Below are 72,089 nucleotides of genomic sequence, written 5' to 3'. Positions count from 1 at the left end.
TATTTTTAAGAACACACTACTAATAATTAATAACATGGTAGTGCCTCCTACAGGCACTAAGGGGATTGTCAATATCACATACATGACAGCGACCAGTTTCACTTTTTAAGTTCATAAAAGTTCTACCTAATTTTGTTTATTGCATCAATGCTTTTTGACTTTGTCAGGAATCTGTATTTAATAAATAAAAAATAAAAAAACAATTGTACTAAATTATAAAATGTTCTGGTGAAAATAATCACCTTTTTGGTGGTACTGTAGGGTCAGTTTTGACCCAGTTATAATTTAAGGTTATAAAACAATAGTTAGGGTCAAAACAAAAATCATAAACATACTTTGAGGGGCTTCTCTCTTTACCTGTGTGTCTCCTTACCTGCTTAGTATACATCTCCTGATGGCAGCAGTCAAAAATGAGAAGAAGATTTAGAGTAAGCCAAGCTCTGAGTCATATCTTTTCTGAAAATGAGGCAGAGGACACAGAACAGCATAGTGATACAGATGAGCAGGTTTCCAAGGAGGAAGACATTGTAGAGTATCTACCAGAAGGCACAGACACGTCTGATGAGTCTGATGAGGACATCACCGATGCTAAAGCACTCACTCACTCCTGCTAAAACGTTCAAATTCAAAAGTGGTAACATCTGTTGGAACTCAGTATCTCCTGACTTACATGACAAAGGATCTGCTGCAAAGTCATCAAAATGACCCCTGGAATCACAAGGTTTACTGTGACGACAAAAAGTGACATCAAGACATGTTTTGATCTGTTTATGCCATTGTCACTAAAGAAAGTCATGATTGCTATGACAAACCTTGAAGGAAAAAAGGTTCATGGTGACATGTGGAATGACATTGATGAGGAATACCTGGATGCTTATATTGGTGTTGTTCTTCTTGCTGGTGTTTACAAATCCAGCAATGAGGCCACTGATAGTCTCTGGGATGTGTCAACAGGCAAAAATATTTTCCGGGAAACAATGTCACTTCAGTCATTCCGAATGATATCAAAAGTCCTTAGATATGATAACAGAGAAACTAGAAAAAAATCTGACAAGCTTGCTCCCATCAGGGATGTCTGGGAAAGGTGGGTGCAGCTCCTTCCACTGATGTTCAACCCAGGGCCAGAGGTAACAGTAGATAAACGTTTTGTCCCTTTCCGCAGCCTGTAATGCAAACACCAGCTATGTATGGAATCTGTAGATTTACACAGGCAAACATGCAAGTGGCATTCCTGAGAAAAATCAAGGAAAGTGTGTAGTCCGCGATATGACTACTGGACTGCTGGGTCACAATATCATATGTGACAATTTCTTTACCAGCTATGACCTTGGACAAGAACTTTTCAGGTGGTAGTTTCCCCGGTGGGTACAGTAAAAAAAAAAAAAAAAAACTGGAACTGCCTACTAATATTTTGCAGGTGAAGGACAGGGCTCCACTTTTTTCAATATTTGCTTTTACAGACACAACCACGGTTGTTTCATATTGTCCAAAAAAAAAACACAGGAGTGTGATACTTATGTCAACTTTTCACAAAGACGCAGCTGTGTCATCAGCAAGTGACAAAAAACCCATAATTATATTGAACTATAATAAAAACAAAAGTAGAGTGGACAACCTGGACAAGCTGACTGCCACCTACACTTGCCAGAGAATGACCAGGAGATGGCCAATGGTTGTGTTTTATAACATTCTAGATGTGTCTGCATACAATGAATTTGTGTTGTGGACCCACATTCACCGAGGGTGGAACTGAACCAGAAAAAAACAAGCGTTGAATGCTTCTTGAGGAGTAAGGAAGTTCCCTTTGCAAAGGGAACGGGTGCCCCGGGACCCAGCCGCTGCAGAGCTCATGTAGCACTCCTTCAACACCATCAGAAACACAAAGAGCATCAGTGCCAGCATCCTCTTCGGCCAGCACTGCCTCAACATCAACCTACACAGCCACAGCCCCACTGAGGCCACCTGATTCTAAAAGAAAGTGGTGTCAGGTCTGCCCTAGCAATAAAGACAGAAAGACACACGTACTCTCCTTCTACTGCAAAAAAATATATTTGCAAAGAACACAATAAAAGTGTCACTTTTTGCCACACATGCATCTAAATGCATATGCTGTTCTTGCACACACATTTTTTTTGTAACTTGTGCCTCATTTCTATTGGTTTGATTTGCTTGATTTGCTTGAAAAAAAAAAAAAACAGATGTTTGTCAGACTGTCTTTACCTCACGCACCGGGGGCCCCGCCCCCGCACTTAGCGCTCCATTCACATGCAAGTTTTAAGATAACTGGAACTGCAGCAAATTTCAGTGTGCTAATGTCTTGAGAATGAATCTTACTGATCTTGGTCATTTTGAAATGCCTTTACTGTACGTGTGGATGGACTGTATCTACGCTATGTATGTCATGGTGATGTGAAAAGTGAGAATTGGTTATGGATAATGTAGATTCTTGCGAATCATGCATCCGGATTTGATCAGGTGTGTCTCCCCTGCACACTCAACAGCTCGGTTCTGTGCGTGCAGTATCTCCCCTTTGTGTGTTTAATATTTATAGTAGATTTATTAACTTAAATAAATGAAAATAAATGACTATAATATTTAAACAAACCGATGTCAGTCAGCAGCGCTGGTGTTTTTGCATTCTTATAATGCGTTTCCTGCTTGTGCACGCAACATACTTCTGCTGTGCAATCTCTTTTTTTTTGCGCGCTCAACTCTGTCCAGTGCATGTACAGTATGCGCTCACCTTTGTCCAATGTTACAAAACTGCCACTAAACTAGCCACAGACCTCCACACACTATTTTTGATCTTTTCTTCTCTAATCAGCTGGCATTATTAACCACATAATGGAAAAAAGTCCCAAAGCAATCAAAAGAAAGTTATAGGAAATTTTAATTATAAATATAAATTAAAGGACGATACATAACTTAAGCATTTTTTAAATTTATTTACAATATCAATGAATAAATTAGGTAAATTATAGGAAATATATTTTAATTAAATATTAGATTAAAACAATGAAAAAAAAAGACGTGCTGAGATTCAGTTCACTGTGATGCGGACAAAAGGTGGAAACGGAAAAGAGGAAATGGAGACAGTTTGTTATTTAACAACATCTAAATATATTCAGTAAATTTATGAATTACACTAAAAGTATAAAATCCAACTATAAAGTCTGATTAAAGTCCATTAAATATTTTATTTTGCTGGCAAAATGCATTTTAGGCAGAGATGTCTGCTCTGTGTTCTTAATTCATTTTAAAACCCCCAATTCTGCCAATTCCCCCTTCAGAGAAACTGGTTCAATAACTTTACACGTATCGTGAATGAAAGGTGAGAAGAGGGATTACAGTAACTGGGGGTCTGCAGATGTGACCTCGGAGCGCGCCGTCGCGTTGTGTTCAGCGAACACATCTGCAAACAAAAAACTACAAACGAAACAGTGACCTCTAGTGGAGATCCATTACAAATAAGTGATAATGTTAATTTTTTGACTCACCTCAAATATGCAACTTTACATGGCCACTAGCTCTAACGTTAACCTAGAAAAATGCTTATGTTTAAGTGTTTATGCTGAATACTAGTGCGCGCTCACTGCATTACACATGTAATGACAAAACGTTATGATTTTGTAAAACCTACTATAAAACCTTCTCAATACAGAAAAATCATAATACCTGTGAAAAGTAACACAAAATGTTTAGAACTAAACTTGTTACATATTAATTATTAATGACTGTAAATCATAAGTTTCTCTCATTGTATTTTATCTAACATTGAATTTCTCTCTGTTGTTTCACACAGGACCTGCATTATTGGTAAGTAAATAACTCAACTTCAGACTAATAATAAAGACTGATATTTTATAAACTTATCACATTTATTAGATACTAAGTCAGGAATCAAAACAAATGTAAAAGAATTTTCAGATGATGTTTATGTGAAGGACTCTGATTATTAAGTGAAATTCCACTTCCATCAGTCAGCTTTTTTTCCCCACAATGCACCTGTGCGTAACCCCACTGCACTGCAATAATGTAAGTATAGATGTTTACCATAGTCTCTTTAAGCTAACAGTAGTAAGCCATGTTAATTCACGCAGCATAAAGACAACCTGACTGAACTGAGAACAGAAGTCCTTCACTTCATTTATAAAACTTTTAAAATAGGAGAGAGGGATTTACAGATGTTACTCAATCAGAATAGAACTTTTACCACCTTGTCTGCTTGCAGCGGCATTAGGGATTTGCGTTTACCGGCCTTACGGCGCTAAGTGGCGCTAAAACTATAGACTGAGGTCTTAGTTAATTCTCTCAAGCATTAATGAGCTGCAGCTCATCGACAGCTGCACATGAGACTGTAGCATATAAATTCAAGCGAAATATTGTAATTAAACAAACACAATCACAGTACTAAAATTACAGTACAAATTTAGAATTTAAATTATAGTTATTTCTTATTTATATTGAATTTAACAAAAGTAAACGTTAACACAGTAAGCCTTTAGATTTTATTAAGTGTAATTCGAAAATCTATGCATGTCAAAGGGGTTTTCTGTCATCTTATACTTTTTTTTTTTATTTGTAGTAGATTTATTAACTAAAATAAATTAAATTGTGTGATAAATTATTTTGTGATCAGAATGTAATGCAGTAGGCTGTTATAATCATCAGAGTTTTCTTTAATAATTAATAAAAAAAATTTAAATCTACATTTCTACATTCAAGTAGCACAAAGTGTATTGCACACAGTTTTAGTCAAAGCACACATGTGCTGATTTCAATTTGAATAAATAAACAGACAGGATCAGCCCCCCCCCCCCCCGGCACTTAGCACTCCATTCACATACAAGTTTTACATGAATGTGCTCTGATTAGACTACGTAGGAAATTAAAGAGGAGGATCATGATGACAGCTCAACATCCTGGAGCCCAAACCTCTTTTAAATAAATTTTTTTAAATAAATATTGGAACTAAAAAACAGTAGCACATGTTTAGAAAAGACATTTTTATTTACACTTTACAAAATAATTCATCCATTTTGTGTGCTAGCTGGCACTGTTCTTATATCGCTCGTTGTCAGGGTAAATCGTTCAGTGAACTCGTAAATTTCCATGTAAAACAGGTATATCTGTAAGAATAAACTGAGATGCGCGTTTCTTAGCCCCACCCCTGTGAAAATGGCGTGTTCAGGGAAAGGCTCCCCGAGAGGTTATGGGTGGACCACTGAGCTTCTACGGATTCTAAAATTTGTAAATTGACATTTTTCATCCTTGCAGTGGAAGAGTCTGAGAGTTTCTTTACCATAACCTGTGTTGTATTTTTTATCACTCTATACACAACTATGATGTCTTTTGATGCTATTTTACAAATGAAATATTTTTATGTTATTACAAGGAAAATCTTTATATCTTACATTCCAGGGAGTGAAAAATAGTAACAATGTCATTTTTAAAATCTTAAATCTAGAAGAGAATGCCTCAGACCCCAGAGGGTAATTAAACCTCACCCCAGGAGCTGTTTTTGGTTTTCTCCCTGCCTTTCTGACTATATAGGTGTAAATAGCTGAGACATGTTCACACCTGGGGAAGGGTGCATTATTTGCGTTTGAATGTTGTCTGACATTGTACAGCACACACAGTAACACTAAAACAACAGAGAATGAATAGAGTCCCTGATTATACTGCATACTGTCACGAACGGGGTGTATTGGCAGGTGTTGAACGCCGTGGGCGGAAGGAGCAGGCATAGAGGCAGAGGGGTGATGTAACAAAAAAAAAAAACAAAAAAAAAAAAAAGAGTCTTTTAATAAAAGGTTAAACAAAGTATAAATAAAGATACAAACAAAGGAACAAACAAACTCAAACAATACTTAACTCTGTGCTAACAGGGGCTCTCTGGCAAGACACAGACTGGGGAACAAACACACGCCCTGTGGCGAGACACAGGCAGGGGGAGACACAAAACACGCCCTGTGGCGAGACACAGGCAGAGGGACAAACACAACAGGACACAAACTATGCGTGGAGCTGAAACTGGACACTAGAGAGAAGGGAGACACTAGAGAGAAGGGAGACACTAGAGAGAAGGGAGACACTAGAGAGAAGGGAGACACTAGAGAGAAGGGAGACACTAGAGAGAAGGGAGACACTAGAGAGAAGGGAGACACTAGAGAGAAGGGAGACACTAGAGAGAAGGGAGACACTAGAGAGAAGGGAGACAGGGATGGGACAAGGGCTAAAGACATGGCAATCAGCTAGGCATGGCTTTTAGCTAAACATGGTTAAGCAGTGCTTAACCATGGCAGTTAGCTACACATACACCTAGCTAAGCATGTCTTTAGCCCCAACATGCACTAAGCTACACTTACCTAATAGCTTAACACACACTAGGGAATGGGGGCACAGAAACATAGACAAGGGATACCCAGTGGCTAGGCGAGGCAGCCCTCCAAGACTTAGCGAGGGGGCACTAACAAGCTAGTCGTTACTCCAAAGCTAGGAGGGGCAGCACTCTGAAGCTAGGCGCACTGGGACACTAGGGGGAGAGGAAACACACGACAGCTAGAGACACACAGGGGCTATGGCTAGAAGCATGCTAGTTACTGTAACTCAACATAGATTTTAGCTAAACATGCTCCTAGCCCCACACACACCTACCTACTTACCTGCTCTAGCTAAACACAAGAACACAGGACTGAATCAGCTCCACTAACACAGACACACACAAGATACACAGAAACATTGCCAATAAGAGAGCCCAAGTCAACACAACTAAAATCAAAGTACAAACTAAACAAATAACAAAACAGAACAGAACAAAATGCCCACACAAATGACAGTGGTGTTACCAAAAATGCTCGACCGAGTTTCCCAGTCTAAACAGCTATTTATAGATTGATTGATGGCTACCTCAGTTCAGGTGTGCACTGCCTCACCTGACCGAGGTGCCTGCTGGGAAACTGAGTCGGCCAACAAAAACTACAAAATAAAAACAGTGCCCTCTAGTGGCGGACCCTTACACATACATATTACAGTGGACCCTTAGATTACAAACATAATTCGTTCCAGAAGCGGGCACATATTTTAAAACCCTTATGAATTAAAGCTAATATAAGAAATAATGGAAACTCAAAAAATTCTTCGACAGCCCCCCAAAAAAATTACATATAAATAATTAATACAAAATATTAGGTAAAAATATAACAAATTAACCTGCAATTTACCTTCTACCTAACTTATTATACACTTTTGTATTCTTTTTTGTACTTCTTCTTTTTGCACATGCGCGTTATAATAATAATAATAATGAGAAGAAGAAATATAAATTCACAGCACTACTACTACTACTACTACTAATTAAATAATAATGAAGATTATTGAAGAAGGCCTAGATACATTTTCTGAAGAAAATGTGAGTGGTGCCTGCTGTGGCAAAACTCGGACCCCCCCCCATATCTCTATGACAATGAGATAAGAATGTGTTAAATATTATAGTTCTGTGAAATTTTTGCCCTCTGCCAGAGTCTGTCAAAGTTGGTCTCCATGTTAAGTCTATGGGATTTTTTTGGAGTGGGTAATTGTCCCCATGACCCATCCCTTAAAAAAGTCATAGCACACCATTCATGCTAGCAACATGCTAAGAACCCTAGCATCTTGTCAGTGACATTCTAATGACGTTGCTAGCAACATAATTATATACACTACCTACAATAAATTAGGGATATTGTTATTTACATGAGTGCTTTTTCTATTTGCTCTGAATTTGAATTAAATAAGTAAAAGTTTCCATTTGATATTACTAATAATGTATGAGAATAAACACCATTTTCATTAGTTTAATATTTATTACCCCCAAAATTTAGACAATAACAGGGATAGCCCCAAATAACAAAAATTGACAATGTCAGTAGTGGGTGTTTTCACCATTTGCAGCAATGACAGCTTGACATCTCATGTTTCTCACTAGCCTCATGATGTTGTTCTGAGGCAATGTGTTCCACTCTTCCACAAGTGCTCCACAAGTTCTGCCAGGTCACGTGGGGGTGGAGTGCGATCATCCAGTCTTTGCTTCAACTGGTCCCAGAAGTGCTCTATGGGTTTCAGGTCAGGGGACATTTATAACCATACCATATGAGGCACTCCCACTTTCTGTAGTCGAGCTGCGACAATTCTGCCACGATGTGGTGGAGCAGTATCATCCATGAACAAAAAGTTGGGGCTGTGCTGGCGGAATTGGCGGATGATGAGTTCTATGATGTCTCTAAGGTAAGAATGTGCAGTGACTGAGCCATGTACAATACCCAAATCTGTTTTGCGCTGACTGGTGATGCCTGCACAGACTGTTGCACCTCCTCCACCAAAGCAAACTCTGGGGACCATGTTGATCTCAGTGTATCGCTTACCTTGTCTTCTCCAGCAACGCTGACGACAATCATTTCTGTGAACAGGACGGTAGACCACTGCTGCATTGTCCTAGTAACATGGTCTTGTGCCCACTGCAAACCTTTACGGCGGTGTCTTGGTGTCAGTGGAGTTTACCTGCAAGGGTTGTCTGGCATTCAAGCCAAAGCGTTGGAGTCAGTTCGAATGATTTGTCTGGAAACCCTAGTACCCCTCGGATCTTGTAAACGGGCCTGCAGCTGTGTGACAGTTGCATAACGATGTCTGAGTGCATAGGTCCATAGGTACTGGTCATCGTTGCTGTCTGTCACTCGTAGGGCTTCACTCCTGGGTCTGTTTTGATGCAAGTCTGCTGATAACACTTTGAGACATACCAAGTTCACGAGCAACATCTGACTGCCTGCCACCGACCCGAAGGCGCGCCCTGGCCCGTCCGTTAAGTGACGTTGTGTGTTCATGGCTGTTTGAGTGATGAACTTGGAATGACTTACTGACAATAACGGCTTTTTATACTCACAGAATGTTGAAATTGATGCCATATTAAAAAAGGTTGTCTTTTGGGATTGGCCACAATATAAGGCACACCTGTGCACAATCAGACCATTACATGGAAAACACAAAATGAGGTGTGTCTATCACCCCAATACAATCGCCTCTTTATTTCCAAAATGTCTGAAGTGAAACAAACGTTATTAAACGTCAAACCGTATTATGATATCCACAAAAGTCTCTCACAATATCCCCAACTTATTATAACTTATTATAGCTAGCAACATGCTAATCACACTAGCATCATGCTAGTGATATGCTACACGTTATTAATTAAATGCTAATATAGTTAGCATAATGCTAATGACATGCTAATATTGTTAGCATCATGCTAGCAACATGCTAATCATGTCAGCAACATGCTAACAGCTTGCTAATGATGTTGCTAGGGGCCGTGGCTTATGATCCTTATAATAAATGCGAAAGACTGATTGATTGCCTGAGATAAATGAGCCATCCCCCGTGTCTCTACGACAGTGGGATCCATAGTTAAATTCAGTTTTAATGTTCCCATTGAATTTTAATTGAGGCAGTTTACCTATTGAGGCAGTTTACCACTCGCCCCTTAGAAAAGTCATGTCAAGCCCCCATTCCCGAATAAGCCGAACGATATGCCACCTCTTTCATAGGTCTACTACAAACAGAACGGGACTAGTCATGCACCAAATTTCCCATTATAAATCAATCGGGAAAATTTGGACACCTGTTGTGTCCCGAGGATAAACCTAATACCCTTTCGCGGGGTATGTACTGACGCAGCTTGCAAGCCTCTAGTGTAGTAATGTAGTAAATTTTATCTTTCTACAAAATTCTCCCTCTGTGCTAGAATCCGTAAAAAAAAAATTCTCAATGTTAAACCTATGGGATTTTTAGGGTGATACAATTGCCCACCTCTTTACAAGAGTCATAAAAACCCCATTCCCGAATGAGCCACACAATTTGCCATCTCTGTCATGGGTTTATGACGAACAGTACAGGAATAGTTACACACCAAAATCCCCATTATAAGTCAGTGAAATTTGGGCGCCACTTGTCCACCGAGAGTAAAACCTATACCTTCTTGCGGGGTATGTCCTGACACAGCTTGCAAGCCTCTTACAATGTAGTAAATTTGACCTTTTTACAAAATTCTCACTCTGCGCTACAATCCGTCATTGTTGGTCTCAATGTACTTTTTGGGGCGGTTATTTGCCCCCTGTGGGCACCCCTTAGAAAAGTCATAGCACCCCATTCCCAAATAAGCCACACGATTTGACACCTCATTCATGGTTCTACGACAAACAGTGTGGAACTAGTTACGCGCCAAACTTCTGTATGGAAGAAGAAAAAAAAAGAGTATAATAAGCCTGTGAGATAATAATAGTAGTGCGTCACTAACAAGTAAAAAACACACAAGAACCCAGGGAGAAACCGCACCAAGCTGCTGCACGCTCGTGCATGTGCAATACTCTAATTCTCTGTGCCAATATTTTCATTTATAAGTGAATGTATAAAATGTCTAAAGTCCGGTATATTTTACTGTATGTGTGTGCGTGTGGGGATTAGTCGGCCTCACCGGTTTAAATGAATCAGTCAGGGAGCAAGATGATATAAAATGCCCGTTTTGTAAATCTTTCCTGATAATAAACAATCCTCATTTCGGAAAATCCTCAACAAAACAGAGTTCACAATCCAAGAAAATAAAAACCAGTGACAGAATGGCGTCCGGGATTTCCATCGCAAACGAGAACGTGTCTCCTTTTCCAACACTGCCATCGTGTGGCCAAAAAACATAACCGCACCTAAGGAAATTAAGGTGCAAATTCTGTATATGCACATATACTGACATACTGTATATTGGTAAATACATGCAGATATCAGAAATAGTATTTTGCAATAAATCACAAGAAATATCTGTTCCTTAGGGGTAACTAGTGGTATATTAGCACAATGCTACATTATACAGATTTACTGTGTGTGATGACTAATTGTTGTCTAGTTTTCCACTTTTTTATAAAGACACACATCAGGTGTGTTTTAACCAGAATAACAGTTACATTCACATTTTTACATGAAACAATGCACATTTTTAATCATGCATTTAATCTTCACTCTCTATTGTTTACTTTCACAGCATAAGTATGGTGAGTATGAAGTCTTTTCTCTGATAGTGATGTGTTGATGCTGCATGAATAATATATTTATTGTGCAGATGAAATAGATTGGACTGTGCTGTGTGTTCAGAGTGCAATAGCACATAGATATATGAGCATCATGAGCATAGTGTAGTGAACACAACAGACTGTGATCGCTGGCAGAACATTCATCATGCTGTTGTTTAGTTTGTCATTAGTGTTCTACAGACAGACACAAATCTGATCTACACACTGATACCAAGAGATAAAAAGCTAAAGGTTTTTGTTTGATCATAATTTCCTAGTAATAACTCCTTCATAAAATAACTGACACTGATTTATATAACTGTAGTGTACACTGCTTGTCCTCCCAAAAAAGTCACACATGTTAATATTTTATTTGTTTACATTCTTTGGTTATGGTGTATAATGTGGTGAATATTTCATGTGTAAAATTTCTTTATGTTCACATAATGTTCAATGTATGCCCATCTGGGGGAAAAATTGCACTGATGGGATAACCTGGTACATTCATTCAGTTAGGTTATTTTGTTCTGATTAGCAAGTCTGATTAGGTCAAGTCAAGTCAAGTAGGCTTTTAATGTCATTTTAACCATATACAGTACAGGTCAGTACACGGTGAAACGAAACAACGTTCCTCCATGACCAAGGTGCTACATACATGCAACAACATTAAATTAACAACACACTTTACTGGAACCAGCTAGCTAACTAAGAGATCTAATTAGCTGACTAGCTCAGATATGATAGATTTACATTTTTAAGTTAACATAAACCTATCTGTTTCCATACAAAAAAGAGACAACGATAGACAACAGACAACAAAGTGCATGTGCAAATGTGCAAACAAAGAGCTACGAAGTGACAATACTTTTTTTTCTTTTTTTTTAGTGATGAGATATGAGTTGAGGTAGTGAGAAGAGAAACTGTAAACATTTGTCATTCCTGAAGTAGCAGCAATGATTTAAAAAAATATTGTGTGCAAATAGCAAAGTAAAATAAATATTGTGCAAATACTGCAAAGAGCAGTTTAATTAGGCAGGTATGAACAATTGTGATATGGTTGTAAATCAGGGTGATTGTGCATGCGTGTGTTCATCAGTTCAGTCCTGATTTTATTTAGTTTATTTAGTGTGATGGGTGTGTCCAGTCAGCCACAATGCTGGTGGCTTTGCATATGGAGCGTGTGGTGTAGATGTCTTCGATGGAGGGGAGAGAGGCCCTAATGATCCTCTCAGCTGTCCTCTCTATCCGCTGTAGGGTCTTGGGGTCTAATATGGCACAATTTCCAAACCAGACAGTGATGCAGCTGCTCAGGATGCTCTCAATAGTTCCTCTATAGAACGTGGTGAGGATTGGTGGTGGAAGCTGGGACTTCCTCAGCCTTCTCAGGAAGAAAATACATTGTTGGGCTTTCTTGTGCAGAGAGCTGGTGTTGAGGGACCAGGTGAGGTTCTCCTACAGGTGGACACCCAGAAATTTTGTGCTCTCGACGATCTCCACAGAAGAGCCATTGATGCAGAGTGGAGAGTGATAGCTCCATGTCCTCCTGAAGTCAACAACCATCTCTTTTGTCTTATTGATGTTAGAGATAAGGTTGATGTATTTACACCAGTCAGTTAGCCTCTGCACTTTCTCTCTGTATGCTGACTTGTCGTTCTTGCTGATGAGACAATCAGCAAACTTGATGATATGATTGGAGCTCTGTGTCGCTACACAATCATGAGTCAGCAGCGTGAATAGCAGGGGACTGAACACTTAGCCCTGGGGGCCCCAGTGGTTAGTGTGGTGGTGCTGGAGGTATAGTTCCCAATTAGCACTGCCTGAGGTCTTTCGGTCAGAAAATCCAGTCAGGCCCAACCGGCTCAGCTTTCCGATCAGGTGCTGGGGGATGATTATATATTATAACTGAAATGTCTGTACAGCATTCTAACATAAGTGTCCTTCTTGTCAAGGTGTGTCGGTGCCAGGTTGAGTGTGGTGAATATGCCGTCGTCCATCGAACAGTTTAAACGATACGCAAACTGTGGTGGGTTCAATGAGGAGGGCAGCAGGGTCTTGATGTGTCTCATACAGTGGGAGCCACGTCAAACAGCCGCTTGGAGCATAATAGGTCCATGACAGGACTGTGACAGGACCATGATCGATCCGTGCACGGAATGTGATCCCCCGCGATGACGTAGTTAACGATGCCCCGCCCTATAAACGCCCCCATGTGCTTTCTAAAAAGATGGTTGCAATGCTGTATAATTCCACCAGATGGAGCATTGACTGCTTCAGTTAACTGCAGTGTCCAAGCAGCTGGTTACTATATTTAATATACACTCAACAAAAATATAAACGCAACACCTTTGTTTCTGCTCCGATTTTTCATGAGATGGACTTAAAGATCTAAAATTCATTCCAGATACACAATATTACCATTTCTCTCAAACATTGTTCACAAATCAGTCTAAATGTGTGATAGTGAGCACTTCTGCTTTGCTGAGATAATCCATCCCACCTCACAGGTGTGCCACATCAAGATGCTGATCTGACAACATGAGTAGTGCACAGGTGTACCTTATACTGCTCACAATAAAAGGCCACCCTGGAATGTGCAGTTTTTTGCTTTATTGGGGGTCTGGGGACTCAGAATCGGTCAGTATCTGGTGTGACCACCATTTGCCTCATGCAGTGCAACACATCTTCTTCGCATAGAGTTTATCAGATTGTCAGTTGTGGCCTGTGGAATGTTGGTCCACTCCTCTTCAATGGCTGTGCAAAGTTGTTGGATATTAGTGGGAACTGGTACACGCTGTCGTATACGCCGGTCAAGCACATCCCAAACATGCTTAACGGGTGACATGTCCGGTGAGTATGCTGGCTATGCAAGAACTGAAACATTTTCAGCTTCCAAGAACTGTGTACAGATCCTTGCAACATGGGGCCGTGCATTATCTTGCTGAAACATGAGGTGATGTTCATGGATGTATGGCACAACAATGGGCCTTAGGATCTCATCACGGTATCTCTGTGCATTCAAAATGCCATCAATAAAATGTACCTGTGTTCTTCGTCCATAACAGATGCGTGCCCGTACCATAACCTCACCACCACCATGGGCCACTCGATCCACAACATTGACATCAGCAAAGCGCTCACCCACACGACGCCACACACGCTGTCTGACATCTGCCCTGAACAATGTAAACCGAGATTCATCCGTCAAGAGAACACCTCTCCAACGTGTCAGACGCCATAGAATGTGAGCATTTGCCCACTCAAGTCTGTTACGGCGACGAGCTGGAGTAAGGTCAAGACTCCAATGAGGACGACGAGCATGCAGTTGAGCTTCCCTGAGACGATTTCTGACAGTTTGAACATTTAAAAATATATATAAAAAAAACATAAATATAAAAACAATCGACTATTATTGTCAGGGTCAAGTTTATGGGGCTTCTCAGTCTTTCGTTAATTTTACTTCTGACTCGAAACCAATGTGGCTTATTAAAGATGCATTGTTTTATTGGACATGGCTGTTTTGTAATGTTCTGCAAAATAAACCCTGTCTACGGTTCGAATATACTGTGAACGTCTCAAAGTCACGTCTCTACAGTAGATCCTTCTGCAGTAATGTTATCGTGGTGTGAATTATTAACGTATCGATGTATTTCACTTGCAGACAAAATAGACCATGTCTAGTAACGAAAGTAACGAATTTGTCACTACTCTTCTCTTACGCAGCACGGCATTTTAGGGCATAACACACCTCTGAACGTCTTTTGTCTTGTAAATGATTATATTCGCTTACCTTCCAATCCCCCACAGCGCACACGCTGTTGCTATGTCTGTTGGGGCACTTGGTTATACACAGCACTTTGATGTATGAAACACTTACTACCTGGTTTGTTTTATTTTAAATATTGCTTATTACCTTTTCCCGCAAAATAAACATTAAACATAAACAACATGTCATCATTGTGTAAATTATTAATATATTGGTGTCTTTTAATTGAGGACAAAAACATACCCTGCGCTTGTGTTTAGGACTGATGCTGAACAGCTGTGTTCATAGGTTTAATCAACGATTTCAAGACAATAGTTAAAGCGTTTGTGGATGAGAGGTGTGTCCATGTGCGCTCCTGCATTTCTCCGTTGGTTTAACACATTTGACCGCAAGGGGGTAAAAAAAAAATAATACTTCACACTCAATCAATTTCCAGGACCCTCCTTTCATGACTTTTCCTAGTTCTGTGAGCTTAATCACCCTGTATGCTTAAATTTTTTAAATCGCACCAGTAAAAGCCAGTATAAAGCTATTTTGCTCTTATTTACGTGAAATCGCTGACAGCTGCGCGGCGGCATGATGTTTCCTGTCTTTTCCAACCCGCGATTCTCATTTCTCTCAGCAGATGGCGCAAGGAATCGCGCATACTATCTATGCGTCATTCAGTGCGTATGTGTAACTATCTCAGGTTTCATTCCATATATGCAGTTTATATATATATATATATATATATATATATATATATATATATATATATATATGCTTCCGTAAAATATCGACAATTCGCCATTCGTTCTGGCGTTGATAATCAGCGATATTTTATAAGGACATTTAGGGAATTTCGCTTTACTTAATTTTATAAGGTTTTGAGAAAATTAATTAGTTTGTTCGTTCTGTTAGAAGCTTCCGTGAAATTATCTCTAAAACAATATTGTTTTACATATTACATATGTAATGACCCCTCCTGAGGATATAAAGCCTCATTATTAAATGTAAATAAATCAGATCTACCACAGCAGATAATAAACTATGCTATGACATAACCGAAGCAAACACCACGATTATGCCTCGTTTCGTTCAATGTTGCTAGGCAACGGACCACGCGCCTAATCGGCGGGAACGTGGTTCACTTGGCCGCGGTGTATTATAAACCTGCGAATTGTTTCACTGCTTATGCATAAAAGCGAGGGAAATGTGGAGGTGATGTGTGGCCACTGAATGAGAACTAAATCAAAGATTTCGGTAACTACACTGAGTGTAACATCTGCATAGTGACACTAAACAGCTGAACAACTTCACTTTCCCGTTTACCTCTGAGAAAAAAAAGCTGTATGTTGTTTGTTTATATGTAGAATGTTTATAAAAGTACAAGAAGTAGGCGCGCGCGCACAGACACACACACACACCTCCCCTGAGCCCTCGGTCAACATCTAATGACCGTCGATATGCAAATGAGTCAAGACGTAACCTAACGTGGTGTCGTGTCGGATTTCAGCGGTCAAAGAAAGTGGAAAGACTTTGAAGCAGTTTCAGCGTTTTTTTCAGTTACAACAAGCACAGCGATGAGTCCACGTTGTTTCACTGGTTATGGCATAGTGACACTAAACAGCTGAACAACTTCACTTTTCTGTTTACCTCTGAGAAAAAAAAGCTGTATTAAGTTTGTTTATATTCAGAGTAACACCTTCCAACCACCTCTCATAGTCTATTGTTAGTTTTAATGATTTGGCTGAAACTAATTATCACTACATAAGTACCCCAACACCCCTGATCATGAGTTTCAGCTGAAACTAATTCTATACATGCAACAGAAAATGTAGATGCAGATTCCAAATGTATAAAGATACATGCTATATATATATATATATATATATATATATATATATATATTCCGCTTCAGCGTGTTTCTTAATCTTTCCCTATATATATATATATATATATATATATATATATACAGGCCCGTAGCCAGCCTAGTGCAAGGGGGGGGTTCTTTTTTTTAAAAAGTGGACCTTTTTTCTCAGTATTTTGTATTTGAGTATTTACTCATTTTGTATTTCATTTTAAGGATTAAATACTGCATTTTAGTGACATGTGCTGGATTAGCTTGTCTGCTGGTATCATAATGTGCATGCTTTTGATGCACCAAAAATATTTACTACAATGTTGTCAAATTGCTTATCAAGATCACGTGCGACTTTTTTCACTCCCCCCCCCCCCCCACACACACACACACACTCACACAGAGTTCAAAAGTTTAAAAACCACACTAACAACAGAATACATTTAAGGAATTTTTACTGGAATATTATTAAACTACAAATTCAACTTCTCTCATCAACATGCTCTCTCATTTCTTTGTCTTTGCCTCTTCACTTTATTGAACTTGTATAAAATATATTTAATATTCAACGAATTGTTATTTATATAGTCTATTAATTAGGCGAAATATAATAAAATATGTTAAATTCAACCTTTAAAATCCCAGTCATATAGCATGATTTAATCTTTATTGGCATGTCGAGCATTTACAGTAGGCTATCATTTACATTCAGAACGTGAAGTAAAGAGATCGACATGAGGAATATAAACAAATATAAAAATATTACCAATAATTATCTAATAATAATAATATACAAATATTACGGGGAAAAGACGATCAGTTAATGTACTTACAAGACTGTGGGATGGATAAAAAATATTTTTTGTGGGCTTATTTTATTTTATGTTTTATGTAACAATTATTAATGGTAAACTTCATTCGAATGCTGTCTACACCGCGTTTAGACACCAGACAGCATCGCCTATGGTTAATAGAATAATTTAATAAATTATTACCACTTAACTAGCGTTAGCAATTTGATCTTGAGGTAGTAACAGACTTACTCTGTTTGGCAGTCTTTTTGAACATATGTTCCATATTCTGCGATAATGACGCTGCTGCCTGCTTTCTCTTCCGTCTCTCCTGCTCTTTCTGACCCATATTATACACCGCTGGATGCCGCCGCACACATTTAAAAAACGTCAGTTGCTGCGCAGGTTTGTCACGTCGCGGGTTTTTTTTTGTAAATTGTTTTGTAAAAAAGTGTTATTTTAAATAATGCCCAACAATTTTAATCTTTCAAAAAAAAAATAAAAAAAAAATAATATTAATAATAACAAAAAATTCCGGACCATTGGCAGTGGGGGGTGGGTCGTTCGAACCACCCGAACCCCCCCTGGCTACGGGCCTGATATATATATATATATACTTTTCAAATAAAATCGCTATTACTTGACCCTGAAGTTTAGTTTAGCACACAAAAACTGAAAAGTCCTTTCTGGTAAATCAACTGCATATGTAGTTTATCCACAGCAATTCATTAATAAAATGAATATACATTGTACAGTACAAGGTAAACACGAGAAAGATTACAAAATAAAAAAACAAACAGTGTCTTCTTTATAAACAGCTTCTACTGTGCGTCGAGATGCTGAAATCCCTTGCATGTTGCCCCTCAATTTTGTGCTTCCATTTCAAGTGGAGAGATATTTGACCAACAGCTTAGAACAAAAGAACTGTAGGTGTGATCACAACCCCCTCCGAACGACCGTGCCATCAATCACTGACCACCTCAGAAGTTTCCTCCAATGCATGCTATTGTTTTGCAAGTATTTTTGCAAAACTATGGCACTCTTTTGAGAGGTGGTTGGAATGTGTTATTCATTCATTTATTCTATTCTGTAGGGCACTAACTACACAGACCAAACTGATACCTTATTTTATTCTTATACTCATTGCTGTGCTTGTTGTAACTGAAAAACGCCGCAACTGCTTCAGGGGAGGTGTGTGTGTGTGTGAGAGCGCGCGCGCGCGCTGCAGCCTGTGAATGAATATGCACAGCAGAGGGACAGAGACATGAGGGACATCTAATACCTTATTGTGTAGTGTCCCTTTTTCAGCGGATTTCTCTGCTACCGCAGATCAGTTTATCAACATGTAATATATTAATTTTAGGAATATATTAACATGTGCAGACATTTAGTTGAGCGCTGCCCCTCTTGCCCCTGAATAGAGCCAGCCTCGATTACACACACATACACACACATATATATAGCATGCATCGAATACACACACACACACACACACATATATATATATATATATATATATATAGCATGTATCTTTATACATTTGGAATCTGCATCTACATTTTCTGTTGCATGTATAGAATTAGTTTCAGCTGAAACTCATGATCAGGGGTGTTGGGGTACTTATGTAGTGATAATTAGTTTCAGCCAAATCATTAAAACTAACAATAGACTATGAGAGGTGGTTGGAAGGTGTTACTCTGAATATAAACAAACTAAATACAGCTTTTTTTTTCTCAGAGGTAAACAGAAAAGTGAAGTTGTTCAGCTGTTTAGTGTCACAATGTCATAACCAGTGAAACAACGTGGACTCATCGCTGTGCTTGTTGTAACTGAAAAAAAACGCTGCAACTGTTTCAAAGTCTTTCCACTTTCTTTGACCGCTGAAATCCGACACGACACCACGTTAGGCTACGTCTTGACTCATTTGCATATCGACGGTCAATAGATGTTGACCGAGGGCTCAGGGGAGGTGTGTGTGTGTGTGTGTGCGCGTGCGCGCGCGCCTACTTCGTGTACTTTTATAAACATATAAACAAACAACATACAGCTTTTTTTTTTTTCAGAGGTAAACGGGAAAGTGAAGTTGTTCAGCTGTTTAGTGTCACTATGCAGATGTTACACTCAGTGTAGTTACCGAAATCTTGATTTAGTTCTCATTTAGTGGCCACACATCACCTCCACATTTCCCTCGCTTTTATTACATGAACATAAGCAGGACAAACATCCCGCAGGTTTATAATACACCGCGGCAAAGTGAACCGATTAGGCGTGTGGTCCGTTGCCTAGCAACACTGAACGAAACGAGACATATTCGTTGTGTTTGCTTCGGTTATGACATAGCATAGTTTATTATTTGCTGTAGTATATCTGATTTATTAAAATTTAATATTGTTTTAGCGATAATTTCACGGAAGTGAGTTCAGAACTAAATCGCTGCTCCGAAACGTTCAGAAGCTTTAAATAGAATGAACAAACTAATAACATTTTCTCCATACGATATAAAATTAAGTAGAGCTTTCCTTTTTGTTATAGTACGAAGCCCCTAGATGGACAAAGGAGGAGAAAAAACGGCAGAAAAAAGTCAAAAACTTTGGGTTATAATTCCAAACATGACTTGTTTTTTCCCTCTGACTTGTTTTTTCCCTCTTCGTTTGTCCCCTTAGAGACTCTGTAGTAGGTTTTCTCAGTTGAATATGAAAAAAAGATACCGCTTATTATCAACGCGGGAATGAATGGCGCATTGTCCAAGTGCAAGTTGATCTTGGAGCTAAACTATTTGCTTTGGGTGAAAGCGCCATCTAGCGATCATTGTGTGTCAGCAGCAGCTTCCCATTCAAAACAATAGGCGGTCAAATGACCGCTGAACCGCGCTTTTAGTAGGTGACACTGGCGCGGCGCTTCTAGTGTTAACTCATACATTTGCGCACAGACAAGTAAGTTTGAAGTACCCCTCCCCCCGCCAAAAACAGACACACATAGAGCAATTTGCACCATGTCACAGTCAGTATTCTCCACTGAGGTTTCTTACCTTTCACTCCTTCTAAGTTTGTCTTTGCTCTTTTGATGGAGTTCTTAAAACCACCCAAAAAATTTATACTGAGAAAAAAATGATTATGGGTCCAGTGGCGGAGCCAGGAAATTTTCTGTGGGGTGGCCAGGATGATTATGTGATCATTTTGGGGGTGGCATAAATTAGAACTATATTTAGGTCACCTACTGTAAACCACACACCTCCTTAAGAAAGAACATACAGGAAACAGTTGTTTTCTTATAACCATTAGTTGTTTTATTTTAGTTATAAAAAAGTCTCCAAGTCAGGTGAGAGTCAAATCAAGTCAGTTACAATTGCAAACTACTTTACAAAATGCATAAAAAACGTATTTACAATATGTAAACATATTTACATATAAAGCGTACTTACGAAAGTAAAATACTTGAGTGCAACTTTTTTATTTAAAAAAAATTTATTATGTCTGATGCCTTTCTCTTCATGTCTGCTGCTCTGATATGATACAGTGCACATCACCATCATTACAGCTAGTACTTGCAAAATTAACAAAAGCAAACAATAAAATTGACAGCCCAAGTTAACAAACTATAACATTCTTTTAACAAACTAACACATTTTGTTTGATTTAACTTATTTGCAGGAGTTATCTATCACCAATAGATATGCTAGTCAATTATCATGTTACCAAAACTATCAACAAATTATTCCAAAAGTAGTCAGACTTTAGTTGGAATGACAAATGTGACATCATTTTATTTTTTTCTCTTTTTTTGCCTCATGTAGCTTACTAAACAGTTTAATTACGAATTCACCGAGGCATAAAGAAGTTAGAAAATGCTTATACTTTTACTATCTTTTCTTTTGTATTAGATTAATAGTGTTTAAACAAGATTACCTGTAATTATTTGTTGTTCCGTCGCATTTTCAAATTCCCGCCAGTGGTATTGGACTCCTCTCCGCTCCGCTCCACTCCACTCATAGAAATATATCCGCTCCACCTGGCTCCACTCAATGACAGTAAAAGAACTCCACTCCACTGGCGGTACCAGGATGTGCGCACACAAAAGTGTCCGGCATTGCTGTGGCAGTACAAAAAAGGTTCCGCGTCGCGCGGGTGGTTGCATGGATGGCTGTGGTCAGACCAGGGGGGGCCAATAGGGTGGCCGGGGTTCGGCGGGGGGTGGCCACGGCCCCCCCCGGCCACCCCCTGCCTCCGCGCCTGTATGGGTCACATAATCACAAACACAAACTAGCACAGATACATATGATCAAGTGTTTAACTGTTGTTTTCATTTGTTTCTATAACCAGTAATAATAATAATACTAATAATACTAATAATAATAATAATGATTATTATTACCATTATTATTAGCCAAACTCTTTGACTATTTAAAACAACGTCGGTGTCATGCTTCTAGTATTTAATCAGAGGACGCAAACGCAGGTTTGTTAGAGTCAATATTTATTTCTTTTAGATTACCCTTGTTCTCCTTCAAGGGATCAGCCGAACAGTAACTAGAATTAAAAAGGCATAAACAATAAAACAAACAAAACCAAACAAACTTAGCTCCCGGTCACCCTCCTCAGGCCGGACCTGCAGGCGGACTCACACACACGCAGACACAGTAGATTAGCGACCAAGTCACTAGCAGTTTAACACAGGTGTGGCCGGCGTCTCGGCCTGCTCTTGCCCTCTTTCTGCCTGTCCCTTGACAGGCCTTCCCCAACCCTGCTGCTTCCAGCTAGTTCTGAGGAGGAGACATGTGGATGTAGCTCGGCTTTGGCAGACATAAAACAAACAGGTGACACCAACAGTGAACGGACAAGCTTGTACGGGTTCGACTGGCTTAAATAGAGACACACAGGGAAGAGACACAGGTGCACATCATTAGTGATGGGGAGACCTACCACCTTACCACACTAGGGGGGGACAAAGCTGCGGCTCAGTATTCCGGAGACCCAGATCTTATTTCCCCGGACCGTGGTGGTACAGATGTGACAGTACCCCCCCCCCTCAGGACCGACCTCCCTAGGGAGGCGAGGGCGCCCCCGACGCGTTGTTGGAGAAAGTCGGGCCTCGCGGCCGGGATGGGTCGGCCGTCGAGTGGGGCGGCCCGGAGGTCGGGCTGCTGGGCGCTCCGGCCTCTCCTGATGGAAGGTGGTGATGAGTTCTGGGGTTAGGATGTCTTTGGCCGGGACCCAGCTCCTTTTCTCCAGGCCGTAGCCCTCCCATTCTACTAGATACTGGAGGGACCCTCCTCTCCTTCGTGAATCGAGTAATTTCGTGACTTTGAATGCCGGGTTACCCTCTATCTCCACGGCCCCAGGGAGCGAAAGGTCAGTTGTGCCTTCGTCGAGGGGTCCCCGGATCACTGGCCTGAGAAGGGAGACATGAAACACAGGGTTAATGTGCATATGTGCTGGGAGTTTAAGTTTAAAGGAAACCGGGTTGATTTGGGCTATGATGGGGAAAGGACCGATGTACTTGGGTGAGAGTTTACGACACGGGAGGTTGAGGTGAAGGTCCCGTGTCGAGAGCCATACCCGATCGCCTACCTGGAGCGGAGGACTTTCCTTCCTTCGTCTATCGGCAAACCTTTTAAAACGGGACACTGCTCGGGAGATGTGCGCGTGCGCTTCCTCCCATACTCTCTCCGCTGTTCAAAACCACTGGTCCACCACAGGTACTTCGGTGGGAGTGGCGTCCCAAGGACAGAGCGGAGGTTGATACCCAAGTATACATTGAAACGGCGTCAGGCCGGTGGAGGAGTGTACTAACGAATTCTGGGCATACTCTGCCCAGAGCAACCAGTTGGCCCAGTCATGCTGTCGGCTATTACAATATGCTCGAAGATATCTCCCTAGTTCCTGAACAGTCCGCTCTGCCTGCCCATTTGACTCGGGGTGATAGCCCGACGTTAGGCTAACGGTGGTCCCCAACTTCTGGAAGAACGCTTTCCAGACCTTAGCGATAAATTGGGGGCCATGATCGGAAACAATATCTTCGGGCATGCCGTAGTAACGGAACACGAACTCAAAGAGGACTTCGGCTACTTGGAGGGCTGACGGGAGAGAGCCAAACGGGATGAAATGACATCCCTTCGAAAACCGATCTATTACGACCAGAACCGTGGTGTACCCTTTAGACAGCGGCAGATCCGTGACAAAGTCCACAGCAATGTGTGACCACGGTCTGTTCGGCGTCGGTAGGGGCATTAGTTTCCCAACGGGGAGGCTGCGAGGATTTTTTGTGACAGCACAGACGGCACAAGATAAAACAACTGTTCTTACCGTTTCTCTCATCCCCGGCCACCAATATTTCTGAGCGAGAAGTTTAAGAGTGCGCGTCATGCCTGGATGTCCGGACGCCATGTTAGTATGCGCCTGAATCGTTAACCGGTTACGTAGCACCTCGGGGACATAAGTTCGACCGATAGGACAGTCAAAGGGCACCTGATTAGTGCGCCCCCACTGCGCGATTTCTGTGTCGAGATCCCATGTCACCGGGGCAACTACGAGTGGCGCTGGCAGGATGGGTTCAGGCACTTCTGCCGGCGCATGTGCAGGGTAGTATCTAGACAGCGCATCAGCTTTCTTATTTTTTGACCCAGGCCGATAGGTGATGTGAAAGTGAAACCGAGTAAAGAACAGCGCCCACCGGGCTTGCCGAGTGTTTAATCTTTTCGCCTGTTGGATATATTCTAGGTTTCGGTGATCGGTTAATACTATGAACGGATGTGCGGCTCCCTCTAGCCAGTGTCTCCACTTCTCTAACGCCGCTTTAACTGCAAGCAGGTACCGGTTACCGATATCATAATTTCTTTCGGCAGGTGTCAGTTTTCTAGAAAACAATGCGCAAGGATAAAGTTTCTCGGGTTGCCCCTGGCACTGTGACAGCACCGCCCCGATCCCCACCTCTGATGCATCTACCTCTACGATAAATGGCTTCTCGGGGTCGGGAAGCCGCAAGATAGGAGCTGTAGGGAAAGCCCTTTTCAGTTTTTGGAAAGCGCTCTCAGCGTCGGCCGAAAACGCTTTCAGTTTCTTAGGCTTACCTTTAAGTGGGGAGGTGAGGGGCGCTGCCACCGAGCTAAAGTTTCGAATAAATCGCCGATAAAAATTTGCAAACCAGAGGAAACTTTGTAGCGCCTTTACTGACCTGGGCACTGGCCATTGTGTTACCGCCTCCACCTTGGCTTTCTCCATCTCGACCCCCAGTGGCCCTATGCGATAACCGAGGAATGCAACCTCCCGCTTGTGGAATTTGCATTTCTCCGCCTTTACATAGAGCCCGTGTGCGCGCAGGCGACGAAGGATTGTACGGGTTCGACTGGCTTAAATAGAGACACACAGGGAAGAGACACAGGTGCACATCATTAGTGATGGGGAGACCTACCACCTTACCACACTAGGGGGGGACAAAGCTGCGGCACAGTATTCCGGAGACCCAGATCTTATTTCCCCGGACCGTGGTGATACAGATGTGACAGTCGGGTCCCATTTTTTGCACATTGAAGTTGTTGGTTCAAGTAAATGTATTTTTAAATACACAAACAATCCCCCAACAATTAAAACACGCACACATGACTTTAAAAATAAAATTTATTCTTCCAAAACTAGTCAAAGGTAAAACAATAATTTGTATAAAACAGGTGAAAACATGTTTAATTTTTGCTTAAAGGTCATTAAAATACCCAGGTAACACCAGCTGCTTATCAGTCTCTATCTGGTTCTTTTATATTAAAATATATAAAAGTATCAGGCGTTTTGCAGTTCTATGTTCAGAATATACAGTAGACCTGACCAAACATCATTCTAAAGCTGTTGCACTGTGACGTCATCCCTCCTACAGTTCCCTTTAACAGCTTGTTCAGGCTCCTCCAGTATCTCTAAAAGGCCAACCGTCATCCGTCTGACCCCCCAATCCTCCACAGCGGAGCTCTGATTAAAGAAAACAGGAGAATTTAGTGAAGACAAAGATAAATAAACTTTACAGAATATCTAGTTGTAATAAATATAAAATATATTAGTAAACCTACACCACAGAGTGTGTAAAATACTGTTTTGGGGAATTCTGGAATGTAAATAAACTGGGATAACTTTAACCATTGAACTTTGTTAGCGTTAACCCCGGTCTGTCTGTATTATCGTCTGCATTAAATTAACCGAGAATTTACTTACTGCGCTTTTCATACAAATAAGTTAAGCAATATAACACTCGTATATATTAGTTCATCTCTGAAGTCAAACTATAACTTTCCGAGTACTGAATCCCCCCACACCTCCTCACCCCTCCACCCCCCCCCCCCACACACACACGCACACCTCCCCCTCCCCCCACTCCTTAACTGATAAACACCTCAGAGTTTTTATCCAGCTCGGTAACTAAGCGCTCCCGCTACCGCGCAAAGTCACGGCCAAACTGAGAAAAATATAAACCCGGTTATGAGTGTTTAGCTCGCTAGCTCCTGTACATCTATCCTCAGCTTGTGTCCTTCATGAACTGCATCACATTATATTCACAGAAATAACCTGCAGATTAACTCCTACCCAAAAAATAAATAAATGCTGAATTTATCCAGACAACACGCCTCAGACTCTAAAGCATTTTTATAAAGCAAAACACTTTTCATCCGGTAGTGCAGCTTTTGTAATAGGGACATTAATAGTATTTTCGAAGCTTTAGTGTCTTTTTTTAGTTAAAGAGGAGTGAAATTGTGAATTTGTGACACTGACAGCAAGCTGTAATGTTAACTCCAGACTTGGTAAACAGATCATTAAGTTATCTAAGGTCACATATGACTGCTGCTGGTGCTGCCAGTGATTTTCAAAACGGCCGATAAAAAAATTAACTGGGAAATAAACTGTAAACTAATCCCAAACAAATTTTATAAATTAAAACACCACTAACCGCGAATAGTCCATTAAGCCGCCATCATCATCTCCAGTGCAGTTTAGTAGCGTCAGTTCGGCGGGGGTGGGGGTGGGTTGTTAAAATCACGTGATTGCAACTCAGCGCAGCTAAATTGCTGGCTTGTGTTAACGTGTCCTTGAGAACGAAGCGCCATCTAGTGTTGGAACCAGGTCAATGCATAAATAGGGCTTGAATGGGCGTGTTTACTGTGAAATCTTGACACGCCTTTCTCGAAGGAAAAGGAGGGGGGACTACAGCGTGCATAGGGCAGCCGTACGCCATTTGTACGCCATTCACACGGCTGCGGCTATTTGGCGTGGCTCCATCTGTAAGAAGCTGCTCAAAGCACTTCATGATGATGGGTGTGAGTGCAACAGGGTGGTAGTCATACACAGCAGACACAGCAGTATTCTACGGCATGGGGATGATGGTGGTAAACTTGAAGCATGTGGGAACGATGGCGCTGCTCAGAGAAATGTTAAAGATGTCAGTTAGAACATCTGCCAGCTGTTCTGCACATTCTTTGAGCACTCTGTCTGGGATGTTGTCTGGTCCAGCAGCTGTTCGTGAGTAGACTCTGCGTAGAGTTTTCCTCACCTCAGCAGTGGTGAGACACATCATCTGATCGTTCAGAGGAGGGGTGGCCTTCCTCGCTGTCACACCGCTCTGCATGTCGAACCATGTGTAGAAGCTGTTCAGCGCATCTTGAAGGGAGCCGTCACTGTCACCGGCAGGTAATAATGTCCTGTAGTTGGTGATGACTTCTATGCCCTGCCAACATGTGTCACCGCTGTTTCTGAAGTGGTTGTGGATTCTCTGGGCATGTGCACGCTTCGCCTCTCTAATGGCCCGGTACAGTTTGGCCCTTGCTGTTCTTAGGGCCACCTTATCCCCCGTTCTGAAGGCAGGGTCTCAGGTCCTCAGAAGTGTGTGCACCTCTGCAGTAATCCACGGTTACTGGTTGGGTCATAAGATGTTGCTCTTGGAGACAGTGACATCATCGGTGCACTTGTTGATGTAGCTGGTCACTGATGACGTGTACTCCTCCAAGTCGGTGAAGTCGCCGTAAGTCGCAGCCTCCCTTAACATGTTCCAGTCAGTGTTCTCGAAGTCCTGAAGAGCAGAAATGGCTCCTGCTGGCCAGGCTTTCACCTGCCTCAGAAAAGGTTTTGAACACCTGACGAATGGTCTGTATGCTGGAATTAGCATAACAGAGATGTGGACTGAGTAGCCGAGGTGGGGACGGGGCTCGGCCCAATATACGCCAGGGATATTTGTGTAAACAAGTGTGTTTGTATTAACAAGTGGCTTTCTGATAGGCACACCGCTATTTAGTCCCAATCTGTGAAGTCTGTGATTTCTATTGTCATTTTTGTGAGGACTGACTTCTCCAATTGTTTTATATCTGATCATGATTCATGATTTTTCTTTTTTTTTTTTTCAGATAACATTTATTTAATAAAGTTGACAGTTCTGCCCTGTTCATTTAGGGTTTAATAATCTGTTACTGTATATACAGTAGTGCTTAACATTTCCAGCAAATTAAATGTTTTCTGTCATAATAATTTTACTTTAGAATTTTCCTTTTATTTACCTTTAGAGAGAGAAGTAGGTTAAAGATAGTTCACTGGATAATAACACATGAAACAGAATATAAAAAGATATAATGGAGTGATTTTATAAATTGGTTACTTAAAGAGTTAATGTAAAAAAAAGACATTCTTTTTCCAACAACGGAAAAAGTAGACAAACGAAGAGACAAACTAGCCAGTAAAGTATTTATCGTGAACAGCTACAGAATGTTTATCTAATATTATATAATACAGAAAATTTTACAAAAAATTATCAAAGCATTTTTTGAAATCTCAACAAGCTTCCTTTGTACTGTGTACTGTCAGATCATCAAGAAAAAGACATCTGGGTTTGTCAGGTGAGTTAACTTTCTTAAGCTATTAAAAATTTACAAATCTCCTACTGACACAGTTATGATTGTTCTTTGATGCGCTTCTCACATTTGCTGTTATAGCAACATGTCCGTAAGCTTGAACCTGCTCTGTAGCAGGTTTATTTCATGTAAACAGGATTTAGGCTGCCGTCCTGGCGGGTTATGATTGGTTGAAATGGCGAGGTCTATTGTGTGTGTATATATATATATATATATATATATACACACACAATAATCGCTATCGATATATAATCGCTATTAAATATTATATTAGAACATAAATTCATAGGTTCATTATTATCAAATATGATATTACTATTATAATAAACCCTAGGCACGAGACAGCAGTCAAGACTATTAATAGAAATTTGTGTATAATATTTATTTTGTAGCACATTTATTTTTTAGAGATTTGTCATAAATATGCAAATAAATATTTATACTATATAATAAAAAAATAAATATTTTTTATAATGAAAAATTGGACAAAACTAATTTTATTATAAAATAAACAATATAAAAGTATATATGTTGTATTTAAAAAATATATATTTCTATTTTTCCATATACAACATATTTATTGTGGCATAGGCGGTGCGGCGGCTGACGACCATCATGCCTTGCGAGGGGTTTCTATGTGTTCCCCTGTTGGGGAAGGTTGTTTGGGTTGGTGGCTTCGGCCACGTTGTGTGTGTGTGGGTGTGTGACCTGTTAAATGTCCTGCAATTCATGCTATAAACTGTGCTTGCAAAATAAAGTACTCCCGGGCATTGCATTGGGCAGCAATAAGGCTCACTCGTCTCTCCAACATCCTTTCCGGTGGTAAAACGCTACATTTGGTGTCAGAAGTGGGATGAAGAGTAACGAGTTTGAGCGGACTCTCGAGGACCTACGGAGGATCCAAGTAGGCCGGCGAGTAGCAGAGCAGCTAAGGAGGAAGAAAGAACATCTTCCTGACAGAGCCAGCGCGAGCAAAGTGGAGCGATCAAAGCGGAGCGGTGAGATGAGGATTCCGACACTGGATCTTGATGCGGAAGCAGATTCTGGAACGGATTCATCAAGAGTTCTAGGACTGGAGCAAGCTACAGCTCCGTGCGCCGTCAGCCGACGAGGCGAGCTGGAGCTGCGCCTTCCCTTCTATAACGGCGCCGTCGAACCCTACGCATTCTTCGCGCAGGTAGAGCTAGCCGCTGACTTTGCGGGCTGGTCCCCGGCGAAAACCGCCATCAGAGTAGCACTCTCACTGAAGGGTGACGCGCTCCGGGTGCTGAAAGACCTCAGGGACGATAAGCGGAAGGATTGGTCAAAGCTAAGGGAGTCGCTCCACTTCCAGTTCGGCGCGGGTGACCGTGAAGAGGCAGTGTGCGAGGAGCTGGCAGTCCATGAGGGTCCCGGGGCTATCCAGAATTCGAGCACGAAAAGCAGGAAGAGCTAGATCGTCACGCATTTCTCAAGGGTTATGGCAATTTTGGCGCATGCCTTTTGGCCTATGTATCTTTCTGGCTATCCAGCGGGCGAATTTGCGAATGATTGTATTTTGGGGTTGGACATTTTGGAAGGATGGGGTGCAGTGCTGGATTTGAGTAACAGAACTCTGCGTGGTAACTTCTGGTTAGCCAGGTTGCTAGTACCCAAACCACAGCCAGACGTGTTAGTTGCGCACACCCGGGAGGGCGGAACTTTCGGTGGTCGCGCCAGGTAAACATCCGGTAGCAGACCAAACGGGTATACTTTGCGAGCTTCTGCAGCGTAGCAGCGCGGGGTTGAGTCAAACACAGACCGACTCTTTGAAGTCGTTCCTTCACGAATTTGCGGATATTTTCGGGGTAGATGAGCACGAGTGCATCCATACCAACCTGGTGCAGCACACGATAGATACGGGAAACGCAGCTCCTGTTTGGCTACATCCGAGGCGCCTTCCATTAGCTAAATGAGCTATCGCCGAACAGAAGCTGCATGAGATGGCCGACTTGGGCGTCATTGAGCCAGCGTCCAGACTGTGGTCTTCACCGGTTGTGCTCAGGCGTAAAAAGGATTATCGGTTAAACTAGGTGACGCGAAAGGATTCTTATCCGTTGCCGCGGATTGATAATGCGCTGGGACATGTTGCGGGCTCGGCTTGGTTTAGCTCACTGGATCTGTGTAGCGGGTACTGGCAGGTAGAGCTTGCCCCGGAAGCATGACCTAAAACCGCGTTCTCGATCGGGCAAGTGTTATGGCAATTTTGGCGCATGCCTTTAGGCCTATGTAACGCTCCAGCTACTTTTGAACGGTTGATGGAGAAAGTTCTGGCAGCTATTCCTCGCAACTGTTGTGTAGTCTACCTGGACGATTTATTGGTGCACGGGAAAGATTTTGAGGGCGCGCTAGCTTTAAAACATTTTCGTGTGTACTTATACGGGCAAACCTTTCTGCTGCGGACCGATCACGCTTTGCTAGTTTGGCTGCTCAGTTTTAAAGAGCCCGAGGGGCAGTTAGCGCGTTGGCTTGAGCGGTTACAAGACTATAGCTTCACCATTCAACACAAAGCGGGAAAATTACACGCTAACACCGACGCTTTATCCCGCCGTCCATACAGCAAAGCATGTTGTCGATACTGTGAGCGGGTTGAAGAGCGCGTGTGCGGTTGCGACTTGGAACACTCCCCGAAACCATCGGTCCAGAACATTCCCCCCGCACAGTCACCATCACCTGTAGTCGTTTCGCCTGTGCCACAGCTGGACCATGATCAGCTGATTGCCAAGCAGGAGAAGGATCCGGTTCTGCATAGGGTGCTGGGTTGGGTAAAAGCGGGAGTGAGACCAGATTACACCGCAGTTGCTCATCTAGGGCTAGAGATAAAAGCTCCTTAATCCCAGTTTACTTACCTAGCGTTGCACGAGGGGTTACTTTACCGCCGCTGGGAACGGCCGTGCGAAGCGGGCGAATGCTTTTGGCTACTGGTACCAAGGGGTTTGCGGACATGTGTACTGGGTTTAGTTCATGGACATTCCGGTTTGGGACACTTGCGTTTGCGCGCTCGATAGCGAACTCTTTGTTCACAGATGCGACCTCTGCACGGCAAAGAAGGGCCCTACCCAGCGCTCGCGGGCACCGCTGCAGGAATTCCGATCGCAGTAACTGTTATGTGCTGGTAGTCATGGATTACTTCACGAAATGGCCGGAGGCTTTTGCTGTGCCTGACCAAAGTGCTTTCACCACGGCTCGAGTGCTGGTGAATGAGGTTTTCAGCCGATTCGGCGCTTCGGAGCAGTTACACAGCGATCAGGGGTGAAATTTCGAGGCGGAAGTGTTTGCGGCAGTGTGCGAGCGCCTTGGGGTGAAAAAGACTCGTACGACGCCCCATCATTCTCAGAGTGACGGCCTTGTGGAACGTTTTAACCGGACTCTTACTGCACAACTCGCAGTGCTTACCAGCGATCGGCAAAAGGATTGGGACAAACATTTGCCTCTCGTGCTCTGGGCATACCGCACAGCAGTGCAGGAGTCATCACAGCTGACGCCAGCTGCCTTAATGTTCGGCCGCGAGCTGCACACTACCGTGGACCTTGTGTTTGGACCACATCCTTAACCGGATTTACCCACAAAGCCTGGATTGGATTATTTTTGTTCATTAAAAGACAAACTGTTCCGTGTTCACGAGTTGGCGCAAAAACACTTGGCAGACGCCAATGATTTTCTTTTCATTTATTAAAATAAGATGCCTCTTCTAAAATCAGGCCAATCTCAAATGCCTGTCGATGTGATTCCACACCGACAGAGGCCGCTCCTACTTTAGTTGATTGACACTAAAGTTTTAGCAAAGACCCGTCCGGAGTGAGAAGAAGCTGTCGGCCATTGTTTTTCGCCGCTGGAGCAAAATGTCGCCTAAGCGAGTGTGGTGTACAGTTGTTGGGTGTAATAGCGAACACAGCAGTCATCATTCACTACCGACATCTTATTCTTTGCTTTATAGTCTTGCTCCCTACCAGCCGCACGCTGGCGAAACCTTGAACTCTGCGGAGGCCGGACCGCCTCAGGACAATGTTTGCGCTCCTCCTTCCCCTGCAAAAGGACTCCGGCGTTCACAGCGTCAGCGCCGACCACCTTCACGCCTCCAAGACTGAGAGTCATGGTGACCGGGGACGGCCCCAGCTCAGGTGGGGCAGTGTGGCGTAGGCGGGGCGGCGGCTGACGACCATCATGCCTTGCGGGGGGGTTTCCATGTGTTCACCCTGTTGGGGAAGGTTGTTTGGGTTGGTGGCTTTGGCCATGTTTTGTGTATGTGGGTGTGTGACCTGACCTGTTAAATGTGCTGCAATTCATGCTATATGCTGTGCTTGCAAAATAAAGTACTCCCAGCCATTGCATTGGGCAGCAATAAAGCTCACTCATCTCTCCAACATCCTTTCCGGCGGTAAAACTCTACATTATTTTTATATTGCTTATTTTATTTTATTGTCTCATGTAATTTGTAATTTGTAAACCATTAACCTATGAATTTATGTTCTAATATAATATTTGATAGCAATTATGTGGGGGGGGGGGTCCATGGTAGGGGGCATTTCAGCGCATAACACGTTTTACAAAAAAAAATTGAGCTCGTTCTTTTTCGCTTCGTCAACCAATCAAAGGGGTTGTGATCAGTGTTTCTACTGTCGATGCATATCGCCTTTTAAACCAACGCACAAACGCGCAATAATTCTGAACAACTCAATCCAGCTATACTAATCATTAACAACAGGTCAGCTCGAAGAACCAACTTCAGCCAGATCGAAATTAGCACAATGATCTCATCTTAGATGTATCAGTTCATCTCGGATGTGTCAAGCGACGTACGAAGAACGGACCCCAGAACAAGCAGTGACAACAACAGACACAAGACAATGACTGAAACACAGACTTTAAACAGACAGACTACTTAAACTGAACATGGTGCAGCTGATTATAATTAACATCATGTTAGTGATGTGCAATGAATACTGGGAACTAAAGAAACATGAACATGAAAGTCCCACAGAATACACAGGACAGGAACATACAGGGAAAACATGACCCTTAACAATTTTCTGTGATTACTGGTGTCATAATTATTGCTATTATTATTGCTATGATTGTAAACACTGTGTTAATATATTAACAAAATAAATCATAAAGCGAAATAAATTTAGACCTTGACCTATATTGAAGTCCATCTGCAAAGGCATAAAACCTTCACACCTTGATTTATTCTTTTCTTCACAGAGAGACAGAAAATGGACAGAAGATGAGAGAATGAAAATGAAGAGCTCTGCTCTACAGACTGGTGAGTGTGGAAGGAGCTACAAAAGTAAACACACCTGATCATGTGTTGTACAGTAAAGTGTTCAATAGTGAGATCTCCAGTAAGCATCTGAAACTCACAGCTCTCCACATTTTTTATTATAGACATTATTTAAATATTTTAGAGAGTTTAATAAAAAAATATATACTTACTGTTTATTTTAATATCTGTTACTATATTAGTCTAAGTCACATGTGTTGACTTACATAAGGCATTGGGTCCAATATATATTGTAATCAATTATGCCGATTACATAAATATGTCAGTTTTAGTGTCGGGGCATCGAATTGTTTAAATTTGTTGTCAATATTTCCAGAACATTTTGGAAAATAACTTTAATAATAAGTTATAAAAAAATAACTTTTCATTCCCCCAAATTTTAATCTCGTCATCCAGCATGTGGTAAATCGTTAAAGAAACATCTTAATAAAATGGCTCACATCCACACACACACACACACACACACACACAACATGAGCATTTAAAAAAAAAAAAAACACTCTGGCTCTCTAACCTCAAAAACGACAAGGCCAAAGCCTGAGCATGTATTACAAGATGTACAAGATACTCCAGAGCAGGTGCTAACGGCTAGTCTGGGGAACATTATCCGGGGAACTGGCGAATTGTAATCAGTTTATATATTTGTGCATAGTCTTGTAAAACTAACTTAAGAGACATAAGGTTTGAAATGGCTGTTTCCTGTTAAAATAGAAACAAGGAGACAAAGCTGTTTACAAGATTTTTTTTTTTTCCAATTTAAATTTTGTCATTGGGTGTGCACCACACATGGCCGCTGGTCTTTTTAATACTATCACCAAATTAACTGTGAAAAATAAACAAGAAAATAGAACTAATAAATAAATAGTCTTATTTCATGAGCCGTCAAATAATGCTTACAGTATGTGACCTTGATGGAATTTGAGTTTGACATGCTTCCTTGAAGCATACTGTATTTTATACAGCCATTAAATAAATAAATAAATAAATAAATCCTTTAAAGCGATGAGAGGTGAAAGAGGTCAGAGAGGGAATTACAATTCAAAGAAGAAATAAATGTATTTACTGTTATGCATTGGAAATATTTAGCCAGTTTAGTGTTATCTGAACTACATTTACATCACTAGTTTTATTGTAATAAAATAGTATCTGTCTCGCATTATTAATTACATTATTCATTTTTATTTTCATGTTCAATAATTATGAATTGTAAATTTGCTTTTGGTCATATCAAGCAGTCGTTCTGTAACTGGTCACTTGTTATAATCACATTAATAATTTACTCTCCTGCTTAATATCTTTAAGAACGAGATGGAGCATTAAAATCACTGCAGCATAAAGACAGACAGCTGGAGGATTATAAAACACAAATAGAGCTTAAAGATATAGAACTGGGTAAGAGAGTAAAAATCATTGAGGAGAAAGATGCACAACTGAAAGATACAAGTACAACACTAGAGAAGACGAGTAAAGAGCTAGAGAAGAGAGACAGAGCTCTACATGAGAGAGATCAACAACTGAAACTGAAAGACACACAGATACAGGACACACAAATACAAGTGGAGAAAAAGGACAACAGACTTATGGAGAAGGAGAAAGAATTAAATGAGAAAAATGAAGAGCTGAAGATTCTAAAAGAACATTTAGAGACTAATGAGAAGACTCTTTCTGAGAGAGACGCAGTGTTAATGGAAACAAATAATAAACTTCAACATGCTACTCAACAAGTTAAAGAGAAAATCTCACAACTGGAGAATATGAACAAACTGCTGAGTGAGAAAGAAACACAGCTAAAGAACACAGATAAAGAGCTGGAAACCAGTAAAAACAAACTGGAGACACTGGGACGGGAGCTGCAGAATGAGAAGAGACAACTAGATGACATGATGATCATACTGGAGCAACAGAAAACTGAGTTAGCAGAAAAAAACAAACAGCTTAGAGAGAGAGAGAGACTTCTAACTGAAAGAGAGACACAGCTAATGGAGAGAGAGAAACAGCTTCAGGAGAAAGACAAATGTCTGATAGAAAATCAACAAATGCTTCAGATGAAGGACAAGACACTGAAAGAGAAGGACATACAGCTCAGAGAGGTGAATGAAGAACTGGGAAAAACAAAGAGGACATTAGAGGAGAATCAGACACAGCTGAAAGACAAAGAGAGACAACTGGAGAGTGTGATAAATGAACTAGAATCCAGTAAAATCAAACTAATAAAACAAGACAAACAGCTTCAGGAGAAAGACAGACTTCTAGAGGAGAAAACAAAGCAGATGCAGGAACAGAATAATCAGCAGCTAAAACTAAAAAATACACAGATACAGGAGACACAAATACAAGTGGAGAAAAGGGAGAACAGACTTGTGGAGAAGGAGAAAGATATAAATGAGAAAAATGAAGAGCTGAAGATTCTAAAAGAACGTTTAGAGACTAATGAGAAGACTCTTTCTGAGAGAGACGCAGTGTTAATGGAAACTAATAATAAACTTCAACATGCTGCTGAACAAGTTAAAGAGAAAATCTCACAACTGGAGAATATTAACAAACTGCTGAGTGAGAAAGAAACACAGCTGAAGAACACAGATAAAGAGCTGGAAACCAGTAAAAACAAACTGGAGACACTGGGACAACAGCTGCAGGATGAGAAGAGACAACTACAGGAGATGATGATCGTACTGGAGCAACAGAAAACTGAGTTAACAGAAAAAAACAAACAGCTTGAAGGTACAGAGAGACGTCTAACTGAGAGAGAATCACAGCTAATGGAGAGAGACAAACAGCTTCAGGAGAAAGACAGACTTGTAGATAAAAGTACTGAAGCATTTCAGATGAATAATAAAACACTGGAAGAGAAGGACACACTGCTCAAAGAGGTGAAAGAAGAATTAGCAAAAGCAAATACGCTGTTAGAAAAGAATCAAACAAAGTTTAACAACAAAGAAAGACAACTGGAGGACATGATCAAAATTCTGGAGAATAGTACAAATAATCTGATGGAGAAAGACAAACTTCTAACAGAATATACACAAATGATTCAGATGAAGGACAAGACACTGGAAGAGAAGGACACACTGTTCAGAGAGGTGAAAGAAGAACTGGGGAAAACAAATAGGACACTATTGTTATTAGAGGAGAATCAGATACAGTTGAAGGACAAAGAGAGACTACTGGAAAGTATGATGAATGAACTAGAATGCAGTAAAAACAAACTAACTGAACGAGACAAACAGCTTCAGGAGAAAGACAGACTTCTAGAGATGAAAACAAAGCAGCTGCAGGAACAGACAGATCCAGAATCATCAGCCCCCATCAGGAGAAGAAACAGCAAGGAAGAGTTACATCCAAATAGTAAGTAATTTGTTACTTTATGTAATTAAAATAGGTTATTTAGTTCAAATTCAAATGCCAGTACTTCAACCAGTGAATCTATGGTCAATAAATCATGCACTAAAAAAATTATTATATAATTAATTATAATAATTATAATTATTAATTATTATAATTTAAAAAATTGCTTCAATTTGTTACAAGCAATTTTTTACTTTCTCTCAAATCAAATGTTATAATTTTGTTTAAGGTTTAACTTTGATTAAATATTAATATATTTTTTAAGTTTCCCCAAAGCAAAAATAAATTCATTCATCCAAATCAAAAACAAAAGTTGTTACAATGCCTTAGGCCAGTAAAACAAATTTTTCGACTTTGTAACAACTTGATTTTCACTTTAGAGAAAATTTTAAGTACACTAAAAAAAATATACTTTCTATCAACTTCAACTTCAGCTTCAATTTGTTACAAGTAATTTTTTTACTTTCTCTCAAATCAAATGTTATGATATTGTGGCGTGGGCGGGGTTTCGACTGGCAACCATCATGCTTTGCGGGAGGGGTTGCTTTGTGTTCACCCTGTTGGGGAAAGGTGTTTGGGTTAGTGGCTTCGGCTATGTTGTGTGTGTGTGTTAGGTGTGTGTGTTCTATGGAATGTTGATTTTTGCTGAGGCCAAGTTGAATGTGGTTCCTGCTATACAGTGCTGTGTCTAATAAAATACTCCCAGCCATTTGCATTAGGCAGCAAGGAAGCTCACTCGTTTCTTCTTAGCAGTTAGAAATGCTACAATATTATTTAAGGTTTAATTTGTATTAAATATAAATATATTTTTTAAGTTTCCCATAAGCAAAATAAATTAATCCATCCAAATTAGAAACAAAAGTTCTAACAACTTGATTATATCACTTTAGAAAAAGTGAAACTTAAAATTTAACATTATATTTACATTTTTAAAGTTACGTTTATAAATGAAGACAATGAACAAACAAGTTCTCCTCCAAAAAACATTTATTACCATCCTTGAAACCATACATTACCTTTTTTTTTTGTTGTACTATTAAATTATTTCTCCAATTAAAAAACAGAAAAATTTGCTAACCATGTGAAAATCTGACAAATGTTTGACAAATAAAGTGACCAAAATGTAATACTTTAATGTCAATCTAGAATATGTTCCCTAAATATTTTCTGCAGGCCACAAAAGTGTGTTTGAGCATACTGTATTAGTGCATAGATGAGGCCAAACAATATGGAACATTCATGTGCGACTGATGTAAACTCAATACGTCACAATCCCGATTTCCTGAGGACAAACAGGGCCATCGTGCACCTCTCAAGTTCTGCCTGAGCTTTATCTTTCTGAACAACCTAATAAGAGATAGAACATTTGTTAGACAAGTTGCTCTATTTGGCAGAACAGTGTCTGATATATGCATGTAATAATCACTTACTGTAATACTTCCTGTGTTTAATAATTATTGATTAACAATATTGAAATTAACCACGTAAATAAATATATATATATATATACACTCACCTAAAGGATTATTAGGAACACCTGTTCAATTTCTCATTAATGCAATTATCTAATCAACCAATCATATGGCAGTTGCTTTAATGCATTTAGGGGTGTGGTCCTGGTCAAGACAATTTCCTGAACTTTAAACTGAATGTCAGAATGTCATGAACTAACCTGGAGTGAACAGAAGACTTAGCGATTAGCGGTTAGCCCCTTGTAGCGTGGATGGTAAACCCAAACGCGGAAGCTAGCAAATAGGCAGGATAGCCACGCAAATTCGTCTAAGGGCTCTCTCAGAAGGAGAGCACGGGAAGAACACAAATTTAATTCGCGCCCTATAAACACACACTCGAATCAGAAAGTAAACCCAAGAAAGTGAGTACTCACGAAATGGCAGACGGATGATTTGAACCGACATGGGTGAAACTCAATGACTGAGCAATGTGAAGCGCCATCTTGTTCCCTTTTATGCTTCCTGTTTCGGAGCGGGTGTGTGTGACAGTACCCCCCCGGCCTGGACCGACTCCTAACAGTCCTGGGGTGGAGGATACCCGACGATGGTAGTCCCTGATAAGCTCAGGGTCGAGGATAAACCGGGCCGGAATCCAAGATCGCTCTTCGGGACCGTAGCCTTCCCAGTCGACCAGGTACTGGGGGCCTCGGCCCCTAGGTTGCGAATCAAGGATCCGGCGTATGGTGTAGGCAGGGCCACCGTCAATGATTCGGGGAGGAGGAGCAGGGGGGGAGGGTGGAATCATGGGAGAAGTGGTAAAGGGTTTCAACTGAGAGGTGTGGAATACCGGATGGATTAGGAGCGCCGCAGGCAGCTGGAGCCGGTAGGTGACGGGATTGATCCGGAGGGTGATGCGATAGGGGCCGATAAATCTGGGTGAAAGTTTCCTAGTCTCTGTATGGAGGTGAAGATTCTTAGTTGACAACCATACCTTGTCACCTACATTGTACAGTCGACGGCGTACAGGAGGGTGTCTGTTGGGTTGACAGTATGTCAACCTCCGGTTCCTGGTGTTCGAACATGGGAGGTTGGAAACTGTGGCATACTTCAAATGGGCTTAGGTTAGTGGCTAATGAGGTGTGGAGGTTAAGCGATAGTTCTGCCCAGATGAGGTAGCGGGCCCAGGAGCGCTGGCGATTGGTGATGAAACATCTCAGGTAGCGCTCCAGTTGTTGGTTGGTCCGCTCCGTCTGACCGTTGGTCTGGGGGTGATACCCAGAGCATAGACTGCAGGTAGAATCGATCAGACGGCAGAAGGCCTTCCAGAACCGGGCAGTGAACTGGGGCCCCCTGTCCAAGACAATGTATTTCGGGAACCCATGCCAGGGGACTACGTGTTCTAATATCAGCTCAGCTGTTCTTTTGGCTGATGGGAGTCCGGCGAGAGCCACCAGGTGCACGACCTTGGAGAACCGATCGACGATGGTCAGGATGGTGTCTTTCCCTCTGAGACCGGCAGGCCCCTGATGAAGTCGACGGCTATGTGTGTCCAGGGCCGGCGCGGGACGAGTAGTGGTTGGAGTTCCCCTGGCGTTGGCTGGTTGTTGTCCTTGGCCCTGGCACACACAGGGCACGCCTGGAGGAACTCGCCGACGTCCTTCTTCATTGATGGCCACCAGAAGGCGCACAAATGAATTAGATGGTGCGACGAGTGCCCGGGTGTCCGGAGAGTGCCCCCACTGAAGAACCTCAACTCGCATGGGGTGTGGCACGTAGAGTCGTCAAGGTGGCACACCTGCCGGTTCGGTCTCCCCAGCCTGCGACTGGCGAACTCTCGTCTCTAAATCCCAGTGGAGTGGTGCGATGATTTTTGATGCAGGGAGGACAGGCGCGGGGTCATGTTGTCGGGAGAGGGTGTCTGCCTTGGTGTTCTTGGACCCCAGGCGGTAGGAAAGATGGAAATTGTAATGTTTCAAAAATAATGCCCACCGCGCCTGCCTGGGGTTGAGTTGTTTCATGTTCCGGATAGTAATGAGGTTCTGGTGGTCGGTCCAGACGATGAACGGTTCCCTGACGCCCTGGAGCCAGTGACGCCATTCCTCCAAAGCTCACTTTATGGCCAACAGCTCGCGGTCCCCTACCTCGTATCGCTGCTGAGTGAGGTCAAATTGTTTGGAGAAGAAACTACATGGGTGTAGTTTCTGGTCTGGACCTCGTTGGGAGAGGACGGCCCTGGCGCCCACATCTGAGGCATCCACCTCCACAACGAAAGGTTGGTTTGCATCTGGGTGAAGAAGGATTGGTGCGGTTGTGAATCGATGACACAGTTCGTGGAAGGCGGAGATGGCGGCAGGACTAAGGGTGAAATGATGGGATGATGGGCGAGTCAGGGTGGTTAGGGGTGCTGCAACTGTACTGTAGTCCCTGATAAAGCGACGGTAGAACCCGAGAAACCGTTTAAGCTGCTTGAGGGTCTTGGGTAGGGGCCAATGACGCACAGCTTCCAGTTTCTCCGGGTCCATGGCCACATCCTGGGGCGAGATGACAAAACCCAGGAACGTGGAGCACTCGTGAAAGGCGCACTTCTCCAACTTACAGTACAGTTGATGGACGAGCAATCTCTTTAGGACCGCCCTGACATGTTGGACATGTTCTTCAACTGTGCGTGAATAAATCAGTATATCGTCTAGATAAACAAACACCCACTGCCCTAGCATGTCTCGGAGGACATCATTGATGAATTGTTGGAAGGCAGCGGGTGCATTGCAGAGACCGAAGGGAATAACCAAACTCTCGTAGTGTCCTGTAGATGTAATGAAAGCCGTCTTCCACTCATCACCCTCCCTGATGCGCACCAAGTTGTAGGCGCTCCGAAGGTCCAACTTAGTAAAAATGGTGGCACCAGAGAGGGCGTTCAGGGCTGAGTTAGTAAGAGGCAAAGGGTGTCGATTCTTTATGGTGATGTTGTTGAGCCCCCGATAGTCGACACACAGACGAAGTTCACCGCCTTTTTTTTTACAAAGAAGAACCCCGCGGCGGCGGGTGAGGAGGGCCGGATAGTGCCTTGACAAAGGGCGTTAGCTACATACTCCTCCATCGCCTGCGTCTCTGTGGTGATAGGGAGTAAAGGTGGCCGCGGGGGGGAACGGCACCCGGCTGAAGGTCTATCGGCAGGTCGTAGGGGTGATGAGGAGGTAGGTGTGTGGCACGCTTCTTACAAAACACTTCAGCCAGGTCCCGATATGCGGTGGGGATGGCGTTGGTGTCGACGTCGGGGGCCTCGGACTCCCTAGAACACGTCCCAGCCGGTGCCCGTAGACAGAGTTCGGTGCAGGTCGGCCCCCACTGTAATATCCTGTTCTGTGTCCAGGAGATGAGAAGGTCGTGTTGAAGGAGCCACGGATGTCCAAGGATGATGAGAGGTGATAAAATGGAGGTGAGGTGAAACTGGATTTGTTCTTGATGCTGGTCGATGAGGAGGGTGATGGGATGAGTCTGAGCCGTAATGGGGCTGGAGGAGAGGGGGTGACCGTCTACAGACGTAATACGAACAGGCTGGGAAAACGCCTCGATTTTTACCCCCAATTCTTTGGCATAGGTAGAGTCAATGAAGTTACCTGCGGCACCAGAATTAATGAACACAGTACTTCGGACCCGTTTGTGACCAAGTTGGAGGTGTACCTGGACCGTGAGATGAGAGACGCTGGATGTCGTGGCAGAGAGGTGAAGATGGCCTGGCGAGCTGCTCCCATCGCTCCCCGGGCCTGGGCGTTTCCCGGGCGACAAGGACATATGGGCCTGTGGTGCTCAGCTGACCCGAAATACGCACAGAGCCCCTCTCTGAAGCGTTGTTCTCGTTCTGCGGCGGTCAGGGAGGCACGTCCTAGTTGCATGGGGTTCCCGGCTCCGGTGTTAACCACGGCAGGAGGTTGAGAACCGGTGTGTTCAGATGTGATGGAAGTGGCTGGGTTCGATGGTCGTGGAGTGGTAGAGGCGAAGGTGGGTGCTGGCGGCAGGGTTCTCGGGGCTGGCTTCGGACTTGGTCGATCCAGAGAGCGATCCTGAATCAGCCCCTCCAGCGGTCTCAGGAAGTTCTCGCCCGGCTAGTTCATCTTTGATCCTAGAGGCCAGTCCCTCGTAGTAGGATGTCCGGAGCGCGGCTTCTCCCCAGGTGGTCTGGACGGCGAGGGTGCGGAAATCAGCTGTATAGCGGCTCACGGATGATCCTCCCTGCCGCAGGTGGTACAACTTGGTGTCGGTCTCCACCTCGCTCCACTTTCGCGACCGTACTACTTCCGGGTCCTAGTGCCGGTCGCGGAGCGGGTGTGTGTGACACAGAATTGAAAAGAAAGGTGATTTAAGCAATTTTGAGTGTAGCATGGTTGCTGGTGCCAGACGGGCCGGTCTGAGTATTTCACAATCTGCTCAGTTACTGGGATTTTCACGCACAACCATTTCTAGGGCTTACAAAGAATGGGGATAAAAGGGGAAAAACATCCAGTATGCAGCAGTCCTTTAGGCAAAAATGCCTTGTTGATGCTAGAGGTCAGAGGATAATGGGCCCACTGATTCAAGCTGATAAAAGAGCAACTTTGACTGAAATAACCACTCGTTACAACTGAGGTACGCAGCAAAGCATTTGTAAAGCCACAACACACACAACCTTGAGGCAGATGGGCTACAACAGCAAAAGACCCCACCAGGTACCACTCATCTCCACTACAAAAAAAGAGGCTACAATTTGCACAAGCTCACCAAAATTGGACAGTTAAAGACTGGAAAAATGTTGCCTGGTCTGATGAGTCTCGATTTCTGTTGAGACATTCAAATGGTAGAGTCAGAATTAGGCGTAAACAGAATGAGAACATGGATCCATCATGCCTTGTTACCACTGTGCAGGCTGGTGGTGGTGGTTTAATGGTGTGGGGGATGTTTTCTTGGCACACTTTACACTGAAAAAAATAACTTGTAAGATTTACTTAATAAAATCCTCGTAACAATTTGCACACATAGATTTTAAGTAAATTTTATTGCTCCAATATTAAGTAAAACTCACCCGTAATTGTCAGGTAAAATCTACTTAACAATTAAATTAACAATCAAAGAAATTAGGTAAAAGTTACATAATTATATTTAATGCACAAGTTAGATTTATTTAAAATAATCAAGTAAAGTTAATTTATTGTTGTATCAGCAGGAACCTTGATTGTATGAAATTATTAAGTAAATCTTACTATCATTTTGTTTTGTGAGATTTTCCCTTACTTAGTTTTATTAATTTATATTACTCCCCATAATAATGTACACATTGCTAATTTATGTTTTGCAAAGAAACTTAAGTAATTATTTCATCTATATCTTTCATAAATCACACAACTAAAATATAATTAAACAGTTTATTCACCAACATTACCAAATATTTTTGACATTCACAGTCTAGATACAGGTTGTCTTTTTAATAAAAGTGTATTCAGCTAAATTTTGCATCCATAGGAACAACTGCACGACACCAGGGCCTGAAATACTTGTTTTAAACAAAATTGTGTAAAATAATAATAATAATAATAAATAAATAAAATACAGCATTCGTTTAGAAATAAAATACAGCAGAAAATACATTAAACAAACTGTAGAATAAACTTTAAAACTTAATAGCCCTCTGTAGCAGTGAAGTTGCATCATTCAAATCAGCACTCTGGACACTTAAAAGTATGCCATTGAAACCTTAACGCATTAAAACATTTTAAGCTGAACATGTAAACACTGAACATGTACTGTAAATACAAGTAGTCAAGCCATATCAAATGTTTTAAGATGATAACTTTATCTTTAAAGCTTGCACTTTTGGTGATAGCTTAATCCCACCAAGTTCTAAAAAAACTTTCTGAAATAGCTCAAATGTGTAGCGCAGTGCTCGGGGGTCTGCAAGTTTAATGGCATAAATTATTCCCATAAGCAGTGCACATGCCTTTGCAGTATTGCCACATTCTTGCAAAATTTCCTTTCCTTTAAGGATTATGGATACACCAACCGGTTCTTCCCCTTCGACAGCACGGACAACAAGGATTTTAAGAATGTGCAAACTGGCATCACTTCGTCTGTCCTCCTGCATAAAATTTACAAGTAAATAAAAAAAAATATTATTTTGAGAAACAAAAAAATCTGAATTGCTTCAATCACCTGTGATGACTTCATTATCACAGAGAAAAAAAAAATAATAAAAATGATTGATAATAAAAAATGACCATCACTTCATATACTTCAGATTGTTTAACTTGGGTTAAATTGCTTTAGCAATAATCTTGCATCAGTAAAACATTCTAAAACATGGCATGAGATGGCTATACTCCATAGATTACTCTGCACCTTTACAGTGTCAGGAAATCCTATGATGAATGCTGAGTTTGTATTTAAAGGGTTAGTCCAAACATGAAAATTCTTTCAATCATTACTCAGATTTATGTATTCATTTGCATTTGGTATAAGCTTCTGTCAAATGAAACAAACATTATATTCAAGGTACAAGTTTTTATTTATAACTTGTAATTTACAATTATTTGCTTTTCCTGGGAATCAAACCCATGACCTTGTCATTGGTAGCACCATGCTCTACTGTTTAAGCTAGATATACTGGTCATCACTAAGCAGGAAATGTCCACCCCTTCATCTACCTTTATCTTGTAGTGAATTTAACATTTTAAATTGTATAATTAATAAGTAAACAATGCTTTACCAGGCAATCATCAGAGATCCTCTTCAGATTCACGTCTCATCTCTACGCTTTGTTTCTGTGAAAATATTTACATTGTATCATTACATAATCTTTTATTAGTACAACCACATTTAGCCATTTCTTCATCTTTTGTAAGTTTGCCTTTATGCAAAGTAAATTACAAAAGAGAAAGGCATCAAGCACCTCAAGCAGTGCTACTAACACAAAGTTTCTGACATTGTTAGAAAAATACAAGATAGAATATTGAGGGATTAAGGAAAAAGTGAGAAGCAAGAATCATGTGTGGAAAGATGAAGCATGCAAGGTCACAGGATGACTCGACTTCTTTTTCTTGTCTGCAATGCGATTTGGACAAATTAGAGCTTCTGTCAATACTGTATGAACATATGTACAGGTTCTTTACAGTTGAAATTTAACTTGTAACTTATTAATAAAATTTGGATTCAGAAAAAAACGTTTATTGCTAGTGCTCTTTTACCATTTAATGCTTTAACACACCTGACTCAGTTTGTTCAGAAAGGACATCTAACTGGCGAGCCCCTGAACACGAGGGGTGGGGGTAAGAAACACGCATCTCAGTTTATTAATCCGCGCGCTCGGTTCGTTATTATTTTATTTATTTATTTTACCACAGGACTCCTGGGGGGCTCCGTACGTTCAGGTTTTTACTCAAAAAAACGGCGTTTTGTGAATCTCCACACTATTAAAAACTGAAATATTGCTAATTGTACGTCCTAATATTAAGATGAACATTAATTGGGGGTCATAAAAGTGAGAATCACATCCAAAACAGAAAGGTAAACTTACCTCGAACACGCCAAACTCCAGCTCCAGCCACGCCGTGCGGTACCTCCGTGATGATCCCCAACCGACTGATCCACAGCGCGGGTACAGCATCTCCAAACAGGCATGCGCGGTTTAATTTGAAATTTAAACTAAACTTAAAAAGTAAAATTTACTTAATATTATTAGGTTTATGTGCAGTGACTATAAAACATTTAAATGTTACAAGTAAATACATAATAATATTTAACTCTTTCCACTCAGTTAATTTATTACATGAATTTAATGTGTAGGTATTTAAACTTTTACTTAGAAAATTCTAGCTCTCCTTGAAATTTATTTTTACAATGTAAAAATTATGATGGTTAATTTAATATATTTTACCACACCAAAAAGTCATTTTTTTCAGTGGGCACCTTGGTGCCAATTGGGCATTGTTTAAATGCCATGGGCTACCTGAGCATTGTTTCTGACCATGTCCATCCCTTTACGACCATCATGTACCCATTCTCTGATGGCTACTTCCAGCAGGATAATCCACCATGTCACAAAGCTGGAATCATTTTAAATTGGTTTCTTAAACATGACAATCAGTTCACTGTACTAAAATGGCTCCCACAGTCACCAGATCTCAACCCAATAAAGCATCTTTGGGATGTGGTAGAACGGGAGCTTTGTGCCCTGGATGTGCATACCACAAATCTCCATCAACTGTAAGATGCTATCCTATCAATATGGGCCAACATTTCTAAAGAACGCTTTCAGCACCTTGTTGAATCAATGCCACGTAGAATTAGGGCAATTCTAAAGTCGAAAAGTGGTCAAACACCATATTAGTATGGTGTTCCTAATAATTCTTTAAGTAAGTGTGTGTATATATATATATATATATATATATATATATATATATATAAAATGTACTGTTTTTGTGTTTTATTTCCCATTTTTTTTAATTTACATGGTTAATTTTAAACGGTCGACTTGTGGACTGTTGTACTTCTACTTGTAGTAACGTTAAATCAACGTGTCAAATTGCTGGCAGTGTTTATATACTGATAACGTTATATAGTTTTAGCGATATTACATTACTTAGACGTTAGCAAGTCCAGAAGGTCTTAAGCATTAACTATAAGTACACTAACAGCACTCACTTCAAATTGGCTTGTTCTATGTTTAGGTCACTTTCCTATTAATTTTTACATCTTTAACCAACATTACTTAAATATAATTCATTTCATGTTATTCGGCACAGCCGACAGCGTTGGTGTTTTTGAAAATAACCGCGTTAGTTCACTAATGCTACTGTAGGTAATATAGGTGTTTTTAGCTAGTAAACACGGACACAAAACTCAATAGGTAGCTAGCAAACACAGGCGCAAAACTAAATCTACAAAGTAGTTGTTCCTGACATAAGTCATAAATTACATCAAGGAATAGTTACATTTAACATAGAAATGACATGAGTTTGCTTTTTTTACCTGTTGTTTTCTTTGAAAAACTACAGTATGGCCGCCAGCAGAACATGATTCAGTCCGTAATAATACTACGTCATAAGGTCAAGTGACACGGCAAACTTTTGGTTTGAAGCAGATTACATTTAAGTTTAACCAGGTGCTGTGATGTTTGCTTTTAAGCAAAGCAAAAATATTAGTTTCGTATAGGAAATTAAAAATTTACATCAGATTAATGTAGAAACATACTTTGTATCAATGACACAGCAGTTTCACTTTTTTCAGTGTGTATACTATATAAATATAGTGATAGTTAATGGTGCAACTATTTAGCAACTGTAAGAAGTGTAATTTAAACCGTGAAAGTGGTTAATTATAGTGTATAAAACATTACTTTAATGATATCTTTACCATTACAAAATTGCTTTATTTCCAGCTCCACACATATATTAATGTTAAAAGCAACTCTTTATGTTGTGTCTATGCTTATGTGTTGTGGTATTTAAACTTGAGTTAGTTAAATGATGTAGCCTTTTCAGATTTCATCATTAATGTTCAGACAGGTCACCACCATACTCCAGAGAACAATATAATCACTACAATGCAGTAAGTGATTCTGTATAAAATTATTGATTCTTGTTCATTTTTAGTGGGTGCAGAATCGTCTAGTCTACATTCTCCAGTGTCGGTTCCTGTAGCAGAACTGAGGCTGGTGCTGCTGGGAAGGACAGGGTCTGGGAAGAGTGCAACAGGAAACACCATCCTGAGCAGAGAGGAAAGAAACCAGGCTGCTACATCTACAGCTACATCTACTTCCACCCAGCAGAGTGAGAACACACAGGGGGAGGTGGCCGGGAGGAAGGTGACTGTGGTGGACACTCCTGACTGGTTCTCTCCTGGACTCTCTCTGGAGAAGCTGAGACAGGACGTTGAACTCTGTGTCCAGAAGTCTGCTCCAGGACCCCATGCCTTCCTCCTGGTCATACCTGTAAAACAGCCTACAGGAGAGGAGAGAGGGATGATGGAGAAGATAGAGGAGACTTTTGGAGAGAGATTTTGGAAAAACACCATGATCATATTCAGTGTTACTGATGAACTTCAGAAGAAAAACATTGAGGAGTTTATCCCATCAGGAGACCAGGAGGTCCAGAGACTAGTGGAGAAATGTGGGAACAGGTTTCACTGTCTTAACATTAAGGAGAGTGGAGATGGTTCTCAGGTCTCAGAGCTGCTAGAGAAGATAGAGAAGATGGTGGAAGGAAACAGAGAAAAATTCTACAGCAGTGAGATCTACCTGGAGACAGAATCTCAGATTAGAGCAATGGAGACTACGATCCTGAAGAAAAGAGAAGAACAAATAATGAGAGAAGGAATGGAGTTAAAGGAAAAAATAGAAAAGGAGGTGCAGCAATCATTGACAAATATAGAGGGAGTGATCCAGGAGCATGAAGGAGACATCATACAACTGAATGAGCGAACAACTGAACTGGAGAGAAAGATGAAAGAAGAAAGAGATGAAGAGAAAAGGAAAGAACTTGAGAGGGAGCTGAGACAAGAGGTAGAGCGAAGGACAGAAATGGAAGAAAAGGTGGAGAAACTGAAAGAAAAGAAAGAGAGGGAGAGGAAAGAGATGGAGGAGAGGCACCAACAGGAGATAGAGAAAATTAGGGAGGTGTATAAAGGAGAGGTCAGAATGGAGACAGAGAGAAACCTCATGAAGATCATCCTGATTGAACTCCAGAGAAACATTTTGGCCTCAAAAACAGAGATGCAGGAAGAGGTTAGCAGACAGATGAAGGAGAAGAACAGAGAGCTGGAGACTCTTAAACAGAAACTTTCAGAGTCTGAGAGAGAAGCTGTAACAAAAAAGGCACAGAAGAAAGGGTTTAAAAAATTAAGAGATTTTTTTCACTAAGTAACAGTTTACAGTATAAAGCCCCAGACACTCACCTAGTCAGAAATGAACTATTCCAGCCAAGGATTGTGGATATGGCTGGACTGGGTCAAAAGATTAATTGATTACAATACCTTTCTGTCCTCATCCATTACTTACTCCCTGCTCTTCTACATCTGCCTGATAATGTTGCACAAAATGAAGTAAAGGCACCTGCAGTAGCCCCTGCAGCCAAAATATCTGACATTTTTTGCACATTTTTCCCAGATTTTCTTCCTAATTTAGTCAGTTCCAATTCCCACCCATCGCCAAGGGGCTCCCACAACAAGACCACTAATTAATCTAATTGGGCCGAAAACTATTACGTATTTCCTCCAAACCACATGACGCAAGCCAACTGCATATTTTCGAACTGCTCACTCATGCACTGTTGGGAGCAGAGTAACAAACCCGGAGGATAGTGCTATCCATTCCTTGCTTGTGTGAACTCACAGACGCCCATGATTGGCTATAGAGCAATGATTGATGAGAGAGCGCTAAGTGCCTCCCATCCCAACCTGCTGAGAGAGCTAAGTTAATCAACTCTCTGCAGGCCTTTAACTGCAGGAGACTACAGCATCACCCAGGAATCTAACTGCGATCTCCGGAAAATAGGGCGAGCACTTTACCACTACGCCATTTGAGGACCTTGAGCATAAGGGTAATTACATATGCTAATAAGCTAACAAACTGTTGTTTTATGTTAAGAAAATGGCCTAACCAGTGTTTATAATTTTTTTTTATTAACATGAATTAACCAATTGTCTAGAAGTGTGTATCATGGACACATACAAGTTGCTAAGCTAAATAAAAATTATGAACTAGTTACTGCTAGTTTCTTGCCATGCAGGACAATTTCTTAATGTTGTGAGTAAGATAAGTTTGGACTTTTTCAAACTGACAAAATCATATTTTGCCTCAAGATATTTCATGCTTTTCATACTATACTTTCATACTTATGCTTTATTATAATTGATAATACATTTTATGATTCTTATAATTATTATTATTTTTAATATAGCAGCACATTTATGCTTATTTATCCCTTTATTGTTGCATTTCATGCTGTGTTACATTCTCAAAACACACTAGTTAGGGCTATACTGTAACTTTACAAAATCTAGACATTATGTAACAATGCAGGTCGAGTGAGCCGTGCATAAACTGTTCAGAACGGGCTGATCCACGGGCTGCGTGTTTATATAAAGGGTCCTGATACCTCGGCACTTTGTGTGATCGTTAGGTAGCACTGTTAAAGGTATCAGGGCAAGGTATAAGGGCATAACCCCCGAGAGGATCGTAAGTTTTTGCTTTAGTTTCCAGATCCCCGTCCGTTCTCTTGTATTTAAATGATTATCTATTGCCCAGACTTCTGTGGTCAGAAATAAGGGGTAACATAACCTGCATAAATCATAGCGTATTGATGTAAACCTAATTAAGAATCTCCACGTGATTCAGTTGCTTTCTTTCAGCATCAATTAAGCAATTCTGTTGTGCCAACTAAATTTACTTGAGTTGGATCAACTTAATTTACAACTTAAATATTTGTGAACCAACCCTATTCATTAATGTTGAATAAACCTTAAAATATGTTAGTTTAACAGTGTTAAATTATATTGGATGCAGCTGTAGTAAATAAGTTAAATGAACCTACTAAATTAATTTGACTGAACCTAAGAACATGAAGTTGGACCAACAAAATTGCTTAATGCTGAAAAAAAGCCATTAAATCACATGGAAATTCTTTCCATGATTTAATTAAGTTCAAAAAAGTTTTTTTTTTTGAGTCCACATATTCCTAGCTCTGCAATTCTAACTGACAGTTTTATTATGTAGACTTTTTAGTAACACACACAGAGTTAATACAATTTTTCTACCACATATCCCTCCTTTTTTCCTTAAGTGCAAACTTAAATATAAAATTTTAAGCATATATTACAACAGAATTACCTAAAAAGTAAATATCAATCATAACCTCACCCAATGGTTTTCAGTTATGCTATTGTTCACTTAGGTTCGGAAAGGATTATACTGCATTTTATGTGGGGATAGAACCTGTGTGTAAGCAAATTTAGAATTATACAGCATCAATTACGACTTTATCAGAGTGTAGGAATGAACAGGCCGCCAAAGAGAGCAATCAATCGATCACATTCCAGAACCCCTCTCCCAACCTGCATGGCGCCATCCCGATAGCCGTATCCTATCCGTGAACATTAAGAACCATATGTAAAACAGCTGCAGGAAACTTAACTAGGCACACTGTAAAAAAATTAAATGTTGAGAGAAGTCAAATTTTTTAGGCAACATGATGCAATAGATTTGAGTTTTCTCAACTTATGATTACTGTTGTTGACTTTACAAAGGTTTTCAAGTTTAAACAAGTTTAAAAGTAAAGTTGAACCAACTCGTAGCTTTTTGTTCACTGTACATACACTCTAAAAAATAAAACTGTGCTGTACTCAATTTTTTTGGTGAAACATTTTTACACTTAAAAATATTGAGTAAATATAAAAAAATATAAAAATCATGTAAAATATACTTCATGAATTGAGTACAAGTCAGTAAAAAAATTAAGTAGACCTGAATAACTATATTTAGTACAATAATGTACAAAATTGAGTAAATGTAATGAAAATTAGAAGTTAATGAAAAGTGAAAATGAGTAAAATAATTGAGTAGATATAATTGAAATGGAAGGTAGAAGATACTGAAAATTATACTATTATTTAATAAACAAATGTGCTACATTTACTAAATATTTTAACTGAATGAAAGAAACAATACACACATTTTCATTTTAATTAAACATTTATTTGCCAAATTTGACAAGACATGAAGTCTAAACTCAACCTGGTTTACTTTGCAAATGACATGTAACAAGATCATAAACAGAGAGCTGGATTTATCTTATTAGTAAACAGTTTCACAAACAATACTTCTGCCACAAGTATTATACAGTTAACATGTGGAAAGTAGACTTTTGTATTAGAATCTAATGAGTCACATTTTACATCTGTAAGATTGCACACCTTCACACTTCAGTTTCCTGCAAACTGTGGGATCCATACAAATGTGTGTGCAGACCTTCTCAGGTCTTAAAGAAGCAATGACAGTCTAAATGAAGACAGGACACTAAATATCCATGACCAACAGTACCATGCTTCACTCGGTAATGATCGAAATTCCTTTTGATGATACGACAAATGTGCAGAGCTTACACCGCCATCCCATAAACTGGCACCTGAAAAAGGAACAATAGTATACAAGTAAGTACAAGTGTGACTGTTAATATAAAGTCTACCAGACTGGTAAAATAGTACTTTCGTTCAAATACATACTTTTTGGACTAATAGTCTATTTCCATCTTTGATTCAATGGTTACACATTTAATACTTCTGTAACATTTAAAAAAGTTGACATTTACCTTATTGTTTTATCTCTATTCAACTTCTCTTCATTAGTGGTGTTGGTGCTGTGAAAGAGATATAGAAAATATATAACATGTTTCACACAAACACACACACACACACAAAATCAATCAGTTTTAGGTTCTTTTACTTACAAATCAGAACATACATAATGTTTCACTTTAGTATTTTAATTGCATATTACTTTCTCCCAATTCTAATTCTGAGAGAAATGTTGTATTTTCACTAAATCTTTATATTTCATAGCTTTAGTTACTAGTACAGTACTTAGCACATTTATTTTATAACTTCTGCCGCTGCGTGCTCAGTGTTTAATCATGTTAAAAATACTCATATACAGTAACGGATAAAACACTGCCAGAACCCGGACACTGCACCTCATTTCTGCTGTTTAAACCGGATTTGTTCTGAGTTTCTTTCTTAAAGTGTCGGAATGACCGAGCAGACTCGCGGTTCAGTGTGTGAGGTGGACCGGTACACACACGGTAATTACTGTATTTGAACATGCTAGTTTTATATCCTCGCCTCAGTGGCGGTAGGCTGCGCAAAATCACCGCATTTGGCGGGAGAAATTCAAATATTGCGGCACAACCGCCGCCGTTTACACCGAGAAACCCGGAAAAAACCCGGACATGCACGCGCTGCTACTCGGTGTTAAATCTCTCCTTTAACACCAGAGTTTAAGTGTCTGTATTAAACGCCCTTTAGCTGAGCAGTTTGGTGGTTGGAACAAACAAGCTAAATCACACTGAACCCCAGGACTGGCCTGTTGCTAGCTATCGTTAGCTCTGGAGCTCGGCTGTGACAGGATTCAGAACAGTAACTCACACCCTATAAAGTTGTGTGTGTGTGCAGGCAGACAGAGTCATTATTACAGTAACTTGTGTTAGCTGTTTACTCACCAGGATTTGTAAGGAATGTTCCAGGTGCTTCATGTCCATTCTCACATCCTTACAGCCTTCTTGTCTCTGATGTTACACCAGACTTCCCATGAGCACTTGCACAGGGCAATTTACTCAATTATTTAAGTTTTTGTTGTTAAAAATAAAGAATATTGAGTTGGAATAATTTATAATTGTAGTTCTTGAAACTAATCAGTACAATTACTCCATTAACAGATATTTTGATTGAAATGTATCAAAAAATATTAAGTGCATGTTAAAAATATAATTCAGTTAGTCAAATACAGATTTTTACTAGTGAAGTAAACTTAAATTATAGTGTAAATTTAAGACAAAATGAATAATTGTTTTTTTTAGGCATTTATTTTGATTTGTCTAACTCAAACAATCATGTATGTGACTTTTAGAGATTTTATTAAGGTAACATAACTTTTTTATAACTGTGAAATTTACAAGGCCACAGAATCATTTTTTAGAGTGTATTCTTAAAAGAACAAAGAAATGTTTGCTTTAATGATGTGAAGTTCTATCTGAAATAGATTATTTTTCTCAAGTTATTATAACCTAAATTATGCAAAGTAAAGTGGTGTGAAAAACTATTTGCCCCTTCCCGATTTCTTATTCTTTTGCATGTTTGTCACACAAAATGTTTCTGATCATCAAACACATTTAACTATTAGTCAATGATAACACAAGTAAACACAAAATGCAGTTTTTAAATGATGGTTTTTATTATTTAGGGAGAAAAAAATCCAAACCTACATGGCCCTGTGTGAAAAAGTAATTGCCCCCTGAACCTAATAACTGGTTGGGCCACCCTTAGCAGCAATAACTGCAATCAAGCGTTTTCGATAACTTGCAACGAGTCTTTTACAGCGCTCTGGAGGAATTTTGGCCCACTCATCTTTGCAGAATTGTTGTAATTCAGCTTTATTTGAGGGTTTTCTGGCATGAACCACCTTTTTAAGGTCATGCCACAACATCTCAATAGCATTCAGGTCAGGACTTTGACTAGGCCACTCCAAAGTCTTCATTTTGTTTTTCTTCAGCCATTCAGAGGTGGATTTGCTGGTGTGTTTTGGGTCATTGTCCTGCTGCAGCACCCAAGATCGCTTCAACTTGAGTTGACGAACAGATGGCCGGACATTCTCCTTCAGGATTTTTTGGTAGACAGTGGAATTCATGGTTCCATTTATCACAGCAAGCCTTCCAGGTCCTGAAGCAGCAAAACAACCCCAGACCATCACACTACCACCACCATATTTTACTGTTGGTATGATGTTCTTTTTCTGAAATGCTGTGTTACTTTTACGCCAGATGTAACGGGACACGCACCTTCCAAAAAGTTCAACTTTTGTCTCGTCGGTCCACAGGGTATTTTCCCAAAGTCTTGGCAATCATTGAGATGTTTTTTAGCAAAATTGAGACGAGCCTTAATGTTCTTTTTGCTTAAAAGTGGTTTGCGCCTTGGAAATCTGCCATGCAGGCCGTTTTTGCCCAGTCTCTTTCTTATGGTGGAGTTGTGAACACTGACCTTAATTGAACATGCAAGTGAGGCCTGCAGTTCTTTAGATGTTGTCCTGGGGTCTTTTGTGGCATCTCGGATGAGTTATCTCTGCGCTCATGGGGTAATTTTGTTCGGCCGGCCACTCCTGGGAAGGTTCACCATTGTTCCATGTTTTTGCCATTTGTGGATAAAGGCTTTCATTGTGGTTCGCTGGAGTCCTAAAGCTTTAGAAATGGCTTTATAACCTTTACCAGACTGATAGATCTCAATTACGTTTGTTTTCATTTGTTCCTGAATTTTTTTGGATCTTGGCATAATGTCTAGCTTTTAAGGTGCTTTTGGTCTACTTCTCTGTGTCAGGTAGCTCCTATTTAAGTGATTTCTTGATTGAAACAGGTGTGGCAGTAATCAGGCCTGGGGGGTTATTTTTTAACAAGGGGGTGTGGAAAAAAAATATTGATCTATAATTGAAGTTGAATGGAAAGTACCAAATACCCAGAAGGCCTTAGTTCAAGAGGCCTTAATCCTCGCAGCACTTGTTCAAAGAGATGCCTGCACGACAAATTGAGGAAGTGAGAAAAACATGCAGGCAGAAGGCAAGAGTTAGGTAATAGAGCAATAAGATAAGAAAACTAACATCAGTAAAAATTATAACCTGTAATCTGTAATAATAATACTAATAATATTCACTACGTTTACGCTTAAGATGATTAACGATGGTTGGGTAATGTAAATTAAGAAAATATGCAAAGTGTGACCCAAGAACAACCCGTACACACAGAGTGCAAGAAATTAAGGAACTTTATTGGAATGGAAAATTCAGAAAGTGCAGGCAGTGATCCAAAATATAAAAATAAACTTTCAGTTCTGCTTTAATTGGGACAAAGTGCAAAAAGCCAGACTTCTGCTCTGAAAAACAGATAAACAACATAAATCATATTTATCAAATTGTTAAGAAAAATATAAGAAGTATATCAGGTAAATTGTTAAAGTAAGTCACTGATCTTCAGCTGTATCATCATCCTCGCCCATCAGAGCGCGAATCAGACGCAAATTGTGACGATTTGGGTAAGGGAAGGTGTAGCCACCTGCTCTCAGAAGGAATCTTAGACGAGAAGGTTTACGAGAAGAGCGCTGCCTGCGAACTAGAACAATAAAAAAAATCTGAACAAATGCACTTTGCACATATTAAAAGAAATATAACAAACAAAGCATACTGCAACATGCACAACTAAAAAATTAATTATTACTTTACCAACCAGTAACCAAATTTAACTAATATTGTAATATACACAATAATAATCTTTATATATATATATATAATGTATACATGTAATCACGTAATCTTGATTTTAGTAGTGTAGGTTCGAAACTAGCAATACAAATAATCATGCAATGATCAGAATAATGTGTTTGTCTTAAACTAACCTTATATTCCCACATAATATGGAAATAGTAAGTAAACAAAAAATAAATATTAACAAACACGATCAATTGATTGAATTAATCTGATTAAAGTCATTTCAATACTTTAATCAGATTTAAGATGATTAAATTTACCTCAATGCTTAGCTTAGTTAAAATATAAGGGCAAAATCATTAAAATAATCTGTTAAATTAATTAGTTATAAGCATAATCTAAATGAATAACCAGAACATATTGTAGCGTTTTTACGCCGGAAAGAATGCTGGAGAGACGAGTGAGCTTATTTGCTGCCCAATGCAATGGCTGGGAGTACTTTATTAGCACACAGCAGGTAAGGCATGAGCAGCACCTTCACTCAGGAGCCTACATCCACTTCAGCGTCAGCCTGAACTGGAGCACATTTCACACGTCACACACCCCCTCACACACAACAGGGCCGAAGCCACTAACCCAAACACCTTTCTTAACACGGTGAACACACCGACATCCCCGCAAGGCATGCTGGTCGTCAGCCGCCGCCCCGCCCACGCCACACTATGTTAAAGTACTAATAGACAAATAATTTCTATAAATGTCTCTAAAATATCTAAAAATCTCTAAAATATATGTAATGGACAGTTAAAAACAAATAAGACAAGATATACTGTGATGGGAATAATAAAAATAATTAAATATAATTATTTAAATAGAACACTTACACATCTTGATGAGGAAAATTCAGAAAAATGGATTGCGGCTTCAACAAAACCCCAAGTCACCAGCGGTGGTCAATGGTCTGGTCAAGAAAAAGGAACAAACCAAATTTTCTCCAAAAAAGGGAAAGCATAAAACTTCTTACGCCCAGACTTAAATAAATATGAGATGGAAAAAAAGAAAAAAAGATATTACGCAATTGGGAGGCGCTACATCAATCTAACCTAGGCAAAATTGGCATACATCTCATAAATATTAGGTGATTTCTTGACTTAAGGAGGAGCAAACAATGATGTGAGTGTTAAATGAAGGTATATAAACCATGTAAAATTAGGGAAGTTGAGGTGAGAGATAGACAGCTTCACAGTTTGTCGGTTTGTTTTTTGTCTGGCTGGCCCAGTGCTGTCCATTTACTTTTGGCTGCAATAAACTCTTTTGCTATTTCAGTGCTTAAGTAGTTATTGATTTTGTTTTGGAAAATTGGCATAGTACACAGCAAATTTGCCACGACAGGGGGCAATCACTTTTTCACACAGGGCCATGTAGGTTTAAATTTTTTTTCTCCCTAAATAATAAAAACCATCATTTAAAAACTGCATTTTGTGTTTACTTATGTTATCTTTGACTAATAGTTACTGGTTTTTGATGAGCAGAAACATTTAAGTGTGACAAACATGCAAAAGAATAAGAAATCAGGAAGGGGGCAAATAGTTTTTCACACCACTGTATGTTAGATGTTATAGCATTTAAATAGAAATTTACAGATACATTTCTCCTAACAAATGAATACACAAATCAATGCCAGATGAAACCTCATTCCTCTTGCAGAAATTGTTCTGAAACACTTTTGGCACATTTTGCACTAAGCATAAACCGAAGCATATAATTTGCACAAAAACACTTTTCATGCAATGCAACACAAAGGCAGCTAAATGCTCATCCATGTCATCAATTTCTGCTTTGGGTGTTTATCAATTGTCAAGTTGTGTGTTTTGACTATAAATCGCAGAACAGATTTTTCTTCAAGGCTCAACTTTACATCAAAGGGGGAAAAGGACAAACTGCAAATTGAGTGGTTTGCGTGTACTGAGATCTCAATCTTTTACTTAAAAGAGAGCTTAAAGCAAGTCTTGCCTTTACCTGAGCATCAATGAACACATTGCAATACATTTGCAACTGTTTTGAACTGCACCTCAAGGCTGACAAAGGTAAGTTCAAGCGAGTTGACCATAACGCAAAAGTGAACCAGCCACATTTCGCATTGTTGGTGATGTGGTCCAACCATTTCAGCACAAAAGTGGAAAAAAACAACAAATAAAGTGCTTTGCATTATATCTCAAACCCAGTTCTCTAACAATTGAAAAAAAAAATTTTTACATAAATGTAACCATCACCTGAGCATCAATGAACATATAGAACTGCTCATATATGGGCCCGTTTTCAATGGCAACTAAAAAGGCTGAGAAATAGGACCGAGGGCATCACAATGCAAAAATGAAAGGTAAAACAAGTCTACACTTACTGCAAAAGTTTTTTTTCAGAGACCTGATGCGCTGTGAGCATCAAGACCCAAGCTCAAAAAAGATTATCTGAATTGCTTCAAAGGTATATTGCATCGCTTTTGGATATTCAATGTTCATGGCATACAAAAGGCCAAAGAGATATGCAAAGGCGGTTGCAAGGTCAGGTAGGTCGTGCAGTATGATGGCCCCTTCCACTACAACAGCTACTCTCACACAGTCTCGCACAGCTGATGTGGTGAAATCATCATATTCGTAGACTGTCAGAATGCCAACAGGCACATCTCGGACGACTGCATCCTCTGGGTCTGTGTCCTAAAAAAATCAGAAACATGATTAAATACAAAGGAAGACAATTCATTACACTGATATTCTACTTTCATCATTTGTGCTACTGACTTTCCCATTCAACTTGAGTGTTACTGGGAAAAATCATAGATGAGACCAGAAAGTGAGAGTGTCTGAATATCAGTGAAATTGTCTTTGTGGTGGACAACATTTATGCAGGAAGAAGCAGACAACACATGGACTTCGAAATTGTGCATGATTTCGTGAAGTACATGCAACCTGCATTGTGACAATCCAAAGGACACAGATGCTATAACATGATTGCCATTACCCTTTATCATACCAGTTACCAGTAATAAACTCACCCAAGCCTATCTGGACTGATGAACTGTAATGAGAGAGAGAGCTTTTGAGCATTTTGAAGAAACATCCTTGTAACATCTGGGGATATGTTCCGCAAAGTGTATTACCCACAAAATGATAAGCCTAAGTTGCTATCAAATCATTCCCTCAATGGTAAAAGCACACCTACAGTTTGCAAGTCTATTAAACACAAACACCACCACTTACCAAACACTTCAGGAAGAACTCAGCTGTATTCTCGCGGATGAAGATGGGCAGGCCTTTCAGAGCTGCTGTCTTTCGTTTAGACACAATGTCCCTTGTTTACAGATTATGCGCAAACACAGAAATGTACAAAATTAATATAATGTGCTATTGAAGGTATTGATTTCACATTTAATTCATATAAATGAAGACTTCTGTAATTATTAAATTAAAAGCTCATGTTTGTTTAGGTTTTCTGCATTAGATCATAAAGTATGAACTTATCTTTAACCAAGTCATCAGTATAGACAAACAAATTGTTCTGAGTCCAACAGCACAAGAAGAAATAATATAATTCACGTCTAGAGAAAACATCCATAAACCATGAGGTCTTCCATCACTGCACCAAACGCTCCCTTTCTTGCCCGGTAGAGTCTTAATAGGCGAAGCACATATTTGTCAAGGGATGCATGGAAAGTTACCAGCAGATCCTTGCTTGTGATTCGATAAAATTCTTCAGGATCTTAAAACAATGAACATCATAACTATAACCTTTGAGTCAGGGTTTGCCAATAAATAATGAGAATGTACAAAGTCAAGTTAAATGTATTATGTTCTAGCCAAGCATTAAAAACACACCAACCAAGAACAAATAAAACATGCACACTTCCTCTAGCCTATTCTGTATAGCACAGTATAGGACCACTACATTCAGGGCACCTCATCATTTTCATTCTGTGACTTCTCGCAACTTGCTATTATACAAAAACTGTGTATCTGATGCAGCATATTGAGCATAGTAGCTAAGGAGCCGGGCTACCACTGTTGTGACCTTGAGCAAGGCACTAGGGGAGACTGGATATGAAGTAGTGGACAAATTAAGTGATTATTTGTGAACACAGCACAGAACACAGTGCACCACAACAAAATGTGACCTCTGCATTTGACCCATTCATGAAGCAGCGGTGGGCAGCTACTAAGGGCAGCACCCAGGGAGCACTGATGGGGATGGTATACCTTGCTCATTAATACCTCAGCGCCAACACTACCGGTCTCAGGATTTGAACCAGCAACCTTCTAATTATAGAGCAAATGCTTTAACTGTTATGTTTTCGACTGCCTCTGTAAAAATCACTTTGTATAAAAATAACAGCTAAATGTAAGAACTATCAAAATCTGTGGCATGTTATCTGATGACTGTCAAACTGTGTGTGTGTGTAAAATTTCTTGACTTTCAGATTTTCCAAGAACCTGGAAACTCTGTCACTAGAAGCATGAACATGAGCATTAAAAACAAGTAATACCATGCGAATAACCTTACCTCCTCCAGAAAAAACAGCGCAGGCCATCTCTCCTGGATCTCTGACTCCATAGGCTGCAGCTCCACAATTTCCTTATGTCTTAGGAAGAAGGTCAGCTCCATCTCCTGCCTCATCTCTGCCATGTTCCTTTTTCTTTTTTTAAACTCTTCTACCAGAGCAAGCCGCTACTTTTTGAGTGTGTCATCATTATGGTGGTCTGGGTAGTCTGGAACGTGGTTGACTTCTTGGCCTTTTTGAGAGTGAATGGGCCATCTTCGCCATCTCGTCGCCTTTTCCTGTTCACATCTACCTCATTGCAGCCTGTGTCACGCAGTTTTGCCCTGAAGTTTCCTAGCTTGTACCTGAGACTTGTTAGCCATGCATCACTGCCTGTTATGCTATCTTTGTTTCTCAGGCATGGATACTTGAGAACTAAAGCAGATGCAACTGATGCTACTTTATCTTTCTCAGGATAGCTTCCTCTGATTTCAAAAATGGTCTGTGCAAGCTTATCCAAAATTTCAGTTTTTACATCTCTTGTCATCTCAAGGGTCTTTTTTTGCCTTTTCATAAATCTCATTTCCCTTACGTATTTTTAGCTCAACATCATAGGAGAGCTTTGGGATGGGGAATGAAGAGGGCTATTTAATGTCCTGTCTTAATGTACTCTTGACAGAATTGCTAGAACTGCCCTGAGCCTGGAAAGAACTGCCCTGAGCCTGGAGAGAACTGCCAGGCCTAAAATCTTTAGAATCAAAACTGGCTGTGTCCAAGGAGGAAACGGATCCATTGATGGAATGGTCAGATAGGTTTTGAGAGGTTGAAGAGACATAATATGTAAGACTGCACGTCCTTTTGGCAATTCAGACACTGTGGTCAACTGGCATAAAAAATTTCCAAAATCAGGATCTTTAAGTTGGAGGGTGAAATTGCTCTCAAACTGGAGTCTGTCTTTAAGTATCTCAATAAGCTGGTCCACAGATTCTGGTTGTTCTGCCAGCTGGAGTCGCCTGGCTTCCTTAGGGGACAGGACTACACGAAGTAACAAATTCTGGAAACAGAGGGCAAAAAGAAAGATTCAGCATTACTTTAATGTTACTGACAATTAAAGACCAATTATAGTGAAAACTACTAGCAACACACCATTTTCAGTTGCTTTAAATGAGCAGTCACCATCAATTTCCCACTGACTTTATATGCTTGTAGAGGATGGTAATCCGTCAGCGCATCTGAAACCAGGGCTACAATTTTAGAATTGTGGTGTTCAACAAGTTCATAAGATCTGAAATGTTCAATGTACCATGAAGCGAGCCTTTTTACAAATGAATATCACTTCCTCTGTGTTGACAAGAATGAATACAATCTTATGAAATTCTGATAATCCACTGCACTGCCCAGAAGATAAAATCATGCCATCTGCATACTGTGTACCATGCAGGTGAATCATTTTAAACAGCGACACATTGGTAAGATGTGGGTACTTCTTCTCAATATAGTACCTGAATGAGGCATCCAATTCTAAAACTTTGACCACTTTCACTTTTTCCACATAAAGCTTTGACTTAAAAAGGTTTGGGCTATCTAAATGGTACGCCAACATCTGCTGGTGTTTCGAGAAAAGGGTAAGCAGCACATTTTTCCAATTTTTGGTGTCATGGATAACCTTTTTAAAAAAGCTGTGCTTAGCCTCAAACCTCATTGTCCAAAAATCCACCAAAGTCCCATAACAGTGAATTAAATGTGGATAATGGTCTATAAAGTGATGTTTTGGCCTAAATCGGAACTCTGGGAAGGTACTAGTGAGCAATTTGCGGTGATCCCAAAGTTTAGAGGACAAATAGCACAATGCTTCTGAAAGCTTGTGTGAAACAACAATTTTAACAATTTCTTTCAAGTCCATTAAAATCTCCCAAGCAGGCTCATGCTCTGGTATCCTGGACCCAATAATAAAAGTAAGCAAGTGTAAGAGTGTCCAATTTTCATGTCCTTCCTTTTTCAAAGCTTGCTTATGAAATTTTGTTTGGTTTGTTTACTTTGTCTGTATATCTGTAGGGAAATGACTTTATGCAGTCATTTAGTAAATCCAAGGTAATTAGACCTTTTGCGATGAGATTTTTCAAACACAAGGACAATTCCACAGGAACGACCCCCTCAAAAAATCATGCAAAATATCTGGAGGATATCCATTTACTAGATGAAAAAACAGGAGATGCTTCCCCAGCACACACTCCCTTTTTACACCATTAATGCTTAGAAGGTTCTTGTTCTGCTCAAGCTCCTTTAATAAGGTGTTATGTCCATCAATATCCCTCATGTAGAAATCATCTACATTAGGTGTGGCAATTTGGTCCTTACTCAGTAAGCAAAATTGACAGAACTTTTCAACAGTAAAGCTTTTACAAACCCTGCAAGACCATGTGCTCCAAGGTTATCAGCGCACACACAAAATATAGTACACTTAACAAACCGATCTAATTCTTCAACATATATTCCCTCTTGTTTTAGATGCTTTATATATTTAATCAGTGGCTCAAGAAATTTTTCATAGCCATATTGCTTAACATCAAGACTTTTACCGAGGAGCGCCAGTTGAACTGAATGCAGACTGGATCGGAACTTGGCTGGTAAATTTAAAACAACCCAATAAAAAGCAGTTATCTTATGAAGTATTCTTGAGGTGCCTGGAGGGTTACACACTTCGAAATCGTCTGTATACAATGCCAAACTGATGCACTGGTTCTGCTGCCCAAGTAAATTATGGTCCTTGTAAAACTTCCCATCTTGAAAAGACTTATAGAATCCAGGTACAGAGTCTTGATAAAATTCAATTTGGCCCAAAAAATCTTTCATTTAAAAATGTATCATTATGTACAATACGAATATATAACTAATTATTTACACAGTGTCCGGCTCTGTTTATATGGAACTCCAAAGTGTTCAAAATTAAATAAATAAATAGGGCATGATGAAATAAATAACTCTATGAATAAATAAGACACACACATGTTATATGAGTATGATATTGTGAAATAATAAAACATATTTTGAAAAAAAAAGCTTATTATTATGAAATATATTGCACTCTGCAAATTATTTTTCCCAATAACAGAGATTATTGCAGAGGCATTTTATTTAATTTATGCTGTTTTTATTTCAAAATGTCATTTTTTCAAAGTCAGTTTTAGTTTAAAAATCCCGTTTTTCACGATGGCCTATTTATTTCATAATGCGACTTTTCAGCAGAAAGAGTCGTTCTGTCAATCAAGAGCGATAGGGCGGAGCGAGCTGTGTGACTGGTTGCTCCTTTATTTAGACGTAAGTAATAGCGCATAAAGTATCAATTTAAGTCTAATGGTGAAATACGTATTCTATGCAGTAGGTGGCAGTACAGTATCTACTGGTAAATTATCCCTCTCTGATCTGCTAATATAAGCAGAACTGACTGAAGTTTACACCAGCCCGCCATCTTCCGTGACTTTTGACTTAGCACACAACTTATCAGTGTAAAAATATAACTCAATACAGAAATAAATGCTTTTTAAGTATATTATTTAAAGCATCACTGAACATACACTACTGTTCAAAAGTTTGGAGTCACTATAACTCCATGATGGTTCCTGATTTTTATTTCTATCTACATTGTAAAGGAATGCTGAAGGCGTCCAAAAAATGCATTAATCTCCTTTGAACAGTTAATAGTGAGATGTTTCTGCTACTTCTGCTCTGTAAAGACTTTATAACGCATCTAATCTGAGGTGCTGTTAATTTGTCATTTTTCAGGCTGATAACTCTAAATGAACTTCTCGTCTGCGGCAGAGGTAGGTTTTGGTCTCGCCCTCCTGGGATGGCCTTCATGAGAGCCAGTTTCATTATGGTGCTTGACGGATTTTGTAAATGCACTTGACAATACTGTTCTTGCAAGAACTATTACAGAAAGGCTGACCTCTGTGTCTTAAAATAACAACTAACTGTTGTTTTTTGTTGTTGTTATGTAATTACCTGATCCCATATGTGTTATTTTATAGTTTTGAAATCCCCAGTATTGTTGTAGAATGTAGAAAATAAATCAATAAACAAAAACCAGTATAAAATCAGTAGCAGCATCAGTAATTATTATTGTAGTCAATATTATTTCAAAATAATATTTTCTCAGCCTTAATTTGAATTAATATTGTCCACAAGTTTACTAGCCCAAGCTAATGCTGCCTCTGATTTTATTCCAGTTTATCTATTAAGTTGATTTTCACTTGGTTCGGGTACAGAAGGGGAGAGGTGTTGGGTATAGAAGGGAAGAGGTGTTGGTCAAGATCATCACTGACCCTGAGGCTGCTGAATCCAGACTCTCTGTCCCTGACCGTAATGTTAGAGCTGTCAGAGCCTGTGGAACTGTCATTTTCCCTCACGCAAAAGGCATAATCTTCTAATTTAAAGAATTTCACAGCATCTACTTTGAAAGCTTTTTCTTCTTGTCGCATAAATTTTCAGCTTCACCTTTTTTTTTATTTTCATCCATGGCAATTATTCATTCTTTGTTGTATCGAGAAATTATCTATATCTCTCCCTCTGTAAATTAAAAGTAAAGGGGGCCTGGTGTTAGAACATGTAATGGAATAGGATTACAATACATTCACACAAACTGTGCCGCTTTGGGCCGGACAGTCGGGGAAAAAAGAGCTCAGAGCCAACAATAGCGTTCAGCACAAAACCTTTATCAGCCTTCTTCAGCGTCACAAAGTTATAATACAAAACATACAGTAAAAGTAAAGAAAAGGGTAAAACAATAGTGCGTTTTAGTGGGGAGCAGCATAGCCAAGCTACTGCTCTGTTCTCTCCCCCTCAGGCGCACACACACACCTCCTCACGCGCGCACACACCACTTCACGCACACACACACCTCCTCAGCGGACACGCGCAGCAACTCATAAGGACCAACATACTGTACATACATGATGTGATATACAACATACTGTAGTACAAAACACACGCTCTTTATCGACGGCACCAGTACGATTAACGCACTCATCTATCTGTGTAAAAAAGAGATGCAATATTATAGTTTCCGCCATTTTTTCCGGCCAGTCCGCTACTGTTCGCTACAGTTCGGACCGCCGCTGCAGATAGCAATAACGTGCTAGGCAGTAGCGGCGGTCCGAACTGTAGCGAACTTTGAAGTTCTATACACACGTGATGTATCTTGAATTCAAGATTTTCTAAATTAAAGTTATTCACCATCAGGACAGATTTACAGGACAGACATTTTCTATCATCGTGCTCCCGAACTGATTCATTGAAAGCGGCGAGGCCAACTAATTTCTTCTGCACACAGACACACACATTCACTATAAACATTCACTTAAACACTAAAACTATTGTTTATTGTAAATATTGGTATCTGGTGCAATGCAGTGTCTATTTTTGTACAATACACGTGAGCTACTTCTGTGATTTGTTCGCATCTACGAATGTACCTACTACCGTGGTCTATTTATATCTGCGTATCGTAACTCGAATGTTTGTAAGTCGGGGAATTACTGTACATAAATTATGTTTTAAAATTAAATTTAAAAAAGTCATAATTGTGAGTTCAGTATGTCCCTGCTCCCCTTCATGTAAAAGTGACTGTTAGGGGACATATTTCAAGAGAATTATCATTTATGACTGTAAAAAGAAAAAAAAAAAAAACTCCATGAGAGTCAATTGCAGTAACAGCAGTCTAGTAAACCAGTAGTTTCCAGTTTAATGTCAGCAGTAACAGTTAAGTTTCAGTGCACGTCTCTCTCACATGCTATCCTAGCTGGGTAGTTCATAAACCTCACAAAACAGTTAGGAGTCTCCAGGAAGGTTAGGTCTGGCTTTGTTTTAACAGTAATATATGTGTTTAGGTGGAAATAAAGCAATTGTTCCTGTATATTCCTAACTGATAAATAATTATTTTACCCACTTTGTCCTAATTTGATCATTTCTAAGTCCCTCCCACTAGTGATCTTTCTCCTTTAACAGCTACAATTCCATTTCACACAAACAAAAAGGGCAAATCCTATTCTGTTGCTCTGTTCAGGATCCCTGGATATTTACAGATATTTCTCTCTTATCTATTAGATGTTTTTTATTTGTAAATGATAATATTTTATGTGAGTTTTACACAATATTGATCTTTTTACTGTAATTTAATTATAAATGTAAATGTCTACATCTGCCTGCTGTGTCTCTTTATAGTCGTCTCTTTTACCCCTAAACTAGTGTTGAGTTACACACTGAACAACTAACATTAATCACTTACATTCAGGACGATTTCCCTCCATACTGTTTCTTCTCCTGATTGGTGCTGCTGAGTCCTGAGTCTCTCCACTCACTAGGAAACATCAGAACCAGTCAGAATGAGAGAGACATTCTTCTATAATTAATCACTTTCACTGTTTAAATTACACTTCCTTACAGTAGCTGAAGAGTTGCATCATTAAGTATCATTACAGTATATTTCATGTCCTTACATATGATTTATTAGGTGTAGATTAATATTTTAAGTACGTATTGAAAAGCTTTTAACTGCTTCCTGTAACAAATACAGTAACCTGTCCTTGCTGTTTCTGTTACTGATGGCGGCTGATGATTCTGGATCTGTCTGTTCCTGTAGCTGCTTTGTTTGCTCCTCTAGAAGTCTCTCTTTCTCCTGAAGCTGTTTGTCTCATTTGATTAGTTTGATTTTACTGGATTCCAGTTTATTCATTACACTCTCCAGTTGTCTCTCTTTGTATTTCAGCTGTGTCTGATTCTCCTCTAATGTCCTCTTTGTTTCCCCCAGTTCTTCTTTCACCTCTCTGTGTATCTTTCTCTTCTAGTGTCTTGTCCTTCATCTGAAGAGTTTGTGTATATTCAGACAGAAGTTTGTCTTTTTCCATCAGTTTATGTTTACTAGATTATCATGTCCCCCAGTTCTCTTTCTTTGTCTTTAAACTGTCTGATTTTCTTCTAACATTGTATTTGCTTTTGCTAATTCTTCTTTCACCTCTCTGAGCAGTGTGTCCTTCTCTTCTAGTGTTTTATTATTCATCTGAAATTATTCAGTACTTTCATCCAAAAGTCTGTCTTTCTCCTGAAGCTGTTTCTCTCTCTCCATTAGCAGTGTCTCTCTCTCAGTTAGACGTCTCTCTGTCTCTTCAAGCTGTTTGTTTTTTTCTGCTATCTCAGTTTTCTGTTGCTCCAGTACGATCATCATCTCCTCTAGTTGTCTCTTCTCATCCTGCAGCTCCTGTCCCAGTGTCCCCAGTTTGTTTTTACTGGTTTCCAGCTCTTTATCTGTGTTCTTCAGCTGTGTTTCTCACTCAGCAGTTTGTTCATATTCTCCAGTTGTGAGATTTTCTCTTTAACTTGCTCAGCAGCATGTTGAAGTTTATTATTTGTTTCCATTAACACTGCGTCTCTCTCAGAAAGAGTCTTCTCATTAGTCTCTAAACGTTCTTTTAGAATCTTCAGCTCTTCATTTTTCTTATTTAATTCTTTCTCCTTCTCTACAAGTCTGTTGTCCTTTTTCTCCACTTGTATTTGTGTGTCCTGTATCTGTGTGTCTTTCAGTTTCAGTTGTTGATCTCTCTCATGTAGAGCTCTGTCTCTCTCCTCTAGCTCTTTACTCGTCTTCTCTAGTGTTGTATTTGTATCTTTTAGTTGTGCGTCTTTCTCCTTGATGATTTTCTCTCTGTTTCTCAGTTCTGTATCTTTATTCTCTATTTGTCTTTTATAATCCTCCAGCTGTTGGTCTTTATGTTCCAGTGATTTTAATGCTCCCTTCAGTTCTTTAAAATATTAAGCAGGAGAGTGAATTGAATGATTAATGTGATCATAATCAGTCATCAGTTACAGAAGTACAGCTTGTTATGACTAAAGCCAATATTACAATTTGTAATTATTTATTAGAACTATAAAACTAAACTATAAACTAAAGTCAGCAATTTAATTAATTAGAAACATTGACTGATTGATTTTATTATAGTAAAACCAGGGAGGTACTTCACACTCTTACTTATTATAATATCATCACATTTTATATACCTAAATGTAGGTCAGTCACAGCGTGTCAAACAGCGTGTTTTAACCCACAACATAGCTCCTCCGAAAGTGATCAGAATCACTTCGGGTGGAGCACCGCAACCGCGGTGAAATTAGTTTGATATTTAGACATTCGACAGAAATTCGGAAGCGGTATTTTAGGGACGTCGACAAATTTCTGTCCAAATGAAGTGAAAGTACTTGTTACTTACAGTACCTGGCTATGTACCCCAGTTATTCTAATTAATTATTAAACATACAAATGCCATGCATACTGCTTTTGTTTATTAATAATTGTTGAATTAATAGATAATATTAATTGAGTATTGTGAATTAATTTGCAAATATATATATTTTTTTAATTAAATCTTTATTTCTTCAATAGCTTTTTGGTCGTGTGACCATGTGACCCCAAACTAGTACCAAATTAATCTTATTGGAGCCCCACACAAGGTACACCTGATCTTATGTCTTCATTTATTTTTATTTAATTTTATATTTAAAAAAACAAGCTATTTCTTCAATAGCTTCTAGGTCATGTGACCTGGTGACCCCACACTGGTACCAAAATAATCTCATTAGAGCCCCACAAAAGGTACACCCGATTTTATCCCAATTTATTAAATTCATAATTCATTATTTTGTATTATTTTAAAAAAGCTATTTCTTTAATAACTTCTAGGTCATGTGACTTGGTGACCCCACACTGGTTCCAAAATAATCAGATCTGAGACCCCCAGAAGGTACACCTGATTGTATTCAAATATATGTTTTCATTCATTTTTATTTAATTTTTTATAAAAAAAAAAAAAACAACACTTTCTTCAATAGCTTCTAGGTCATATGACCTGGTAACCCTAAACTGATACCAAAATAATCTTATTAGAGCCCCACACAAGGGACTCCCCATTTTATCTCAAGATATGTCTTTTTTTATTATAAATAAAATAAAACTAAATAAAGACATATCTTGAGATAAAATCAAGTGTACCTTGTGTGAGGCTCCAATGAGATTATTTTGGTATCAGTTTAGGGTCACCAGGTCATACAGTATGATCTCCCCAAAAGGTACACCTCTTTGTAGTTCAAGAAATCTCTTCATTTATTTTTATTTCAATTATTATTTTTTTAAATAAAATTACGATTTTTTCAATAGCTTCAAAGTCATGTGATGCAGTGACCCCAAACTGGTACCAAAATAATCTCATTGGAGTCCCACAAAAGGTACACGTTATCTTATCCCAAGATGTGTCTTCATTTAGTTTTTTTAGTTTTTTTAATTTAAAAAAATAAATACTATTTCTTCAATAGCTTCTAGGTCATGTGACCTGGTGACCCCAAACTGGTACCAAAATAATCAGACCTGAGACCCCCAAAAGGTACACCTCTTTGTAGTCCAAGATATGTTTTCATTCATTTTTGTTTTAATTAAATTTTTATAAAAATACTATTTCTTCAATAGCTTCTAGGTCATGTGACCTGCATTAGTTGCAGGCTCTTTAATGAGCCCCTCCAGGGCCAGGGTGTTGTCAAACTCCTTGTTGCTGATGAGGAGTGAATTGCCACTGTACTGTAAGTATGTTTATTCTTACAGCTGCTGGACAATCTTACACACAATATGCCCAATATTTGCACAAGTGTTTTCTCAAGACATACTTCCTCCCTGTACATGTGAACTGTATATATAAATAATATGTCTGCCTACTTAGCTTATTTCATTTTATTGGGTATTTTAGCTGTCTGCGGCTGTGCAGAACTGCAATTTCCCTCGGGATCAATAAAGACTAACCTTATATAATTTTTCTATTTGAATAAATTATTATTAATCCTGTACCTTCCAGGTTTGTCTTAGATTGAAGACGTTGAGGTGGATAATAAGAAAAGTTGAATGGAGTGTTGGAGCCTCTCTTCCTTTCATTACATTTACACTACAGAATGCACACATAATGCCAAGAGAATTGTGGATAATCACACACACACACACACACACACACACACACACCTCACACACACACACACCTCACACACTATTTTATCTTGCTGCCATTTAAAAAGCATTCTTACCATTTCTAAATATCTAGGTACTGGATTGACAAAGACACAACTGAGCAGCATTCTATTCCAAATTATGTACAAGAAGCTATTAAAGAAATGTTTTTTTGTTTTTATTAAAAAATAATAATAATTGAAGACATATCTTGGAGTACAAAGAGGTGCAACTTTTAGGGGTCTCAGATTAAATTATGTTGGTACCAGTTTAGGGGTCACTGGGTCATGACATAAAAGCTATTGAAAAAATAGTGATTTAATAAAAATTTATTAAAATCAAAAATAATTAAAGACATTTCTTGGACTACAAATAGGTGTACCTTTTGGGGAGCTCAGATCTGATTATTTTGGTACCGGTTTGAGGTCTTCAGGACACATGACCTAGAAGCTATTGAAGAAATAATGTTTTTTTAATTAAAAAATTAAATAAACATGAATAAAGACATATCTTGTAATAAGATCAGGTGTACCTTGTGTGGGGCTCCAATAAGATTATTTTGGTACTAGTTTGGGGTCACATGGTCACATGACCAAAAAGCTATTGAAGAAATAGTGATTTATTAAAAATATATATAATATTGCAAATTAAGTCACAATACTTAATTAATACTATCTATTAATTCAACAATTATTAATAAACAAAAGCAGTATGCATGGCATTTGTATGTTTAATAATAAATTAGAATAACTGGGGCACATAGCCAGGTACTGTAAGTAACAAGTACTTTCACTTTTCATTTGGACAAAAATTTGTCGACAGGCCCTAAAATACTGCTTCCGAATGTCAAACTAATTTCATTGAGTATCAGTGTTGTTCTGAAAGATTGTGATTCTCCTTGGATTCATACGAATTACTTAAACTGAGAATTTTCATTTTATTAATTTAAATTGCTTCATTTAAAAGTAGACACTTTCTATGGACAACTTTCTATAGCTATATTTCTCATGTCAGTGTGTGCAGTGTTCACTGAGTTTCAGTTCATTTTAGCGACGTGTTTCAGAAAGATATTGTCCGAGACTAAGACGACTTT

At 39.7% G+C, this 72,089-nt stretch overlaps 1 protein-coding gene and 1 long non-coding RNA gene across 2 annotated transcripts; one reads left to right on the top strand and one right to left on the bottom strand.

The window, feature by feature from the left end:
- Positions 1–28,312: 28,312 nt before the first annotated feature.
- On the top strand, positions 28,313–50,243 carry LOC128512022 (trichohyalin-like). Its single transcript, XM_053485124.1, has 4 exons — positions 28,313–28,339; positions 33,578–33,638; positions 34,959–37,001; positions 48,070–50,243. The coding sequence occupies exons 2-4, from the start codon at positions 33,608–33,610 to the stop codon at positions 49,332–49,334; spliced, it is 3,339 nt and encodes a 1,112-aa protein (XP_053341099.1). The 5' UTR covers positions 28,313–28,339; positions 33,578–33,607; the 3' UTR covers positions 49,335–50,243.
- Positions 44,268–46,028, bottom strand: LOC128512127 (uncharacterized). The gene is made up of 3 exons (XR_008356254.1): positions 45,993–46,028; positions 45,186–45,240; positions 44,268–44,558 (listed from the first exon to the last, which is right to left on the bottom strand). It is a non-coding gene; the product is annotated as an uncharacterized LOC128512127 (long non-coding RNA).
- Positions 50,244–72,089: the final 21,846 nt, after the last annotated feature.

This window comes from Clarias gariepinus, chromosome 24 (genome assembly GCF_024256425.1).
Source record: "Clarias gariepinus isolate MV-2021 ecotype Netherlands chromosome 24, CGAR_prim_01v2, whole genome shotgun sequence".
NCBI classification, from domain to species: domain Eukaryota; kingdom Metazoa; phylum Chordata; class Actinopteri; order Siluriformes; family Clariidae; genus Clarias; species Clarias gariepinus.
The sequence above is the reverse complement of the archived record's forward strand: the minus strand, read 5'-3'. Positions and strand labels throughout refer to the sequence as shown.

Excerpts from the sequence above, each read along its gene's own strand:
- LOC128512022 (XM_053485124.1), top strand. The coding sequence starts at position 33,608 with ATGAAAATGAAGAGCTCTGCTCTACAGACTG. Across the intron at positions 33,639-34,958 it reads GAGCTCTGCTCTACAGACTG|AACGAGATGGAGCATTAAAA; the intron begins GTGAGTGTGGAA and ends AATATCTTTAAG. Across the intron at positions 37,002-48,069 it reads GGAAGAGTTACATCCAAATA|TGGGTGCAGAATCGTCTAGT; the intron begins GTAAGTAATTTG and ends GTTCATTTTTAG.